Below are 72089 nucleotides of genomic sequence, written 5' to 3'. Positions count from 1 at the left end.
AAAACTCCATTGAAAGTTGGCAAAACTGCTTGAAAGAAACTAAGGATAGATTATCCAAACTGGAGGACAGGTTTGCAATGTGGGATCATGAAAGGAAAAATTTCTTAAAAATAACAAAAAAACAAGCAGTAAAGATACAAAGACTAGAAGACAACAAGAGAATCTATAACTTAAATAATGTGAATGAAAAAGCAGGGGCACAAACAAAAGAACTACAAAGGCTATTCACTGAAATAATTAAGGAAAACTTCCCAAGCATAGGAAAAGGAAATGATATTCAGATGTATGAAGCTTACAGAACTCCAGCCACCCACAAGCAAAACAGAGCTACACCCATGCATATAATAATCAAGATCCCAGAAATTCAATATAAGAACACAATATTAAAAGCTGTCAGAGACAAGAAACATTAATTATAAAGGAAAACCCATCCACATCACAGCAGACTTCTCGACACAGACAATCAAGAAGAACTTGGAGTGAAGTATTCCAAGCCCTAAAAGAAAATAATCTCCAGCCCAGATTGATGCACCCTGAAACACTGTCTCTAGAAATTAATGGAGAAACAAGATACTTCCAAGACAAAGAGGAACTGGTGAAATTCATGACTACCAATCTAACTTTACAGAGAATACTGCAGGACATTCTAGAGAGAGAGAAAAGTACCAGGATTCCAGGAACAGTGGTAGAGAGGCCTCAATGGATGGAGCAGAAATCAAAATGAAGAAGACAAACAGAAAACTAATGGCAGAAAAAAGAGCACAACAGAAATGAGGTAGAGAAGGTTGGCTATAATCTCTAATATAGATGACCTTGATAAACCAAATAAAAAAAGAGAATCACAGGCAGAGTAGATCAGGTAGGGTCCTGACCTCGCACTGTTCTGCTTACACAGAATTTGTTCTGTCCCAGTTTATCTACATGCACTAGATTAGTAGAGTCCACTGAGATGCTCAACATAGGAAATATAATTAACCTGAAAAAGGGTATATGGACCTAAAATCAAATATGAGAAAACAATGCTCTATGTGACAGAGAACCAGAAAGCAATAGGGGCAACTCGACCAGTACTTGTAGATAGGTTGGAAAGACAGGCTTTAACAGGTAAAGGAATACAATTAGAGGTCAAGTCCAGGAGGGAGAAGGTTTGGAACCACTTAGGTAAATAGCAGGTTGCCCCTCCAATTTAAAACTGAGGGTGTTGGTGAGACCCAAAAATACATAGTGCACCCTGGGGGAGTGAAAGGGGGAAGAACAGTCTTAAAAAAGCACGGCAGAAGATATTGTTAATAGTGTAACCGGAATTAAAACCCATATCACTCACACTGCTCTGCTTAGATAAAATTTGTTCTGTCCCAGTTTGTCTACATGCACTAGATCTGACAGCTATCCCCAAAATATCAGGATATAGCACAGTAATCATCTTTAATTTCCTATTAACTTAACTGTAGTTCCTTTGTTTGTACCCCTGCTTCTTCATTCACATTCTTTATTCTTCAGTTATAGATTTTCTTGTTGTCCTTTAGCCTTTGTATTTTTACTGCTTGTTTTCTTGTTATCTTTAAGTTAATCATCTTTAATTTCCTATTAACTTAATCTGGAGCCCTGTATAACTTATAGTGTTTTATCATGACTGATCTTAGTTAAAGCTGGTTTGTTTGATTGTTGCTTGGTATTGACAGATTTTATTCAAAACTATTATGATTGATAGTATCAAGTCTGAGAGTATAGGCAACTGCACTGAAGATGACAAGATTCACTACAATACCCATTCTGGTTTGATTACCACCTGTTTTTGTAGTTTTACACTGTCTGCAAAGTTGTGTTTTTATTAATACTGTTATGTACTGACATATTCAATTATGCTATGTCTTCTGATATAGCCAATTCTATTGATGATAACAAGAGACAACATAGTAACCATGGTAGAAGTTCTTGTACAGTGGTTTTATGTCTTTTTTGTTTTATGTGTTTATAGGAATATGTTTTGTTTTATCCTGCTTTGTTTTGTTTCTCCCTAATATAGAAAGGATAGAAATACATGTTAAGACTCATGCATGCATAGAACCTATAAACAGTTTACAAGAACTGATCATATGACACATGATGAAATGAACAAATACTTTGAAGAAAAAAAGACACTACAGTACTCAGTACTGATCCCAGACTGTCATGATGTGAAATCCAGCAATACTATTATTCTTTGTTCAGAGTGATTTTAGCCTGCTTTGGTTTGTTTAATTTCAATATAAATGAAGATATGGATAACTGCATGTGTGTTTAATTGTATAGGATTGATAACCATATTACTAAGTTTTTGTTGGACAGTTGAACAGAACTGTTTGCAGTCTCCCTGTTTGAATCCCCACTTTATGTGTTCCACTTTTGTATCTTGAACAGCTATTTGTAAGAGGACAATATGTAAACATCAACTAGTGATTTCTTACTGTTTATTTTTTCTTTGAAAGTATGTATTATTTCTATCTGTTTTCTGTTTTGTTTAGTTTTCCTTTAAATAAAATTTTAAAAAAACACTGAGAGTTCACTTTGTGCCAGAAAGAATGGCCATCATCAAGAAATCAAAAAATAATAAATACAGAAAAAAGGAATCCATGTGTGGGACTGTAAATGAGTACAACTGTTACGGAAATCAGTGTGGAGATTCTTCAAATATCTAAAACTAGATATTCCATTTGACCCAGTTATTCTCCTTCTAGGTATCCTTCCAAAGTGGAAGACATCATATTACAATGATATATGTGTATTCATGGTTACAGGACATAGTTCATAATAGCTAAGTCTTGGAAACACCCTATATGTCCACTAACAGATGAATTAATAAGGAAAATATGGTATTCATACCCAACAGAGTACTACTCAGTATAAAGAAAGATAAACTTGAATCACCTATAAGAAAATGGATGCATCCAGAGGCCATAATGTTAACTGAAGCAACTCAAATTCACAAGCTTAAATATCGTATAGTTTCACTTTATGTGAAAAGTCCAAAATATAAATAAAGAGCAAAATAAAAGATGGATAATAGGGGGTGAAGAGGTAAATCTTTATCAAATGGGAAAGGTTCTAGAGGTGGAAGGAGGGAATGGGAAAGGGGAGGGAAAGAGAAGTAAAATGTGCTAAGTATATATACCAACTCCCCAGAAGGAAGGTAAACATTATATACTGCAAACATGTACTAATAAAAAAGCACTGTTGGAAAAACTAAAGCGAAGCAAAAACTTTTCAAATGTAATTATTTTCAAATTGTAAAGAATAAACATATTTACTTGGGCATTAACAATTTATCCATCTTGTTTATTTATTTGATTCATATCCTTCCCACACTAATTAACCAAGATTATTTTACAACAATCTATTTTAGCTTCTTATTTAATTTGTTTGTTTGTTTCAGTATAGTGTATCAAACCCTGGTCCCTTGCAGTGAACTACACACCCTAATCATGTACTTATGTATGTATGCATGTTTATATGTGTGTGTTTACATAATGTCACAAAATTGCTAAATTACCCAGGCTGGATTTAAATTTTCAATGCTCCTAGATAATGCTCCCAGATTATTGGAATTACAAGCATGTACTACCAGCTTAGCTTTATTGAACACAAATTAATGGGCACATGTTTTCGTATCTGAAAGTTTTATATCTTCCAAGTTTATATGATGTATTTCTCAAGTTTATAGATATTTTTAAGGTAGTACAAATCCATTGTGTGGTAATTACTCCACAACATTTTATGTAGTTTTTCTCACAATGAATTAAATAGGATCTTCTGTCCCAACTCTCAAAGAACTAAGACATATAATAAAACTAGAGTTAAAAACTTTGATCTTTTCATTCATTTTATAAAAATCTAATTCATTAAAAAGTTTAGGAATGTCTGGCTTTTACAGTCACATCATTATTTAACTTTCCAATGTTTCCTTCATCAGAAACTTTTATTCCTGTTCTCATATATTTTACCATGTTTAAAGCCATTTATATAAGAGTAGCAAGTAAATAATGACAATATGGTATGAATACTTCTATTGATTTAATGACAGTGGAGTTTTATTCTTTTATTTGTCATGGCTTTAAAAAAGCCAACTAATTTAATTTTAGGATAATCTGTTGAACATGGAGTAAATAAGAATATTATGAAGTACCTGTAATGTGATATTCCAGGCAATGAGGATTTAAAGATTTATGATCAAATTAAAATTGCATATATGTATATCTATCACATACACACACACACACACACACACACTGCCTTTTTTTTCACTGTATCATAGAAATTTTTGAGTAATAAAACATGTGATGAGATTATAACCAACACAGTAAAATGGAACTTTAGAAGTTGTCTTCTTTCTCTTTTGGAGCTAAGTGGCTTTTTCATCCTTTTTCTGCTGAGTATAACCTATACCAGTTTTATTCCTCAGCCCTAATGAATTGAAAGACTATGTATATTTTGACACCAAGAAGTCAAAGCCCAGTTTGTTTCCATAAGGAAGGGAATGAAAGTTGGCTGAGGGTGATAAAGCCAACTTGGAAATGTTTATTGTCTCATTTTGTCCTCCCTCCCCTCAGTACTTGCTATAAAAGACCTTTACAAGACCAGGGATTTGACTTGGTAGCATAAGCACAAGGTCATGAGTTCAATCCCTCATACCAAAAAAAAAAAAAAAAAAAAAAAAAGAAAGAAAGAAAAGAAAAAAGACCCTTACAGATCTTTACACATGAGTTGGTGATATGAAGCCAGTGAAGCCCCTCTGTCTCCTCAGAGTTAGCTTTGAATAAAGCCTTTTTCCTTTTCACCAAAATAAGTGGTCTCCTATGATTTGGTCAGTAGTGCATGAATGAATCTGAATTTAGGAACCTAACTGTCTAGTAAAAAGATCAGTGAACTCTAGTGGTGTAGAGAAAGCTGACTGCTGAGAATATAGAACTTGAAAGGAAAGTGGTTGAATGGACAGAGAAAAGAGCATAGAGAGGGCATTCTTGAGGATAGAGAAGCAAAGGCAAAGACATAGATACGGTGTTCACAAAGCTTATTTAGCAAGTGTGGAACTGAGTGGTGATGGTAACAGTAGGATGAGCTATTTCCTGATTCATTAACAGAGCTTTACCTGTGTATTAGTCATCCTTCCTCTTGCTGAGCAAAGTACTGAACATCTACATCTAAAATAAGAAGAGGTTTGATTTGGCTCATGTTTTAAGGGGATTCAGTTCATGGTCAGCTGACTCCAAGAAGGCACAGAAAACAGAAGGATCTGATAGAGAAAAGCAGCTTAGTTCATCGGGCAGACGGGAAATAGTGAACTAAGGGTGGTGTTGGTGGGGCACACTTATGAAACAGTCAGGATGGCGTGATCAAGCTTAACCATCACAACTAGCTTGTGAGGTGTGCTCTGCCTGATGATGTGAGTAGTTATTGCAGTCCATACTTTCCTCCAGGTGAACCCAAATCTCTCTTCGTGGTTTCTCTATCAAGATTACCTGGTCATGGCATTGTTTCCTCATATCTTCTCTACTGTGGATTTTTTTAGGCTGTCTTCCTGATCTCCAGTTCTTGACTGTTGATCAGGATTTGTGACTTTGTCTAAATTTTTATCATTGCCTTCACTATTAAGTGTTACTAGCAATAGAATCTTAAAGAATATTTGAATCAACTCTTAGGACCTTATGTCATTTTTAGTGATTTTGTCCCTCTCGTTAAGAAAGAAGAGTGTTACGTTGAAAAGCTGATGCTGGATAGATAAAGTTGTAGGTTTGAATGTCAAGGAAAGGAAATAATTCTGCAATAAAATGTTCTTAAGAGACAAATTGTAGAATATAACACTACAGAATAATTGTAACCAAAGGAAAATTATTCATGAAGAGCTTTATAATTATTTTCTCCAAAATAACTTATTGTGCAATATGAGTTAAGGTAGTTTTTCACAAAAAGACAAGCCTCTGTAAGAATGTGGCAGTATTTACCTCACTAAAAGAGGGAACTGGTCATAGAATTTATTTAAAAATAGGTTAATTTAAAACAAATTCAGGTAATCCCTAATTAACAAAGTGTAGCCAAGCAATTAATAATTCAAATCTTTGTTGCACTCTTACTATGTGATCTTGTGGTAAAACATGTTGCCTTCTTGTTCTCAATTCCAGCATAGAAACCTCAAAACTGAATTCATAAGGCTTTCAAGGTCTGACACCTCAAAGAGACAAAGGCTGACCTTTTTCTGTGGTATTTTGATTCCTTCAAAATAGCATTTATTAGACCCACTTTATCTAATTTTGGTAATTCATTGATAGGTGCTAGGACTTAACCTTTCCTAGTCAGTTAGGCATCTTAGAAGCATCATTTGAGGTTTTTGCCATTTTTATAGATGACTGATGTTTATGTTTAGAGTGTGAAAATGTTTACATTTGCATCTCATGGATTTCCTTGGGGCGGCCTCTATTGTCATCAAATAGCTGAAGTTTTTTCCTGCTAGCTGTTGCTACGGTTTTAATATTCCAAAGTCTTATGAATTGTAAAAATTTGAGAGAGTAGAGTCATAAAAGATTTTTGATAAATCATTTGGTGGGTCTGTATTAAAATAAATGGATCTCCATGATGAATGGTATGCATTTCACTTGTCATATTGTTCCACTTACTGTTGTCTCACTGATTTGACAAAACTAGTAGGGAAAAGTAGGTCAGGTAGTACTGCATTTTAGATTCCAGGCTTAATTACATTGATTTCATTTTTAAACTATAATAAATTTAGAAACATAAGACAATTATTTACCTGTTATTATATCTGTAAAAGAATTGAAAAAGAAGAAAGTAATAGAGTATATAAATTTTTTCCATTTAAGAAATATAACCCCAAATGAAAATAAGTTAGCAGATTAACAATTGTTTAAAACATGTTAGAATCTAGATAATTCTGTATGCACTTTTGTTGGCTTCCTGAAACTAGAGAAATTAAAATCTGAACTTAGTACCTTCTCATCATTCTGAAGATCTGTTATTCTAAAGCTTGTGCTGTAAGAGTGAAAACTTGTTTGGATTAGGAAAAAAAACCTGAAAAAAATATGTAAACTGTATTATGGTGATCCTAAGGACAGAGTAAAAACAACTTTGTTGAGGTTTTGTTTTGTTTTGTTTAATTCACTGAACACACTGTGTCTTAACAGGCTTATAGTACAAGTTGCCTTTTATTTGAAGAGTTTTATGACTGTTGTAGGAATAAGAATGTAAGAACCTTAAAATACTGAGTTCAAGAATGGTTTATATAAACAGTACAGTCAGGGAAAGGCTGTCCAGAGCCTCTGCCAGATTTATGCTTACAGTTTGTTGGCCAGAATTTTGCCCCATGATCACAGCTAGCTATAAGGGCAACTACAATGTGTAATTAACTTCCTCAGCTTCTGTACAGGACCTTGCTAGGAATGAAGTTGGACGAAAATGATTCTAAGAGTGGTCTTACCAGTCTATGAACTTAAACTGTACAAATGTTTAGCCAGAGGTTTTAATTTATCATTTCCCAGATATAAAACAGATTGCCTACTTATTTATTACAATGGTTAATAACATCATTTTTAAAGCATTTGTATCATGAAATATTTTAAAGATTTTCTTAATGTTCATTGTCCAAAAATTTTGTGAGTCAGGTTTCAATATACTCATTTTGCAAATGAAAAAACTGACACGCAAAGAAAAATGCTCTAGTTCCAAAGTTCAAAATCTGTGGAATTTCAGAACAAAGATGTTCTGAAATCAATGCTTTTTTACATCATAGTACCCCTTAATTGTTGGTTAGTGACCGTACTATTTTTATCTCTAAAATGTCTCTTTTTATTTCCTTATTGTATCATTTGAATTTTAAATGCAATTCATTATTATTTTCACACCTGAGTCATTCATACTAAAATGTGCATCAGATAATCTTAAGAAATATAATTTAGAAAGTCAACGTGACCATGTCTTACATAAAAAGTCAACCTGACCACGGTCTTCCTATTTGCCTCATTTTCCTTATTTGCAAAAAGAGATACTATTTTACAGGTCTTCTCACAGCAGTTTGAAGCCCACACCATAGACCCTCAGGACAAAAAAATAAGATTTTTGAGACTCTATCAGAAAGTATATAATCATTTCTGTTCATTTTTTATAATTCATAAAATTTTCAGAGATTGAAGGAGCCACTGATAACAATTCTTCACATATTCTTTAACGAAATTTGCAAAGCAAATACTTTGAGGAAAAGGTCAAGTTAAAAAAAAAAAAAAAGCTGGAATGCATCAACCATAAAGCCAAGGTTCTGCAAGCTCTTCACAGACATGCCTTCACACCAGAGGGGAAAGATGCAGAGATCAGAGTTACAACTATATTTGATTTATAGGTGGATTTGGCTGGTGTAAAAACAATTGTTGTAAATTACTCTGAGAATAATCTACAGATATCAAGAATGCATATATTTCCTCTACTGGTACAGGACCTCTCATTAGCGAAGAATGAAACAGTATAGCCTCTGACAATTCCTCCTCCCACACTGGATAAACAAACCCTACACACAAGGTTAGCTAGAGACTTGAAGGAATGCCAACTTTGGGCAAAGTTTGGAATTTAACCTCACTCCAATTCAGGTAGATATGATTCCAGCACTAGGTCTGGTTTGGCTCAAGTAGGCCTTGAGTTAAGCATGCTGCACAAATAATTCATAGAGGTAGGTGAGACTATTTGAGTGCTGGTTGGTGTTTAACGAAAATGTTTTACTAAACATTTAAACAATGATGACCATGATTACATAAAAAAGGTGGAAGACTGATGTATCAGTCATTTAGAACCATGCTGAGGAGGAGAAATTATACCTTACTATGGCTTTGATTATGGCCCCAAAGCCTCACAGCCAGCAGTGTAATATTTTCAACATCTCCCTTTCTCTTCTCCTTTCTCATCCCTGTTTCCTTCTTCTTCTTTCATGCTTCTTCCTCCTCCTTTTTCTTCCCTCTCCCTCTTCCTCTCCTTCTCTTTTTTTCTCTCCCACAACCCGGACAATTCATGGTCATCATTCCAACTCCAGATCCTTAATCACATCTTCAAAGTTCCTTTGCCATGCAAGGTAACATGCTGAGAGATTTCACTAACTAGAAAAAACATGGACATCTTTGGAAGTGGGAGTAAAAAACATTATTCTTCTTACCAGAGAAACATTCTGGACATTTGAGCTCCTTCAGGGTATGATTCATACCTTTTCCATCATTATACCATCAAAACATAGCACAATCATAGCAAGGTATCAAGATGACACTCAGCAAATATTTAATGATTGTTTGCATAAGAAAATGCTAACTTGGTGTCTAATATGTGATAGATACACTTTTAGATGTTGGGAAATACAGCAGTCAACAAGGATGTTTCAGTTTTCACAGACTTGCATTCTTGTGTGGCGAAACAGAGTATGCACAAACATGTGTGTTAGATGGTAGTACAATTCTGAGAAGAAAAACAAACTGGAGTAAAGACCCCAGACAGTGCCATGGGAGACGTTGTCAAACAAGGTGCCATTTGATTAGAGACCATGAAGAACTGGAGAATCAAGATTTTAGATATATATAAATACAGAAACATGAGAAAGAAGAAAGGAGACATGCAGAGATTCCGAAGCTGGAACATGCTTGAATTTGAGGATTTTTAGGAAAAAGAAAGCTGCAAATGCACCTTCATGAGAGATAGGAGAGTGATAGAAATACGGTCAGATAACAGAAGGATGACAGTGCACAGGATTTTGTAGTGTATAATAATTTGGATTAGACCCCGAGAAGGATGGAAACCAATTACAAGTTTGAAATTGAGGTTAACAAATTTTGGCTTGTATCTTGCCAAATTGTTCTACTCTGCTGCACTGACTGTAGGAAAGTCTGACTGCATATGAGGAAACAAGAAGAGGAAACAAAACAGGACTATTGCAATAAATTTAGGGAAAAGTGAAGGTCACTTAGTGGGGTAACAGAGACTGTAACGAAAATTTGTAGCATTCTGAGTCTTTGTCAAGTGAAGTTCATATGAGTTGAATGTTCTGTGAAGGAAAGAGAGAAATTAAAAATGACTTCTGCTAGGCACAGTAGCACACACTTATAATCTCAGCACTTGGGAGGCTGAGGTAGGAGGATCACTGTGAATTCAAGGCCAGCCTGAACTACATAGTGACACACTGTCTCAAAAAAAAAAAAAATAGCTTCAAGGATTTGGGTAGAGAAATTAACAAAAAGAGGGAGACACTCCTTGCTAACCTCGAAAAAGACTACAAAGTTTTAAATCTGTCCAACTTGCGACACTTATCAGAAATCAAGTAGAGATGCTGTCAGATAAATGGACACAGGAGATGAGTTCAGAAAAGACCAGGGCACGAGATATATACTTGGAAACCTTAGTATCCAGGGGTCATTTATAATTGTGAAATGCAATAGATTCCTGTTTTAGAAGAGAATTGTCCTCAGGGTTACTTTTGAGTTTGGAGGTCAAAAAAGTGAAAATGAATCCAGCAGTGAGGTTTAGATTTTGGAGAAAGAGAGAAGCTACAAGAAAGAAATGTCCTAGAAGCCAAGTGAAGACATTTTTTTCCAAAAGGAATGATCAAATGTGTCAAACTATGGAGCAATATCAGTAAGATGGAGATCTTAAAGTAAGCATGTAGTTTTGCATTATGCAGGCAATTGTGTTTTGATGGAATTGGAAAAATAAATGCCTGAACTAAAGTTATTTATTTTGATCCAAGTGCCTTTCCAATCCATCCACAAACAAGGAATATTTACTGGATTTATAAAGAGTGAAGATAATTAAAATTTTGTACAGTGTAACTTAGGGCTGAATGGCCAGATAAACAACGGAAATTCCTTTTATTTAAGATTTCTAAGTTGATAGGTCCTATGGAGCTCTGTTAGTACAGAATGCCAAAAATGTACTAGCTTTAACTTGCTTGAATTCATTATGTTCAATTATTTCATGTTCCATGAGATGACTAACAAGTCCATAAAACCGATTCATGTAACTAAAGCACATTCCATTTTTCTGGGAAAGCATAACTCAGTGCAGGCAGAATACTCTGAAAAATAGTTTTAACTCTTTTTCCATTTCCTCATGTTGCTGACAAGAATCAAATATCCAGTGTTCCAAGTCAGAGATCAGCTATGTGGGTTCTTCAGTTGAGGTACTTCTACACATTCATTCTCTCGAGTTCAATGAATATATTAATAACTAGTCTTGTTCAGCTACACATCTCTTTTTCTCAGTAAAGTCAATTATGAAAAAATTGTTTAAGTATTGTGTTTCAAAATATCACATATACTCTATATTTGCTATCTTTTGCAAAACATAGTTTGAATAAACATAAAGCTTCTGAAATACTGAGACATTATTTTTTGTTGAGACAAAGTCTCACTATGTAATCCAAGCTCACTTTGGATTCACTGTGCAGCAGAGACTGGCTTCACACTTGTGGCAATCCTCCTGCTTTAGCCTACCAAGTGCTGGGATTACAGGCATGTACCACCACAACTGGCCTTGAGACTTCATTAACAGTGTCAAAAATTCAAATATTCTACCAGGGTTAATTACAGTTGCCTCACAAAGCAACAAATAAGTGAAACTCTTCTGTAAACTTTTTTCCGATAATTGTGTTAAATTTATTTCCTTTCTACAGAGGGGAAAACTGTAGTTGGCATAGAAAAAGAGTTAGGGATGCTGTCTGGAAAAGGCAGATGTAAAAGAAATTTGCCAGAATTAATTCACAATCTGAAACTATGACCTGAAAAACAGAAACTGTCTCTCATATGCATAGCCTGTTCTAGGCAAATAATGGGTTGGATTTACTCTTGTTCCATTTTGATTGCTGTCAGCCCATTTCCTTTTTGTTCAGAGTAGTCTTCTGGCAGTTCTGTAGACATATGGTTACATATTTCATCACTTTCTATTTGAAGTTCATTGATTTTTCTTCTAAGGATACTTTCTCTGTTGAGTCACAATGAGTACTGTTTAATTTTAACCTGATAAACAATCTATGTAAAAAATGTTCTGGTTTGATTCCAGATTAAAACCAAACAAAATTACCAACCAAGCAGGCTTTACTAAATTGAAAATAAAAATGTGCAGAAAGGGAGGACCACATTAGGAACAACTGGTGAGTGACCAGCTCCCTGATTCACTACGAGGCATGAAAATGACTTTCAATGTGTATTTCATTAAAGCACTTGATAAACTCAGAATTGGGAAAAAATGGATACCACTAATTGGAGAAGAAATAGTTTGCTACACTATTGTTTTTACCATTAAAGTTTCTTTTTCGTTCACATTTTGCTATTTAATGTCAGTAAGTAGCAAAGAGATTATGGAGGGTCATTGCTAGTGATAAAACAGACCCAATTCTAGCTTTGACACTTTCTGATACATTTGACCCAGTGTACTTACCTTTTATGTGCCTCAAGTATTGTTTGTTATAGTATAGTAGTTTCCTTAAGTATTGTTATGGGTATAGTTTCCTTAAGTATTGTTATGGGTAATATCTAGATATCCCTCACAAAGCTTCATGCCATCGTAGGTGGGGTGTTTCAGAGGCAGCTGAATCTAGGCTATGATTAAGAGTGTGACACAGAGATTAAAGGTGTGTAGTGCTTGATTAGTTCACTAATTTATTTAGTATAATTCTTGGTGTGGATAAGGGGGAGACCCACACTGGGTCTGCTGTAGCCTGGGTAGAGTATAAAGGGAGGCTTGCTGCTGCTGCTGCCTAATCTATCTGCCATAGACTGTTTCTCCTCTGCCTGGCTGCCTGCTTTGGAGCTGCCTGCGATGGGCTGAAACTTTTGTAAACTGTGAGTTGAAATAAACCTTTCCTCCATTAACTTGTGAGTGTCAGATATTTTATCTCAACAACGAGATAAGTAACTAAGAGAACTATAGAACAGTGATGGTCCTTACACCATGAAATAGTGTGAGGAATTAAGCAATTTATAAGAAACTATTAATGTATAATACAGATTGTAAAAATTTTTAATTGCAAATTGAATGATATATGTCTTGCAGATAAACAATAAATTTGACAAGTGTGCAGTGAATATATAACAGCAGGAAATTTGAGAGACAATCTTTTTTGAATATAGACATTTCTTAGTTACAGGAAGTCTTTTTGATTCATATTGGTAAGTAATGGGAAAACATGCATCATTACAAATAAGAGGTTGAAATCTTAATTATATTGTCTCACTGGAAATCATCAAGATAAATGTAGAGGATTAATAACAGCATATCAAAACTAAATATTTTCATTTATCCCATGAGTTATAGTATTGCTAGGTATTTTCGAAAACTACGAGGATGCTTGGGTTGGTTTTTGCAGAGATTTCTTCTCTAATTCTTTTGATAGCCAGTACAGCTATTGGCTCTACAGCATTAGCACATTCAATACAAACGGCCCACTTTGTAGAAATTGGACAAGAACTGCTGATGAGAGCTAAAAAGTTCAGAGAGAGATTGATACAAAGTAACAAACCCAAGTGAGCATTCTAGAGACTTTGGTCCTATGGATGAGAGGTCAGATTAAAAGCTTACAGTTACAACAAGGCTTAAAGTGTCACTATAATATGACACGTTTTTGTATTACCTCTCTGCCATATAACAAAAGCCTACATTCTTGGAAAATGATCAAAAGGCATATACAAGGAGCAATTCATCACAATATTACTATTATATAAATGCTTTTCAAAGACTAATGTTGTCTATGTCACAACTACCTTTGATACCCAAATTAAGGATTGAGATAAATTTGCTGATGCCATAGAACAATTAAATCCACTGGTATACCTCAGGGCTCACTTTTGGTTTTATATCAGAATTGGTGTGCTCATTCTATTCTTTGTAATTTTTCTCATGAAATTCTGACTTAGAGGATTCATTACCCAAAGATGACTACAGGCCATGCAACCACAACTGGCCCTGCTGGAGCTACAAAACAAGAAAGGGAGAGATGTGGGAGCTAACTCCAGTGACTCCCCTTGAATGCAAAACAATTACTTAGTTATTTTGAGACTTATTTCCTTATACTGATATGTAGACAGCTGGCTAGGGCATTTCCCTGCTCTCTTCAATTGGCTTTAAACAATACAAATAAGGCTAGCAGAGGTGCTGGTATGTAAATTCTAAAGCCAACAGATAGTCCTATTTCCTCACACAGTGTTCTCTATACCCAGATATGAGCACAGCGGGATGTTTAGAGCCAGTCAGCTCCAAAAATTTGTCAACTGGGTATAAGCCTCAAGATAAAGGGCTATAACTCCAGGGCACAAGAGTCTACATATCAAAAACCAAAGCAACAACTCCCAAAAAATTCAGTTGCTACCTTAATTAGATTATATAAATTGATCTTTCTGCGCATCTTCATTTCTGTAATTTACAGAGGTGCCCTTCTCTCACCTGGCCAGCCAGCTCAAGTGACTCATGTAGTTCTCGCCATCCTCACTGTCACTCATCCCTGAGCCACCCCCCTTCTTCATAAGATAATAAATTCTGGGAGAGGCCTAAGATCAGGGCCTTTGTCCACATGTCCTCACAGGGATTAGACTTAGGATCCCTTAGCTGTCCTTAACTTGAAATATGTCTTGGTGTTTTTACTCTTGCCAGGATTGCATTGGTGGTGGTAAAGTAAAATTAACTTGCTGGGATTCTAATGATGTCTCAATGGGATTACAAATACAACTTTTGGATTGTGAGGAAAACTAAGAAAAAGAATACAATACTTAGATGACTAAACTCATTATTTGGGTTTACATTAAAAGATTACTTGCTTATACCAAGTTTAAAGATATCACACTGAATTTCATAAATGAGTGATTTTGCTTCTTTCTATAAGAATATCTGTGTATCAGTTTATCTCTCCATTTGTATGTGTGCATCTATGCATTTATGTATTCTATCAAAATGGCAAATTCATATAAGAAAATGCCAACAAAATCTCTAAATAAAGTTTGGGGCATCTTTTTCTCTAATCATCTTTATAATTAATCTCAATTATTCTTTGAAATTTGGTAGAATGGCATATACTGTATATTATCACATAACTAAATCTAAGATTTAAATTAAAATTGGTATTGACATAATGCTAATCTACAGTATCAATACCAAGTGAGTTAAACAAATTACTTATATTTAGGGTCTTTCAAATAGGGTCAAATAAAAGTATGTGACTAACAGTACTTCTGACTACACATTCAGATATTGTGGCCTCAAAATAAGGGTAATTTTGTTTTAAGCATTTTATTCAACATAATAGAGAAATAATGAAATATTTTGTTATAGTTAGGAAATAAAATTTTAAAGCATTTAGGAACACAAGCAACAGACTTAACAGTTATCAGACTTTGGTTTATTGTAAAATTTAGCGAATTATTTCTTATAATCCCTGACCCCTTGCTCTGAAAAGAAAAGCAAAAACAGACTTATTGCTTATTCTTTCCCCCCTACTTTCTTTGTGCTACAGTAAAAGGGGGGAAATTACTGTAATAAATAAAAATAGAGCTGTAACAGAGAAAAATAAATCAATCTAGGTGAGAAATATTAGGAGCAAAAGAAAGACTATGACGCAGTTCAAAAATAAGCTTCTTCAAAAAGATTTTCTTTTTTAAAAACAAACACCAAAAATATAGCAGCAGAGAAGGATAGATGCAAGTTTGCACAACAGTCCCATGTGAAAACCTGATCATTAGCCAAAGCAGTAGTACTCAGCATCCAATTTGGGGTGCTTGTGTAGTGCTTGTGAATCCTCTATTATGGAGCTGTCACTGAACTGATCCAAGTCTGAAGGGGTCTGATGTCCCGGGACATCGTCTGCCAAAGTGTCCAGGTAGCTTCCCACAGAGATGCCATCTAGCCCATCACTGCCATCCTGCAGGCTGTTGTAGCTGCCACGTAAGGAGGTGCTCTGACTCTCCAGCAAGCTACACAGGCTGCCGCTGAGACTGCTGCCTCGACTGGTAATAGTGGCTTTCTCTTCAATCATCCACTTGATGGACTCGATACTCTCATTGATAACAAGCAGCTGCCGCATGAGCTTGACATCTGTAGCTCTGAGGTTAACCTGTAGAAAATCGGGGAGAGGAAAGAAAGATACGTAAATTATTTTACAGCCTCAAGAAGCTCCCAGTTCATTTGAGATCCTGTCTGGTGCAGTCTGTAGTTCCAAGTTCACAGAAAATAATATTAGTGCACTTTATCTGAGAATATTTTTGTGAACTGCTGACGAATGAATGGCAGGAGTTATAATCAAAGAACTCACTGCCTGTCAGACGCACATGGCTCCACAAGGGTCAAAACAGCTTCTACTCCATCCCTGATCCTAACCAAGATACCTGAAAATATCACATTGCATGGCAAAATCTCTGCTAAGAAATGCATTCTTTCTGTCCCATATAGTTTTTCTGTTCTCATATGGAAACATGTCTGTGGATCCTGAAAGATGGAAAAGGATGCAGCTGTAAAAATTAGGGGAATATCATTTCCATTATCAGAAACATATTTATTAACAATATTCTAGGCATCGTTATAAAAATTCAATATTCATTAGCAAAATCTAATACTGTTCTAGAAGCATTATTTTACTCTCAATGTACAATAAAAATGAAATCTTCAAAAAAGAATTAAACTGAAACACCTATACTTTTTATGATTATATCAACATGAATGGTAGTGAATTGTGCTTTTCTCTTAAGAATAAAATTGCCCTACTGTTCTCTGAATCTAAAAAGGTCTTAACCCACTATGATGATCCAGTTTGCAAGATGAAGTGTGTAAAGAGTCCTGAGCATCTGATTCTGATATGTTTCAGATATATCAGGGGCATACTGATAAAAACTGGGATATGAGAAAGTTCTAAAACCCTCTGTACTGTTTAGGTGTGAAGTTCTTCTGAAACTCTAAAATATTTTGGAGAAATCTATCACCAAAACTACAAAGGAAGGTCTCTTTGCATGTCCCAACGTTCAGTGTGAACATTTGCTGCCAACCAGTGTGTAGTGGCTTAAGGAAGGAGGCTGTGTTAGGATTGCTCAAAACTGCCTTTTTTGTTGGACTGGGAGATGTGGATCCTATAGATTCAATGCCTAGAAAGTAAGCAGCAATGTCTTTGGCCATGAGAGGACCTACTCACATTCATTTTCATTTAAAAATGGATTCCTGTTCCTTACTTGAGCCATTAACCCAAATGGATGGGCCATGCCAATTTTCTCTCGAAGGTTCAAGGCTGACTCAGATTTGTGTGTTTGCAGAATTATCAAAAGCTCTCATTCTTGAATGACTCAGACCATAAGAGAAAAAGGAGCCTATTGTTTTCAAAAGTATGCATTCGTATAAAAATATTTCCTGGTGGAGTTAATCCATAACTGAAGTCGAACTTTGGATTGAGTGACCATGATGAACAAACATTAGGAGAGATGACATTTCTACTAATGACTCCAATAGATACAAGATTGTAGATTTAAAAACAATGAAAATGTAAATATAATTACAAGAAGCATAAAATATAAGAATTTTAACTTTTCTCAGATCCTTATCTTGCCTTAAAAAAATACCAAGAGTAAACTGTGTGAATAGTAACAATGAAAATTATTTTTCTCTGAAGAGTTTATCAACTGAAGGATGTGTACTTACTAAGCCTTGAGATTTTTCTCTAGGATAATGTTTTTATGACCTTGCGATGACTTTTTTTGAGGGATGATGCTTCCAGGCAGTCTTTATGTTCAAATTCACACATATCCCCTATGAGCCATCCTGACACTGTTCAAGGTACAACTAATACAAATATTTACAAATCACCAAAAATGTGCCTAGGTTCACTGAGGAGGGTAGAGGTTCAGTGTGAGTCAAACTCTTACAAAATTCCTCAGCAGACATCTGTAACTCACAAAACTTGCTGTGCCTATGACAACATGGTGCAATATTCATCTGGCCATTTCCCAGCTGCTCCCCAAATGAACTACAGCTGTGTGTGTTCGTATCCCCACCCAGTCCCAGGAAAATGCTTTGGTCCAGATCCAGGTCTTGGCATGATCTTTTATTCTACTCACTCAAAATACTCCAAACTCTTCCTCTCCAAATCCTCCCCACTCTCGCAACCCTACTTCTTCCATCAAGCACTGCTTGCTGACCCCAGTCTTCTCTGCAGGGCCTCTTAACCACTACAGTCTGCTTGCTCTGTGGCTCACCATGCAGCCTAATTTTGTACTGTCTCATACTTCTATGATAATCGTGGAGCTTTTTCTTCAACTAAGCTGTAATTGCCTTAAAGAAAGAAGCCATTTTATCCATAGCTTGCAGCCTTTGATTTTGAAAGACCATCATAATGGTAGGATCCGTGAAAGTTAAACTTGTAAGATAATAAGAAATACATGGTCCCAGGCATTGTGTTACTTGGAGCTGAAAACATACATAGAATAATTTTTTCCATCAGTATTTGGTGCAGTCTTACACAGTGGCTGCACCAAATACAAATTTCCCTCATCCCATTTTATTGGGCAATAAGAGGGGAGGAGGCTATGAAGTCACAAAAGTTTCTTTTGACCATGAAAGGATTTACTTAAATAAGAAAAATTCTGCTTATGAAGGTCAAATTTGATGGACCATTGAACCAGTTGTTGGAGGAAAATGTCAAAAGCAAAGTCAACTAGAGGTGGTGATCTGGCTGCTAATGATTATGGATTTAATTGCGTCAACCCTGTTCCTCCAGGGTGAGTAAACAGCTTCATTTTGTGGGAGTGCAGGGCACACCAGAAGCCCTCACTGCCACAAATGGCATCCTCCAAGAAATAAGGTGCAGTTCCCTACTGCTGTCCCTTGAAAGTGCGAACAATCAGTCAAGGAACTAAATCTCCATGTTGCTTCTGTCTCCAATAGCTGCCCACCTTTCTCTTTGGGGTGCTTTCATATTATATTATATTACTTTATATTAGACTCTATGAAGTTTGGCCATTAATTAAGAACAAAATTGTCTTGTCCTGTGGCACGAAACCTTTATCTGGGGTCTCAAGGAGTCCTGTCCTGTGACCACTCTGAAGATACTCACAGTTGAGACCCTTAAATTAAATGGAAAGCCTATTCCTGATCAGTTATGGTGCTGAATCCCCACATTCAGTTTATATTATGTTTCTATTGTTTCTTTCATAACTGTGACAAGTCAAAAATTATCCCGCCTCTTACTTTTTAACTCATTTTCTATCCCCCAATATGCATGGAGAAATCACAGAAGGTAAAGGACTTGGTCTGTCTAGGTTACTACTGTATGCCAGGGACCAGAAGACAACTTTTCTGCACACAGTCAGAACTCAGTTGGGATCTGCCCAACATGTAAATTATCAACTTTAAATCAAATTGCACCTATAGGAAAAGCCCGGACTTTTTCTGTAGGTCAGTGATACAGGACTAGGGAAGAACGATAGTGGTAATTCAGGAAGGAACATTTTACTAGTGAATCATTCCCAGCATACAGCCCTGTTTTTACTCATTCCCAAGATTTAGACACTGCATAACAGGTCTAATTTTTCCTATCTTAAATTTACAAAGTACAGATAGTATCGTGAACAGGAAGTGGACTTCTAGAAGTGAGTGGCACACAATTATCATGTTTGCTCAGAGATGATAACTGGTATTAGTGCAGCAGAGGTGTTCTGTAAACACCTGGTTAGACAATTGGAAATGAGAACAAATAGAACTTTACACCCTCTCCAAAATGTGTGCCGACTGACTGACACAAAGAGATGTGAATGCCTTTTCCTCCTCTTTGTCTTCTAGTTCCTCCAGTTTCTGTGCTGCGGTTCTTTGTGCTAACTCTCTGGTGATTCACTGGTGAATAACTGTGGCATAACTGGTCACTATGACATAACTGGCTTTGCTTGAAATCTTATGTGAATTTGACAAGCAGTGACTAGGTCTACGATAGACTTTGAAATGAGGGATCTTGAAAGAGCAAATATTCCTAATAGTAAACTTTACTAGATCTATGTTTTCTTCCAAATGGTCATTTTAACACTGAAATAATACAAGTTAGCTAAGTGTGTTGGTGCATTCCTATAATCTCTGCACTTTTAGGGGCTGAGTCAGGAGAACAAAACATTCAGACCAAGAGTAGGGAAACTGGAGACTTAGTGAGACCCTGTCTCAAAATACTTATATAAAATTAAAAAATGGTGATAAGTCATGAGTTTAATTCCCAGTACAAAAGAAAAGCAAAGAGAAAATGGGAAAAAAATACAAAGATTATGAATGAATGTGATAGAATCCAAGAAAGAATATGATCAAACTTCCAATTAATCAGGAAGTGCTAATCAAGTTGACTTCCTTTATGGTGTTGTATGAAAAATGTGGCATGGAGTCTCAGTTTGACAATGGCACTATTAATGGCTTGGCATCTAGAACCTAGGTTTCCTTACACAAGAAGAAAAATTTGTGAGGTTTTATTCTGATCTTTAGTGAACCACTGGGCCCCTGAAGGTCTTCAGGCAATATTGCTAACAAAGACAAATTTCTCCCAGTAAGAATGAATTGAATTTGGGAGCTAACATATTTTAGCTTGCATTTCATTTGAGGTTGCATTCCAGATATTACTTAATAACAACACTGTTTCAATTCTATATGATTTCTCTCCAATTCTGCTGGATTCTCTGATATGTTTGGTTTTTGCCATGGACACTTGATGACTAAATTGTCTTTGAAATGAGAAAATCATGTGGTTCATAGAGATGACAGAACAGTTTTGCTCCTCAGCAGCTTGCGCACAAAATGTAGCTGGAACACACTTCCTGATAAAGCCAGGTTACGTTCTACATGAATTTAATTATCTTATCAGACATTGTGTCATAATAATAATAATTTGTGCTCTAGGCATTTGAATTTAAAAATTATATATACATCTCAAGATAAACATCGACAGCATTTTAATATGAAATGTGCACACCAGCTACAGAATGTATCTTACAAATGGGGATATTTTTCATTCTATCTTGTCACATTGGAGGCTTGGTCAGCACTGTGTAATCAAACTCTCATAACTGCTCCTACTCTTTTATTTATGAGTATCAACGAAACAGATAAAAGTAGGCAATCTATCAGTTACGCCTTCATATTGTAACGTTCAAAATATGTGTGGCATAAATTCCAAATGGCCTGCAAGCTGTACTTTGAATTAAAAGAATAAAGACTTCTTTGAAAGTCAAAAATGAAGTTTTTGGAGACAGGCATGCCTTTTAATGTTATACTTTAACTCTAGTTTTTGATTAGGAGGAAGCAAATAGCATTTTTCCTGATTTGTTTTTCAGGAAACAGAGTTTAGGTCGGACAAGGACTCTTCTTTTAGCCATATTATATAACATTTATATATTTTAAAGCAGGAATTGAAGACTCCACTTGTAAAGACATTTTGAATATGGTTTCCAGCATCTGATGCCAGTTTATTTGCATGTTTCCTTTGCATAACCTCATGATCAATCCGCTCCTTTCCAAATTTACCATATGCTCAATTTGATGATCACAGACAATTTTTTACCTACCTGTGCTTCAAATTTCAAAAGGTTTTATTAGTAGCTATATTTGTAAAGCACTCTTTTGTTTCCTTGGAAAATCCATAGCGATATTATTATTTCTCTGCCATTTGAGATACCATAAAACATTTCTACCTACTGCTTTGGGTTTGGAATTTTCAAAAGAAAAGTGCAAGGCCATGTAGGAGCCACTGCTGTCTCTTCTGCAAAGCATTCCCTTGCTTTCTCATTCAAAATTTACAGTGAAATTTTCTAACTGGACAATGGAGGATTCCATGTTTTTTTTAATCAGTCAACTTTGCCTCTCTCCATTTGTGTTGTTCATAGGTTGAACTGAAAGTAACTAAAACAATTCACTCTTTTCCCAAAACCATGTAGAGGTATAATTTCCCCAAAGACTGAACTACAAACATAGAAATACTTTCATCAGCACAGCTACTGATCATTGTTGTTTTGATCAGCTACAGTGTGACATCTGAAAGGGGCACATATGACTCCCACGAATCTTAAATTACTGTATCACTCATGGTATCCTGGCAGCATTTTCAGATGAGTCTTCTGATTACTATAGGAAGGTATATAGCTTTTAATTATATCACATCAAGTTCTAGGTCAAATTGATACCTAAATACCTATCAATTCCTTTTCCTTATTCTAATTCAGTGAAAGTTGTGTTTCTGTTTTCAATACACATGTGCAAAGTATAATTGTAGCTAATGTAACAGAATTATATGTAGGTAAATCACCTGAATGAAAATTCATGTACTTTTCAAGCAGTACTTTGACAGAAGCATATACTCACATGCATAGCAGAGAACCTGATACACATAGGACACAAGCCAGGGAAGTGTGTGTCCACTAATCTGTAATACATATTTGCATTTTTCCAATTTTGCATTTAAAGCAGTTTTTTGGAAGACTAGCCTAATAATGTACTCCTCAGTGATCAGTAGCAGCCATGCTTACATTGTAAGGGAAAAATGCAGGGAGAATGTTCAATACCTAGGGGGGAAAATATATATACTTTAGTCAACCTTCTATCACTGTGAAAAAATACCTGAGACAATTTATAGGGATTTTAGTTCATGATTTCAGGAGATTCAATCCATCATTCATGGCCCTGTATTCCTTTGGGTCTTTGGTAGCTCAGTACATCATGGAGGGAGCATGTGCCAGAGAAGGCCAGTCTACCTCACAGCAACCAGGAGCAAGGACGGAAAGCCTGGGGGTCCAATACTCCTTTCAAGGTCACTCCATTAATAACCCAATTTTTCTCCCACTTCCCAATAGCATCAGGGGGTAGAGAATAAGTTTTTAACTTACGAGCCTTTGGGGAACATCTAAACTCCAAACCATTCTATATACGTAAATGTTATATAAATTTTATGCAAATAATGTACAACATACTTTGTAATAATAAAATATAAAGTTTAATTGTAAATTCTGTATAGCTAGTTGATGCTCAGAGAAGGCTTTCATTCATTCTTAGTGAACTGCTGAATATACAACCCATGAGTGCAATTCAAACAGGATTTCACTAATAGAGCTGATCCCAATTCACTAAATAGAACTCAGTAATTTTTTAATCATTAAATATGACCTACTATTAAACTACCTCTCACTTAATGCAAATTATATTTATGAACTTTGTCATATGAACTATGCCAGACTTTATTGGCTCACAATTATATGAACATATTCTTTGATAAAGTGGATAATAAATTTTAAATACATGGAGAGATACTCTTTCTGTCTGTCTGTCTTTCCTGTCTTTCTTTTTACTATGAGCAATGCAACAGAGTGTTATCCTAAACTTTTCAAATTTAATCTGTAATATTAAAATTATCTTCATTACTTTCTTACATCTAGAAGCAATGAAATAAAATTCAAGTCCTGATATATACTGTTTATCATGTTGTGTGGGGTAAATACTCCTATCATGGTCAATTTCAAGCTACCAATGAGATGTCATGAAATATGGGGTTGATAATGTACTCCAGTATGTGTAATAATTTCATGTTCAGGTATACACTTTCATCCTCTAGATATTTTGTGTACTTCAAAGACTACTTGGAGTAAAAACTAGTCAAACAGGAAGTGAATAATTTTGGGTACTTATTATTTTGTTTTAAATTTAACTCATTAAATTATAGATTTATATATGTACCTATAGTTTCAATGATTCTGATTAATAACTAGTTAAAAAAAACTCCTGAAAATTTAATAAAATGTTCACCTCTTCAATAGGTATTGACTTCAGTACACCATTGAAATGTGCAGAATGAAAGTTTTACCTAATGTATTGCATTTTGTGATACACAGATTGAAGACTTTCATTTTACCCTTCAATATGTGATCTTATTTTTCTACATATAGCTGAATAAAATCTGAGGTAAATATAAAATACCTACAACAAAATTACTGTATATTTGGAAAATTTTCAAATACTAATTATAGACTACAATTTCAGTGTCATCAAAACATGAAATTTACTGGGAAAGTGAATAAACAAGGTACAGAATCTCAGTTGCACATTTATGTTTTTGTATTTTGGTAAATTTTGATGGATTTATAGCTAAAATATGCTGCATATTTCTCTATCCCTGTGGCAGAATCACACAAACCTATATAGTAAGAAGTCATTATTACAAATACTAAACTTTATAGTGTAGAATTATTCATTGATGAACCAGTATTGTTTAGGAAAATCAAACTATAATTAAAAATATGATTTCATTTGTATGATGCCTTGGGGTTTGGCACCTTCTAGGCAAAGAACAAACTTTAATCAAAGCATAAGTAATCAAAGAATATACACAAAGGCATATATAGTCAAAGCATTAGCATTAGAGTTGACAGGTAAGTTTAGAAACTGTAAGTTATATCAATTGTAACTCATTGGCTCTTAAGTCCTTTTGTTGGCGGAGTCTGATATTTGTCATAAATCCCTCTAGCTTTAGTTAAAATTACCTCTAAATTTTTGATAATGTAGAAGAACCAGATTAATACATTATTTTGACAGATGAAACTTTTAAATTTTTCATATATGAATAACAATATGTATGATATTCATAAAAACCAGTCTCAGCATCATTTTGTTATAGGCAGTTGAGCTAATTAGAAATATTACATGCAGTCAGACAGGGCTAGGCTCTCAAAGAAGGGAGCACAGAGGCCAGAAGTCTGGTGACCTTGGAGGAGACATACCTCTTGCTGTGGGACAGATCTCAGGACAGAAAGCAAAACAAATGCAGCCACCCCCTTAGGTATAATCCTTAGGGATTAAATCTGGAAGCCAAATCACCATCGCGATCCCCTATAGGAGGAATCACTGATCTCTAAGAATGCCCGCTTTCTACTTGACTTGCATCCCTATTTGTTCCTAATTTAATCAGTTTTACCTGAGCTATTAATCTTATTGGTTAAACATAGAGAGTTGCAAGTTTTTCCCAGTTCAGATCCACCTCATCTCATGATTTTACTCTATAAAGATTCTTAGGAAATACTGAATCTTTGGCAACCTGCTCAGGACCCCTTTTGTCTCTCTCTCAGAAAGAAGCTTGCTTTCTCTCAATAAGTATTTCTACACTTAACCTCTGTTGTTCCCAGAATTCATTCTTCAGTTTTAGAGAATACAAACTCACACTGGACATACAGTAGGTTGGGAGTTTCATTCCCCTATATCAATCTTGATTTGTTGGCTACTGAATATATATTTCAACATTTAGACAAAACAAATATCTCCAGGATTTAGAGTCAGGCTTTTAGGCATAACTAAAGGAATGAGTGAAGAGAAAGTTATCCCAATTACATTTAAGCAACATATTGAAATAGTTTTGGCCCAGACAGCACACTGTAGCTGGTAAAGTCTCAGGAGGAACCAAGGAGCTCCATCTTCCCCATACCTAGGAATTTACCTGTGACTATATCTTCCCCACCCCTAGGAATTTACCTCTGGCACCAAACGAGTGCCAATGGGCTACCTGTGCATCACTAATGCCCCTTAGGTTCCACCCCAAACCTAGGCTACTTATATGCACCCACTCCATGTTTCCACCAGAGAGAAAGGCAGACTCCAGTGGTTGGGCAGGGGGTTGTTTTCTCTCTCCGCGTTCTCAGAATAAAGGCCTCTTTTGTCTTATACTTCTCATCTTTTGGATGCACTATAATCTTATCATTTGGTGCCATAACTTGATCGGCAGGCGATTCACTCCTAGGGCCCCACCCAGTTCAAGTCCCATGCCGATTCACAAACCAGATTACATCCTGGATTAATTCTTCACTTTTTGACTCACAGGAACTTCTTAATTTGTTGCCAACTGCTTGCAAACAACACCAGCCCAATTTATCACAAGTGAGCAAACTCTGGAAAATTCTTCGGCGCTGGGCTAGGCCCCAGGCGGGTTTTCTCCCCCTTTCTGTGGGTTCGAGTGATGCTCTCATGTCCTTAGACAGCCCAAGGCAGAGTGTTTCTGGACCACCCTGGGTTCACACTGAAAGGCTCTCACGTCTTCAGAGCTTTAAGCTCCCACAGGCTTACTAAAACACTTGTGGATCTCTGTGATGACTAAGAAATATGGGATTTGGAACCATAACCACCATTTGTTCCAAAGGATGGGTGACGGCCCAACCTTTGGACCATGGCCTGTTTCTCGCCTGAGATTTCACCATGGGAAACATTTTTTCTACTTTCCAAAAGACACCTTTGCAATGCTTGATTTCCAATCTGAGTACTCTTAAAATTAAACAAACCATAAAAACTAAACAATTAATCTTTTACTGCCAGGAGGCTTGGCCGACCTACCCACTTAACAGCAGCCCATGGCCCAAAGAGGGGACACTTGACCCCTATATTCTCAAAAGTTTATATAATTTTTGTCACACTGGTGACAAGTTAACAGAAATTACGTATATACAGGCTTTCCTCACTCTGAGAACGTGCCCCTCTCTCATTAAATCACGTACGCCTGCTCAGATATTTTTAGCTAACTCTGTTGCACCACAAAGTCTCCCTTCCTGCCCTCATGATCCACTGGAGGAGGTACCTCTGGTCTCTTATCTGTCCCCTCCTCCACATCCCCAAAATCATTCCTTGCACTTATCTCCCGCTGTGCGATCATCTTCCCTTCCCTCTCCCAGGACCCCTAATTCTCCCAGAGGCTCTAATCTCTCTGTTAGTGCTTCTTCGCAGTCTCCGACCTCTCACTCTCCTGAGAATTCTTTGTTCCCTTTGGCATTCTCACTGCCTGCTCACCATACTAGGTCTTGGTCACTATATCCTTCCGGCAGGCCGCGTGACTGCTGCAGCTCGTGTGGGGGACGGTTGCCATGTTGCGGCTCTCTGCCACGTGAAAGGGCGCTGCCATCTTAGGACAGATCTCATGGTAAATGGCCGCCCCCTTGTGGGTCCTCTTGTGATCAGCAACAACCATCCTGTTGCAGACCACATGACAATTTACTGTGCTGTGAACAGCAACTAAATCACTGCAAGGCACATAGTGAGATACCAACAGCCTGTATTTCCTCATCCTATGTTAACCGGCAGCCGCTTTATAGCTGATCTACAGATAATTGCTCACACGCACCTACCGACGGTTGGCTGCCCAATGGCCATCTACTCAATCTTCTCCTCAATCTCTGCTACCACTTCAGGAGCAAGCTGGCCCCGAGGGACTTGTTAATACACATGTGCCTTTCTCTCTTTCTGACTTATCTCAGATTACCCATAAATTAGGTAGCTTCTCTGTTGACCCACAGAATTATATCAAGGAATTTGAATTTATAACTAATTGTTATGATTTACATTTTAACAACTCAACTCACAAGAGTGAACTCAGCTGTGGCAGGCAGCTTGAGAAGAAGCTGATTGCAGACATAAGGCAAACACCACTGATAATGACCCTGGGCCTACCACAGTGCCAGACTGGAACTATCAAAATGGAGAAGGTTCAACAAAATTACATAAGATGATTGAATGTCTAATTGTGGGCATTAATAAGATTGCTCACAAACATACTAACTATAACAAACTTTTAGAACAGGTCCAGGAGGCTAATGAAAACCCAACTGTGTTCCTAAATTGGCTTCGGGAAACCTTAATTAAGTTTACTAATGTAAACCCAGACTCTCATGAAGGGATGATTGTTGTTAACTCTTATTTTATTTCCCAGTCTGCTCCTGATATTCGTGCAAAATTACAAAAGGTTGAACATGGCCCTCAAACTCTACAGGGAGATCTTCTTAAATTAGCTTTCCGTGTCTTCAACAACAAGAGATAAAATTCAAAAAGAGGAAAAACAAAGTTCAAAAAATGAAGTTTGCTAAATATCAGTCTGATCTCTTAGCAGTGGCACTTGGGGCTCCCAAGACAGGAAATCCGAAACAAGGTGTGGCTGCTTGAGCCCTGCCCAGACCCATGCTTTAAATGCAACAAACAAGGACACTGGGCAAAAGACTGCCCCAACCCTGGCATTCCTTTAGGGCGTGTCCCTACTGCAACGTTAAGGGCCATTGAAAGAACAACTGTCCTACCTGCCAGCGAGCGGGTAAGCCGTTCTCTAACTCCTTGCCCTCACAGGAGACTCCATCAATGCCAGATTCATTGCTGACTGATCTGCTTGGACTTACTGCTGAAGATTGACGGGACTTGGGGCTCACAGCCCCCACTCCGGTAACCTTGTCAGAACCCTGAATCTCACTGGGGGTCTCAGGTAAGACACTATCTGCACTTGTGGACATGGGGGTGACTTATAGTGTACTTCCTGAATTTTCAGGACCTTGTAGTAAGTCCTTAATCTCTGTTGTGGATGTTGATGGCCAGCCTACCCAGCCTTTGCAAACTGGGCCTGTCCCATGCAGATTCCAGACTCTTTTCTTTACCCATAGCTTCCTAGTAATCCCAACATGTCCCACACCCCTTTTAGGTAGAGACCTCCTTCAAAAGCTTAACTTCTCCTTTACTTTCTCCCTTCTCACAGCCTTAATCCTCCAAGCAGCCTCACAATGGGTCGCAAAGCCATTCCCTCCTCTTCCTCCTTCTCTGGTCGACTCCATAGTTTGGGACACCTCCAATCCCACTCTTGCTAGTCATGCCATGCCTGTTTTAATCTGTCTCAAGGATCCTTCAATTTTTCCTGCATTCCCCAATACCACATAGCTCCTCAACATATACGGGGACTTAAACCCATAATTAAGCACCTTTCGGACAATGGTTTTCTTAAACCTACCCATTCATCCCACAATACTCCCATTCTTCCGGTACTCAAGACTGATGGGTCCTATTGCCTGGTACAGGACCTTAGGGTAATCAACAGTGCTGTTACCCCAACCCACCCAGTGGTGCCAAATCCCTATACCATGCTCTCTCATCTCCTTCCCTCCACCACTCACTTTATAGTTATAGATCTTAAAGATGCCTTCTTTACTATCCCCCTACACCCTGATTGTCAGGACCTCTTTGCGTTTCTACAGGCTGACCCAGACACTGAGGCCTCAACAGCTTACACCTGTTATCGCTAGTAAACCTGTCCTCAATGATATTAGACCACCCTCTTCCTTTCTTATTCACCAATTTCTCAGACAACCCTGGTCAAGACTGACAGATACATTTTTTCTTCTACTTTGTTTATACGTTTTCAGGATACATAAAAGCCTTTTACACAACCAGGGAGACTGCTGATATACTGTAAAGTCCTGTTACAGCAAATCATTCCAAGGACTACAACCAGGTTACAGCGACCCATATCTGATATTCTTGGCAACCTCAACAGTGATCAAAGTTGCTAGACTGCCATCCTGGTTTCACATCACTCAGGCTAAGTGGTGCCCTTCCAGCCTTAGATCTAACAATCCTTTTGCCTACTCATCTCCATTTCACCAAGGCCTCACAACCACAACTCTCAGGCTGTCATGTTTTGTTATCCAGTTTGGTTTCTAATTTCTTATTCTTTTTACAGCAGGACTCTTAACAGTATTTCCTAAAGACTCCTATATCATGCATACCAGAGACAAGCCTTACCCTCTTAACTTACCTTTCAGATGAGGGAGTAATCACCTCTCATAACTCACCTCTCATAACTTCAGTCCTCCTAACTCCACATTTATTTTTCAGAATTCTGCCTTACCATGGAAATGTTTCTACCTCAACATGGTCCTGAAATAATGACATATCAACATCAAAGGCACCTTTCCTTCCACCTCACCTGGGTCCTTAAATATGACAGTGCCATGCCTACTCATAACATCTTGTCTCTTTGTTTTTCCAGTCTAACATACATGCATTCACCAGTGAAGTTGTCCTGGTTAAAACACCTGGCACCAGCTTCTACAAGGGCATCATGGGTCAGCCCGTCGATTCCCCTAGACCCAAGTACAGCGCCTCCTTCCAGCAGGAAGCAGTAAACAAAGAAGTCTTCACCCCTTTTCATAATAATAATTATAATATGGGATATGAAAGAGTTTTGGCCCAGATAGGACACTGTAGCTGGTAAAGCCTCAGGCAGAACCAAGGAGCTCCATCTTCCCCACCCCTAGGAATTTACCTGTATCTTCCCCACCCCTGGGAATTTACCTCTGGCACCAAACAAGTGCCAATGGGCTACCTGCGCATCACTAATGCCTCTTAGGTTCCACCCCAAACCTAGGCTACTTATATGCCCCCATTCTGCATCTCTGCCAGAGAGAAAGCCAGACTCCAGTGGTTGGGGTTTTTTTTGTTTTCTCTTTCCACGTTCTCAGAATAAAGGCCTCTTTTGTCTTACACTTCTCATCTTTTGGACGCACTATAATCTTATCACATATATTTTGGTGATGGAGGTACAAATATGCTAGATTTCTTTTAGAATTCTTTCACTGATCCACCAGATCTTGTCCAGAAAAAGGTTATATGATGCATATTGAGGCCTTAATTAACAGCCTTAAGTGACATGGCAGCTGATCTCTCTTGTATATAAAAATGTAAAATTAATGAAGCAGACCATTAATCAGATGGCTTTAGTCATTTTAATAGCACAGGAGGTACTTATGCAATTATAAAAACCAAATGTGTGTACATTCCTGATCCTTTTGCTAATATCTTAATTAACTGTTCAGGATATTAGATGACAAATCAACAATGTCAGATTCTAAAATTTTCTGCATCTTGTCTTATCCTCTTTATGGGAAGCCATTATTAGCTCCTCTTGGTGGAACTGTTTGTTAACTATACTCATAATAAACCTGTTGATTTTATTATTTGGTCAATGCATACTTGTTTCTTTGGCTTTGTCTCCTTCACACTTAAAGCGTATCCTGACCCAAGATGAAACTGCCTGGTGTCAATTGAGGGCCTTTAGATAGACCCTTTGTAGAGTATCTCTGATTACCAATTAACAACTACAATCCCTTACCTCCCTGGTAAGCACCATGGCTCGAGCAAGTGGCGAGTGATCGAGGGAAAGAACCAGCCAGTATCCCCTGAGATTCTGCCATGTTGGAATTTTGGGTGCCAGGCAACAAAGCAAACTGCTCACCTCTCTGGTAAGTAGCTGTGAGCCTACTGGCATGTGAGCTGAGAATCGAATATCCCATACCCCACTTAGCAAATGGGAACCAGAGGTCAGATCATCTCTCGGGAGGGTGATGGTATGCAATATAGCAAATAAGGGGGATTTTCTTCTATCATCTCTTTGAAGGCAAAACAGTTATCACTGTTTTGCTTTGTTCTGATTAATTGTTTTGCTCTATTCAATATTCTGTTTTGATAGGTTTTAGCATGTTCTATTTGGTTTGATTTTGCTATACTTGATTGAAAGGACAACTATTGTGAAGATAACAAGATATACTCTGGTACCTATTATTGTTATCCTGGTAATCTGCTGTGAAGTTCTGTGCCAATTTCACTGCATTGTCTTGATTGGTTTTGTTCTGTCTTGTTTGTTGTATTTTACTGCCTTAAAAATAAACAAACAAACAAAAACCCAACTATAACCACTCCCAGCCTGAAAAAGCCAAATTGATCATTGCCCATTTCTCCTTCATGGCAGTTTGGGATACTTCTTTGGAGGGGGGATGTTATGGGCAGCTGAGCTAATTAGAAATATTATAGGCAGTCAGACAGGGCTAGGCCCTGGAGGAAGCCAGCACAGAGGGCAAATGTCTTGTGACCTTGGAGAAGACACACACCTCTTGCGGTGGTCCAGATCTCAAAATACAAGGCAAAAGAAATGTGACCACACCCTAGGTATAAACATTATGGATTAGGTATGGATCACCTTGAGAAACCAGAAGCCACCATCCCAACTCCCTACAGGAAGAGTCCATAAGAATGCTCCCTTACTATGTGACTCTGCTTCCCCAATTTGTCTCTAATTTGGTCAATTCTACCTCAACATTAATCTGATTGGATAACCATAGCTCTGTCTCACCTCATTCCTACCTGTGAGTTCCCAGTTTTCCTCACTGAAGACCCACCTTACCTGATGGTTTTACTCTATAAAAATTCTTAGAAAAGACAGAATCATTGTCAAGCCACTAGGGACCCCTTCTGCCTCTCTCTCAGACAGAAGCGTTCTTTCTCTCAATAAATATTTCTGCTCTTAAAATTTTTTTAAAGATATGGTATGAATTTAAATTTTTAAAAATATTGCGTAAAATACCAATTATGATTAATCTCCCTCAAAATACTGCTTTAGACATACTTCCCCCAGTGTTCTTGTCACGTTCTGAAGTAGTTCAGGAACTGATTTTTTGCAAAAGACTTTAGTTGCACTGTCATGGCTGCTGTGATGTTCTGAATCAATTCAAGAAGCCACACAGTGACAGATCCGGAGAATAAAGTGGATACATCATGATATTTTTTTATTAGTGCATGTTCACAGTACATGTATTTTTTAGTCATTTTGGAGAGCTTGTTTATTTTTTAAATTCCTTTCCCACTCCAGCTCTTCTAATTCCTCTTTCCTTCTTTCCATTCTTGTTGATATTCATCTTAGTTCACATTTATGGCATATAATGTCTACACTCATTGAGGCTATTAGGTCCTTCACATGGAATATCCTCACTCTACCTGCTTCCCCATCTCCTCCCTCTACCCCTCATGCTCAGTCCCCTGGACCTTTTCCCACCTGCAAGAGAGCCATCCTTTTATCTCATACTATTCTTTCTTTGCTTCTTTTAGTTTATACTTTGCCTAACTCAGATGAGAGGTGCCATATGGCATTCAAGTCTGTGAGTCTGATTTATTTCACTCAACATTATATTCTCCAGGCACATGCATTTTCCTAAAAATGTCTCCAATTTGTCCTTCTTTGTAGCCAAGTAGTATTCCATTATATACAGATACTATTGTCTTTATACAGTCATCTGTTAGTTGGTATCCAGGCTATTTCCAGGATCTTACTATTATGAATTGTGCCACTACAAATATTGCTAGGCATGTGTCACTGTAGTATAATGTCTCAAGTTCTTTGGGGAAGACACCAAGCAGGGTTTAGCTGGGTTGTATGGAATTTCTAATTTTAGTTCACTGAGAAATCACCATACTGATTTCCATATTGGAAGTACTAGTTTACATTCCTTTTCCCATCAGCAATGTAGGAGGGTTCCCTTATCACAACAGCCATGCCAGCATTTGTTATTTTTTTTAAATTTATTTTTCTTTTTTCCTTTTTTAAGAGCAGGATATATTTATTGAGAGAAAGACAGAGAGAGACAGAAGGGGTTTTTTTGTTGTTGTTGTTTTGTTTTTGTACCGGGGGATGGAACTCATTCAAGACCACATGCTTGCAAGGCAGGCACTTATGTGGTTGACTAAAACCCCAGCCCTATTTTTTTTTTTAAACAGTGTCTTGCTCTGCAGTTCAGACTGGCCGTGAACTCACTGGGTAGCCCAGGCTAATCTCAAACTTGCTGCAGTCCTCCTGCCTCAGCTTCCCAGCTTACTTGATCATTTTTTTTGACTAGGTCTTTAATTTTGGATGATAAATTTTTTGAATTCTTTATATATTTTATATAAAGAATTGTCTGAGGAGTAGTTGACAATTTTGCTTTTCTTTTGTATTCTGTAGGTTGTTTTTGCACTGTACTGATTGACTGTTGTAGTCAGAGGTTGTAAGGAGAACAATTAGAATCAGGACACAGAATTTATACTATTATTTATGATAGTCACCCAGAGTTAACACAAAAAAGTGCAGGAAATCTATCCACACATTAAAGACATATAATATTTAGCCAAGGGCCTGAAATCCACAGCAATGTCCTATATGAGTCCAGATGAAGACCTAGAGCCCATGACAATACCTCCCACGAGTCCATCTGGAGGTCTGGATCTCACGTGAAGGACTCACTCATACCAGCCTGTTTTACAGATCCACGCTGGGAAGGTCAGCGATGGAAGGTAGAAAGTCTATGCTAGCAGGCTGAAGGAGCTGTGCTGGTGCAATGAGGGTTCTACATGGGAGCCCAGAAATCATGCTCAAAATAAGAACCAGCTCTAAAAAGTACCAACCATCCTCAGCAACACGGAGGTCCTGAGATCTTCTGACAATAACAGTTGAGTACATGTCAGAAAGCCAGCATGACAAGTTTTTCCTGGAGGTTAAACAGCACATGTCTTTGCCTCCAGAGCCAGGAAGTGCTGCTCGATATAAGGAACAGAGCTCCCCCAAAGTGACTCACAGCCACTCTCACTAACAACATCTGAGTTCCTCTGATGACAAAGGTCGAACTCACACTGGGGAAGCTAGTCATGACGAGCTCCTCCAGGAGAACCAGTGGCTCAAAGAGCAACACTTCGGAGAACCCACAACGCCTCTATCTCAATGTCTCTATTTATCCTGGCAACTTTCCTCAGGTGGAACATCTGTGCTCAGCACCATGCTGATTTAATTCAGCTGGCATTAAATTGACCACCAGTTTTTAATCCATAACACACACCATAATATTTTTACGAACCTGGATTTCTGTTGGATGGCATACGGCAACAGTCACCATATTTTTGGTCAGAGTTTGAAAAAGTCTCTCCAAAGAGAACTTCTAGAACTGCTTCAGAAAGTGGCAAGAGAATGGGATAAGCGTGTTTGTAGGGAGCATTTTGAGGTAAATTAATAACAGTGTATCTTTTACCGTAACCACCTTTCCAAATTTTAATATTCACCATTCTTTTCAGTTAGCCCTTGTAGGATTATAATCCCCAACTGCTTAATAACATTATCAGATTTGTTCCACACAGTTCTTATGTTGCCTGTTTCCTAGTTGTTCTCCCACTTGTTATTTTCAGTCTGCCATTTGCTTCAATAACTGGAAATTCTTCCCTAGTTGTTGAGTGGCAAAGAAATGAATGGCAAGGACAATTGTGCTTTTTATTTATGAAAAGTCAACCAAAAAGCAAGGAAAAGTAAGTGGGGATGCAGCCACTGCAACAGAATAAGCAGGCTGGGCTCCTGGGGCAGGGATGTTCAGCCTTGCCTGTGTAAACAGACCACCTAGAAATCTTATTAAAATTCACAGTCTCCTCACCAGTTCCCATGACTGCATGTTTGTCACAAGTTATTAGCTGATATAAACTGGATAGGCAGCAACTAAAATATCTCTCAATTATATCTCGTTCTCTGTATTTATATCGTGTTTGTTTCCTTGTTTTGGTGTTTTAGATTAGTTTCTGAATGATAAAACATGATAAAGTGATGAGATGTGACTACTGAAAAAGATTACATAAAAATTGTGGGTTTTGTATGAAGCACACTCTCTGATGTTGAGGAAAGCCACACTTCATGCTGTGAACAGCCTTATTGTGAAATTCACAAAGGAGAAACTGAAATCTCTGGGCAACATCTCATAAGATAAGAGACCTGCCAGTTTTCAACAGGCCATAAGTGAGCTCAGAAACCAATATCCCTACATGAAGCTTTGAAATGACTGCAGCTCCAATTGGCACCTCATGTAACCCTAGAAGAAACCCTAAGCCAGAAATATTTAGCCAATCTGTAACCATATTCTGACTCACAGAAGTGTGAAAGCATACTTGTTTTTGTTTTAAGTTGCACAGTTTTGGGGTACTTGTTACACACCATGACTAACCAATACACCACTGACTGTTGTTTCATGGACCACACTTTATCAGTGAGAAGATCTTTCTACTGGAGAATAATTTGGAGTCAGGGGAACCTAAAGCACTGTGACTACAAATTTCTACTCATCTGAAATATAATATGGTAGTGGGAAGAAAAATAATAAATATTGTAAGTAGTCAAATATTTATTGATAAGAACAAAGAATCTTCAAGGGAAGTCAAGATCCATATTGTAAAGGCCAATTGCTTCTCTGTAAGAAAATCATTTTTCTCCCTAAGAGAAAGTGATTTCATACCCTAAAGAAGAAACGACAGATAACATATTTGGTAATCAGTATTACAAATGATATGTTTAGGGACTGTACCAAAAATGATATTACTCAAACACTGAAGGCTATAAAAAGTAGAAAACATACTGATTAGATCAGATAGGCTAAGTTTATAGAATCTTCAACACAATTTGAAGAGTCTAGAGTACATCAAGAGATTAACATACTAACATTTCTGAATTTTCAATTTTTGCAACTTAATTAAAATGTAATCTTGAATTCAAAATTCTTTATTTAAAAGGACATTTTGATTTGGACTTGCAAGGAGAGAATGAAGAGGAGATTATGATGGGAATATTGTGCTTCCTATGACTCATACAGTTTTATTTTTCATATGTTAACTCAGTTTCTTTAGAAAGGCATTCTATGTATAATGGTCCTTTGGCACAGAAGATATAACTGGAGCACTGACGCTTTGCGGAAATCACTCATTTTTTAACCTGCTGTTGAAAATTTGATAATAAAAGAAATACTTTATGATACTGAGGATTTCCTACGGAAACTTTGGGTGGGATGTTCCAGATGGGTGAGTCTCTCTATTGGGAGCAGTGATCTAACTCTCAGTGGCTGGGAACAATGATCTGAGGAGAACACAATAAGAAACACCTGCTATATTCCAAAATTCACTGCTAGTACATTGACTTTATGACTAGTGATTTACTCAGTCTTGGCTTTTAAAGATGGTTTGGGAAATACTAATAAAAAGTATTTGTGATTTATGAGGAGCTTTCTATGTGCCATGTGCTTAGTGAGATCCCTTAAAATTAATTTATTTAATAAATGTGATATCATGAATACATGATGAAACTGGTTATTATTCTCATTATGGTTCCAAGCTGACATGTAAAGAGTCTGGATGTCATCACTCCTATCTTCACAACAAGAAAAAGCTGAACAAAGTACAATTCAACTATTTCTAGAATAATCAATCAATGAGGTGACAGGGCAAGTTCCTGCCTTGTAAGACAGACAGACAGATAGGTACAGAGAAGCATAGCTTACTGGAACTAAAAGCCCAGAAGTAGAAGTCTCTAGCTAGTGTCAGTGGGAATAGAACAAGTTAAATGCAGTTGATAACTTGCTGGAGGTTCAGTGTGGATCAGCTTAAGGCTTAGGAACACTAAGGGACTCATTCTCAGGGGTGACTTGAACTTTCATGAGTTTTACCTCCAGGAGCCCTATGAGGCTCTGTGATTCTGGTAGGGAGAGGAAAGCTCTGATATACACTCAGACTTCTCTGCTCTTTTTAATAAAGCTTTCCCTTAAGGGAAAATGTTTCTACATGAGCCTAACATAGGAGGGGTTTACCAAAGCCTAAACAACTGAATAGAAGGAAACTTTCCAACCCAGGCTCACTCGAAGACTGAGTGATCTAACCACCACTGTAGAGCATTTGGGCTTCCTGGATTCCTTATGTCTTGGTTGCTTTTTACTTGTCACTGAGACAAAATACCTGAAGCCCAAAGTTGGGAAAGGAAAGGTTTATTTCTTACAGTTTTTTTGGAGGTTTCAGTCCACACTCAGTTGGCTTCAGGCAGGCGGGCATGGCTGGGCCGCCTTTCATGGCTGCTGCAAACAGGAACAAGCAAAGAGAAAGAGACACCTTCTTCCTGCCATTACATCACATCCTGGCTCCACCCCTTTGTGGGTGGAGCACCGACACCATCAATCCAAGCACTAGACACTGAACGAATAACAAATGCACAATTCAAACTCATGAGGCCTGGGGGACACAGACATTAACCATGACACATTACTACAAACTCAATAACTCAACTGGGACAATTATAGCTAAAAGCTCTGTAGGTTCCGCACCCTTAAAGAGTGCCTAAAAGACACCTAAAGATAAAAGAATATGAGAGAAGACCCACAGTTACAACAAGCAGGATACAGACTCTTACTCAGTTACAGATGTATAAAACCTCCCGGTAAGATCCTACATCAAGGCATATTATATTCAAACTGTAGAAAATCAAAGAGAGAGAGAAAATCTTGAGAAAAAAACAGAATAAATTACTTTTAGAACAAGGATAAGAATTGCACTACATTTCTTTACAGGAATCATTTAAGCAAAGATTGTGGAGTAAAATATTTAAAGTCTTGAAAAGAAAAGGAAAATAAAAGTACCAAGTAGAATTCTGAATACAGAAGACAGATCTTTCAAAATAAAGCAATATTTTGAGAAGATTCATCAGTTCTAGAGATAGACGGTAGTAGCTGTGTATCAGTGTAAATGTACTTCACAGCAATTTTATTATACATATTTTCCTGTGATTTAGAAAAAATAAGAAGCAAAGACCTTTTCACACAAATAAAAATTGAGAAGAGAATAGAAGTACCTTACAAGAAACTTTAAAGTAAGTCATTCATGGAGAAAGAAAATGAGAAAGGCCATGAATTCAGAACAACCTGAAGAATGGAAGAGTATTAAAGGGGAAGTAACTGAACATGAAAAAAATTAATATTTAAACAGGCCAACAAATTGCACTGTGCTTAAAATTACTTTAACTACCATGTATTTGATAACTACAACTTCATATAAGTGAAATGAAGGAAGAAACTAGAAAAAAATTGAGAATGTTCTAATATATAGTACTTGTACAATTAGAAAGTGGTATAATATTATTTGCAAGTGGACTTAGCTGAAATATATGCTGGAAACTCCAGGACATCTATGAAAGGAGAATTTAAAAAAAAATTATAGGGGCCAGCAATTTAGCTCAGTGGCATAAGTGCTGCCTGACAGGCACCAGATTGTGAGTTCAAGCTGTGGTCTCCCCTCCCCCAAAAAGAATTATATTTCATATGCTATAAGAAAACAAAGTGGAAACAGCTAAAAATACTCAAGTGAAACCAGAGAAGTGAGAAACCAGAAAAAGAGAGTCTGTGTGTGTGGAGAGAATGAATAAGAAAAAAAAGAATAGTTACGTACATATAGGATATATATTAATCCATCTATATCAATATTCATTAAAAAAAAGGATAGATGGGAGAAGCAGAACTCCCGAGATCCGGCCATGGTGGGACTCACATAGCTTATTCACCCGCCCTCTTGGTAAGCACCTGCGGCCTGGGGCTGGAGGAGAACCATTACCTGTGAGCCTACTGCCAGGAGGACTGAAAAATCAAGCACCCTTCCCCTGCCTGCCCCTTCCCTCCATAGCTACTGGGGATAGATGTCTCAGCATCTCTTGGGAGGATGACCATATGCAGTATAGCAAATATGGGGGATTTCTTCTATCCTCTGTTTGAAGGCAAAGGTTGTTTTCACTGTTGTGTTTTGTGATGTTTCTTTTGCCCGATTCAGTATTCTCAATTGCTTTTATAATGTTCTATTTTTGGTTTGATTTTGCTATACCTAATTGACTGGACAACTATCGTGAAGTTAAAGAGAATTACCAGAGTACCTATTACTACTATCCCAGTATCCTACTGTGAAATCCTGTACCATTTTCACTGCATTGTCTCGATTGGTTTTGTTCTGTCTTGTGCTGTTGCATTTTTACTACTTTCAAAATAAAATTTTAAAAAGGATAGATGCATCAATTAAACTGTCAGAGAGGATAAGCAAACAAGACCCAATTACGTGTTGTCTGCAAGAAACAAGAAATGTCCTTCAGGTACAAACTATTCTTTGGATCCTCTGCAAGGGCCCGTGGACAAGAGAATGAAGATTGCTAGACAGCAGCTGGATAGCACTCATAGTCAGTGAATGAGTAAGCTTGAGTTCCAATAAATGTATTTAAAATGATATGGAAGCTGCTTTTAGGCAGCCAGTCAGCTGCCCATGTGCCAGCCTCACAAGTGTTAAAAAAATACTCTTTCAGAACGCACTCTACTTGAACTCAGTTTACTTTTCCTAGCAGGCTAATTGATCTTTGTTGCTCTATTTTTTCCTCTAATCAGCCTTTTTACTCTGATGGTTTTACTTATTGAATCAAATAATTTTTCAGCATAAACTTTATTATATTTGAGTAAGTTATTTTTTTACCTTTTTAAAAAGATGTACTTGGCATAGAATCGACAAACAGATCCACAGACATAAATCTTATGAGAAGTGACAAAGTATTGATGGATTCAGAACAGCAGACAATGTACATGATTCAAAGAAACTTTAAAATTTGGCTCAGCTAAGATGAGGATCCATTAAATATCTGTCTTTGAGCCTTCAGCTCCTCATTAGCCTTTATTTATTTCTTATCTTTTATTCATTAAAAATTTGTCATCTTGATTGTTTAAGACAAAGTCTCAGAGTGAATTTAATACTTCAAGAATGACTAAATGAGTTTTGCCTTTTCAGTGGAAATCATGGTGAATTCCACGAGGAAGAAATGGATTTGCTCTTTCCAATGGATTTACGTCTCTGATTATCTCTGTTTGAAAATACAAAGGAAAAAACAAACTGAAGTGCTCTTCCTATTCTCAGTTACTCAACAACTGACACAGACCATTTCTGTAACCAGACACATGGGGCAGGCCTTTCTCTACAGCAAGAAAGCAAGGAATTCTGTAACAGGCACTAGCTACATGTCCAATTCAATTCTGATTCTATGGCCCTGGAGATAAGATCTACCCCACATGTTAAAGGATCAGTCCCACAAGACTGTCCCTGAGTTCCTGTGCCAAGCTCCAAGTTTGTATATCTGTGCTTCTGATAAACTAGCTATAAACCCAGGTTTTCATGACGCTTTCTTCGGATTTGATTAATATAGTAGAGTAGTTTAAAGAACTCAGGGAAATATTTCACTTGCATTATCACTTCACTGTAAATAACAATACAAAAGATACTCAGAGAAGCATAAGGCAAGATCTGTGGGGAGGACCACAGATCTTTTCTTCTCTTTCTATGTGTATCAACTTCCAGAAACCTCCAGCTCCAGCTCTTCTAAAGCCTTCTGAACCTGTCCTTGTGTTTTCATGGAGGTTTCACTACAGAGTCAAGTCAACATTGATTAAATCACTGGCCAATCTAACCTCCAGGCCTTCCTTTATCAGCGTCCTGTGGTTGAGGGTGGGGTTAAAACACTCAACCAGATAATTCTGCTGGATCTTTCCTCAACAATCTAGTGCTGAATCCACTTAGGTCCTGCTAGTCATCAGTCAAGTTACTAGTATACAAGAAAACCATGTGTTACTTTGAAGATGCCAAGGATTTTAGGAGTCTTATACTAGAAAACTGGGAAGAAGTCCAAATACATATTTTACAATATCACTCTGTGATTCAGCATATGCCGATATTCAGTATTGTGATGATTCAGTGTCAATAATCTTACTTTACTCTTGAAATTTTACTTTCACAAGCTGTTTAGTGATATCTCTGGCATCAGAGATTATGAAGCCTAGTTCAGATCTGTCTTTTAAAAATCAAGTATTGAGGGGTCTGGGAAGATGGCGGAACAGTAAGCAGCAAGCTAAACAGCCTCTCTGAGAGAAACATCCCAGATGCTGGAATATAGCATTCTAGAGAAGGAAAAGCAGGAAAGACGTAGGTCCCCTTGATCAAGGAAAACACTAAAGTGAGGATTGAAGCCCACAGAAAGAATTTTAAAGAAGAAAGACTTGACCAGAAGAAGGAGGTAGCTGGCGGAGCTCTCACCAGAGCCAGTCCCACTGAGCCAGAAGCACTGCTGGAACCCGGAGATGCACGGGCACAGTGAAGAGATGACGACTCACTGTGATACTCATTCTGGCTTGATTACTACCTTTTTTTTTAAAGTTTTATAATACATAAGAAATTGTGTTTTTATTAATACTGTTATATACTGATATATTCAGTTATACTATGTCTGATGATATAGCCAATCCTATTGAAGATAACAAGAGACAACACAGTAACCATGGTAGAACCCCTTGTACAGTGGTCTTATATGTGTTTTTCATTTCATGTGTTTATAGGAATATGTTTTATTTTGTCTTGCTTTGTTTTGTTTCTCCCTCTAATATAGAAAGGACAGAAATACATGTTAAGACTCATACATGCATAACCAATAAACAGTTTATGAGAACTGATCTTATGACACATGATGAAATGAACAAATATTTTAAAGAAAAACAGACACTAAAATACCTAGTGCTGATCCAGGAGTATCATCATGTAAAACCCAGCAATACTCTTATTCTTTGCTCAGAGTGATTTTAGCCCGCTTGGGTTTGTTCAATCTTGACATAAATAAAGATGCGGATAACTACATGTATAAGTGTATAGGATCGATAACCATATTACTAAGTTTTTGTTGAACAGAACTGGTTGCAGTCTCGCTATTTGAAACCCCACTTTGTATACTCCACTTTTGTATCTTGAATAACTATTTGTAACAGGACAATATGTAAATATCAACTAGTGATTTCTTACTATTTATTCTTTCTTTCAAAGTATGTATTATTTCTACCCATTTTCTGTTTTGTTTAGTCTTCCTTTAAATAAAATTACAAAAAAAAAAAGAGCAAAGGGAGGGAAAGGTGGAAACTACTGTCAATTTCTTATTGTCTTATCTTGAACTCTTACATTGTTTATACAATTTTATTAGGTTTGGCTTTGTTTTGTCTTTTGTTAGATTTTATGCTTTCAGATGGCAAGGGCAGCTATTTTGAATATAATGAGAAATATTATGGTAATCATGGTTTCCTATTATATTGTTTTGAAGTCTTATAATACTTTCATTCATTGGTCTGATTTTATTTTGTTTTGTTTGATTTTATTATGTGAGATGGTATGAATGCTGTTTTGAAGAAAATAAGACATGGTAGCTACTGCTGATTTATTATCATCTTGTTTTGAAGTCCTACCATGTTTTGTTATTCTGTTTTGATTGGTTCTATTCTGTTGTGTTTTATTTGATTTTATTATGTGTGATGTTATAGACAATTTTTTTTTTGTGGAAAATGAGGTATTATAGCAGCCATTTTTCATTTCCTGTTACTTGGTTTTGAAGTCCTGTAATGCTTTCATTCTTTTGAATGTTTTTTTACCATATTGTTATGTTTGATATTATTGTGTGTGAAGGTATGCCCAACTATTTCAAAGAAAAGAGACATTATGTTAGCTACTGTTGATGTCCAGTTGTTTTGTTGTGAAGTACTGTGTTGCCTGCACTTTCCTGTTCTGATTGGCTTTGTTTCATTCTGTTTTCTTTCGTCTCTTTAAAATAAAAAAAATAAATAAATAAAAATCAAATATTTAAACTGTCGTTTCACAAGCTAATAGTCTAAAAAATTATCATGTTCATTTAAAAAGAAATTATATACCCTGAAATAGCAGTGTGTTAATGTTAATTCTTCTTTATGATTTATTATTCTAGCAATTCATTCTAATTAATGCAGACAATTTTACCTAGATGTCTGCGAGTTTTGTCTCCTTTGAATATGAAATAGTATTTGTCCCATTTAGACATACACTAATCCATTTACAGCAAGAATAACATACAAAGAAATTTAAAACATAAGTGGTGTTTACTGTTGATTTACTCTTACAATGACATGATCTAATCATCCACTGATGTGTAGTTTAGTAGTAACAGCAAGGAAATCTAAAATTTTGGTTTTAGTATTAGAACCTAATCTAATTCTTCCACTTAGCTGTTGGATTAGGCCACTGGAGATCATTTTTAAAATTATTTTTAGTCCTAAAATGCCTTGGCTTAACATAGCATTTAAAAAATACCAGAATACAGCTTGCAAAGAAAGGTGAAGCTTCATTTATATGCCCAATAAGATCCATTGTAATGATTGCAGAGTTCTATTTTGGAAGATGATTTATTGCAAGCAAGGGTTTACACACAAATAAGGATTTTTCAAAACAGGGAGTATTTCAAGGTACAGAAAAGCAGATGCATTGGTGACAAATATAAAGAGAAGAGATAGAATTGGTAAACAGTAACTCCTCTGGTGTAGTGGTTCCACACTGCCCATCAACTTTTAGTAATAATGTGGTATTCTCGTTAGTACTGCTCTTCTGTGCACGAGAGGGGTTTTATTAACTTCTCAGACCCATTTTTCCTTGTGGGCAACAACTGGTAGCAGCTACCTGTAACTACTAAAATCAACAAAAGATTCTAGAGGAAAACAATTGTACCACGTATGGAAATTAGATAAGGACTGAAGTTTAAATGGACACAGGCCAGGTTTACTGTTTAATTCTCTTTCTATAATGGATGCTCACTCTTTTCATACTAATTTTGCTAAATTGCAAATGCTCTCTTTCTCTGAATCCAGAGAGTGGAACTGTCTCCAGTTCCACTGTATGAATGTTCACTTTGTATGCTTTAATTTAGTGATATGGACAACTGTTTCTGGGAGGATAACGTGTAGTCTGTTAACTGGTGATTTCGTACTGTATATATTTTTTTCTAGAAATACTGTATTATTTGTACCCTTTTACTGCATTGTTTTTTTTTATGTCCTTTTTTTTTTCTTCTTCTCTCTTTAAAAAAAAAAAAAAAGAAAAGTTAGTTTGTATATGCAAAGCCTGGCTATTTTCCATTTTCCAATCAGAGACAAAAACGAGGGCAAAGAGCTCTTCAAATATATGACACAGAAAGGCCCAGAGGGCTTGACTCCAAATTCTCATTCTGATCTTCCATTTCCTCCCCATAAACCCAGTGTAGCTATTCTGAAAATTCTCATGCAAATATGCTCTTATTCTTGGTTTTGAGTTGTTCTTCCTTTTTCAGATTGGTTTTCTGAAGTCTGTTTATGCCTTTTCTTTTTTTAAATGGAGAAAAAAAGAAGTTTTTCCATGATTTTCAAATATAGTAAAGCTCATTGTTCTTAATTTTAGTTATGAAACACACTTGTCTGTTTTAAGTTGATCTATTTTTAAATATTCTCAAAGCAAGATTTCCTTTCAAATTGAATTCTTATTGTGGTTTAATGAAACTGATAAAAGAAAAACCTTTTAAAATGATAGATAATTTTAAAAGCACGTGCTTCACTTTAGGAGTCATATATATGCTGTAATATAAGGAACAGGGGTACGAGTTCATCAGGTATACATCCAACAACAGCTAATTCACAGATCCTCATCCCAAGTTTCATAATATATAAAAATAATATTTTGATACTATGCTAACTCAGAGAGGTGCAGCTAGATTGTATTAGTTACAACATGTGTAGTGCTTTTCTTTTAATAGAGTATTAGAAATTATTATTACTATTACTTTCTAAAACCTTATAAAATTTAAAATGTATGCAATAGAGTAAAATGGTATTCTAGCCGGGTGTCATGATGCATGCCTATAATCCCAGCATTCAGGAGGGTTACTGTGAGTTCAGGCCCAGCCTAGACTACATAGTGAAACCCTGCCTCAAAAATAAAATCAAAAAGCAAAATAAAACAACAGCAGAAAAAATGATATTCCACACAGCTTGGTACTCGGAACACAGATGGTTTTGATCTGTAACAACTGCAGTTAAAGTATATTCTTTGAATCATTAGCTCTCAGATTTTTGTCAACTAAACATGTCCTTTAATGTTTTCTTTACATAAATCCACAAATTCAAAAAATGATATGCATTATGTACCTGAGAGTATGATCTGAAGAACTGCATGAGATAATGTATTAATTCCATAAAGAGCTTGGCCACTAGTGCTCAACAAAATTTAGCCATTGCCTCTATTTATAAAGTGGTACAATGTAGGCCAAAGGGTACAAAGTTATGATTATATAGGAAGAATAAGTCTAGAAATCTAATGTACAGAATAAGCACTAGTTAACAATACTGCATAATATATTGAAAGTTTACCTAAAGAGTAGGTTTTAGATGCTTGTACCACAAAAAAATTTAGAAAGACAACCATATAAGGTTAGTATGGCAATTTGCACAAGTAGTATTCCGTTATGCATATCAAAATATCAGTCTCTACACCTTAAATATGCACAATAAAAGCTGAAATAATATAAATTTTAAAAATGCTTGCAATATTTGAAGCTGTTGGAAGTTAATGCAGGGCAATTAATTTTATTTCCAATAAAAACTTGGTTGATCTCTTGCTCAAACATTGCTTATATAGTGGTTTTAGCACGGAACAGCTGCCCAGTACTTTATTACCTAATTAATTTTAATTCTCATTTTTAAAAATCCTATTCAAATCTAAATATCTAATGTCATTCATATTATATTGTTCTGAAGAGTTACATGTGCATATTGAGCAACTGGGACTATAAATCTATAAGTGATGATCTCCATGCAACAATGCAATATAGACTATAGATATGGATGAAATGTTCAGATTCTCATTGCTAAGAGAAGCCATAATTCCTGATGATGTGAGACAACCACATATTTTGAAACATATGCAAACCCAGGATTGATGACTTGCCCAAAAATTGTATCAGCATTTGGTGTTAAAAATCAGACTAACACTTTAATCTTCTAATACAAATACACTAATATTTCCATAATAGTAAAAAGCTTAGACTTTTTAATGGTATGATCTGTCTGATACTGACTTAATATTCCTTAAGCACTTTTGGATGACAGCTTAGGAGTGGATTAAAAACTAATGTCCTTTTCAAGAAAGGAACAATTCTACAATTTGAATTAAACAGGCACTGACCTGCATGAGTATTCATGAATGATTCTACTCTAATATAGCTGATGTCATATTCACTTTGATGTAAATTCAATAAATATTTTACAAGCAAGGATGATTCCTCACATTTTATAGATAAGATGATGAGATCATGATATTACATTTGCTTATGGGTTATACACAGATTAAAAAATAGTGGCTGACAATACAATTATGTTACTGATTTCTGGTCTTATCCTGTAATACTTCCTGTATGTGAAATTACTGCTTCCACAGTAAGTAACTTGCAAACAGCTATTGCAGCATTACAAATTAGCATATGTTAATGTTAATTCATGAATTCTGGTTTTGAAGGTCCACAAATGATGATGAAAGCAGATGTCTGGCATATGGCAACAGATGGGTCACCACATTTAAAAAGAGCTACTGGTAATTGCATAGTTCGCTTCTCTCAATTTTTATCACAGAGGTGAAAAGACCAGAAAAGAAAACAATCTAAGCAATGTAGATTTAAGTGGGTCCTAACTTTCCTACAAATTTTAACTGTCATTAAAATATAGGACTTGTAGTTTGCTACTATATACTATGTCATATGCCCATAGCCAAGTAAAAAATTTTATGAACAAAGGTGAAAGAATTATAGGAAGGATCCTATAATACCAGTACCAAAACTATGGCTGATAGTGGCAAGAATTATTGGAGCAGGTGGCACATGATGAATTCAACCGGACATGTCCAGACACCAGGCTTCTAATTCCAACTTTCCTTTATCTTACTCCTTGATGCCCGACCCTAATGTTAGACTGAAATTTTCACCTAGGATGCATCTACAATTGTATATTACAATTATACACACCTTTAATTATGAATAAGAAATAAGAATCATGCTTAATGCTAAAACTTTTGACTCAGTAACCAAAAAACACTACAGAGATACATTAAACTAGGATGCTTACCAATTGAACTATAGTGTCTAAATTATTGTTCATTTTAAGCAAATATCTTATTATTATTTGGAGGTGTTTTCACAAGTATAATGAGTAAACTCAGGCGATAAAATGAAAAAAGTATTTAAACTAACTAGTAATTGAATTTTCTGGATATATATAATTAGCAAAGATCATTACACTTTGTTTGTGGTTTTGTTTTCTTTTTTAGGCAGAATCTTGATACATAGTTCAGGCTGGTCTTGAACTCCCTATGGGGACCAGGCTAGCCTGGAACTCACAATAATCCTCTTACATCAGCCGCTCAAGTGCTGGGAAACAGGCACAGCCAATTTATGAGAGTTTTACATAAGGTTTTAGCAATTCAATTTGATTTTTGTCTAGTAAGACAAATGTGTAAGTCATACAAAATCAATATAGAATTTGCTAAATTAAAACAAAACCCAAAAGCTTTCTGTAAATTATGGCATAGAAAAAAAAAGACAAAGTTACTGCAATGAAAGCTCAAGCTTTTAATAAACTATGGCTAGAGAATAAAATGAATTTTTACAAATCAAAATCCTGATGGATGTATCTTTAAAAATTATAATTTGTATTGTATCTAGGCTCCTATTAATTAATGAAATAGACTTTTTCCTTCTTCAGTACCTATCCTGATTCAGAAAGATAATTTGTACAAACAGGTGAAATACATGAATCTTCCCTAATATCTTCTATGTGCTGTTTTTATAGCGAATTCAGAATGTGGTTCCCATCGTCACTCTTCAGCAATAGAATAGAATCTTCTACTCTGATTCAGCAAGTATCAGAGTTCATCCCACTGTAAGTAGGGTGATGTGCTGAATTCTGGAAAATAAGTATATTTTCCATAAGTGAAGTCCTCTGTTCCATGGTGCAAAAGGAAGATGCACTGCAGAGATAGTGGAGGCTTCTGTTCTCAATAAGGGATGCTGTTTTTATTCTTTTCTTATTGTCATTTTGAAATACTACACAAAATTTTTAACCAACCCAAGTTAACTTTCATAGTGACAATTAATTCTAATGATAACAATAACAAAAACAATAATACCTAGCTTTTAATAAACTTCATTGCCAGACATTAGGATAAATAGTCCCATGCATTTTCTTTAACTTATTCTTAATAAACCCCAAAGAGTAGGTATTAAGGTCTTCAACTGTATCTCAGAGAAAGTTCTACTACGAGGAAGAGAGGAGGCTGGGGCGCAGGCCTAGACCTTCCTGGTCCGAAGCCCACCTGTTTAACCTACTTATTTACCTCAGTGCAAGAGCTTAGAAAACACAGCAGGCTCTCACAACTTTTTAAAATTACCAAAATATTTAATCTGACAAAAGGCAAATAACTCATGTGTTAGAAAATCATGTTGTAAAAGGGATGACATTTTTTCTTTAGGCTAGGAATTATTATGAAAATAAATTTAAATGTGGAAAAGATTTTCATCACAACAAAATTTAAGAAATTCCTTAAATATCCCATACTGAAGAAATGCTTATAAAATAGAATATTTTTCAAACAATAGAAATTGAGTTTAAAGAGAATCATATAGAAAAAGGTACAATACAGTTTCTACTCTAATAGAGTCTACTCTAATAGAGTAGAATAGGCTCTAAACAAAGAAAGGTATGTTTTGAATTATAAATTCAACACTGGAAAATAAAGTTGCAAAAGAAAAACACTGGAATCAAATAAAAAGTTAAAAATAATGGGCTCTAGGCAAGGTAATCATGGTTTCTGTTCCTCTTTCGCTTACATTTGCATACTTTTTCAAGTATTTATCAGGACTATATACTATATTTTAACCAAAAAAAATCTTTAATTATAATATAAATCATAAGTATGCAATTTCTTGAATAAGAAATGTCACTTGGATAATTAAAGCATTAAAATTTATTTTTTAAGAAACTTCAACCTAGTAATAAGGACAACTTTCATTTATTGAGATCATATTACAAAATAGTAAAGTCTTTTTGATAGTGGAATTATATTTGAGGTGAAGGAAATAAATATTTTTTTCTGAAGTATTTATGTCTTATACAGTTTAATGTTCATATTCTTTCTATTCCCGTTCCAAAAATATTTGTGTCATTTTTTGTTTTATTGGACATTTTCATTCCTGAGTAATCAACAGTATGTTTTCATATTTATGACTAGTTCAAAAGTACATCTTTTAAGGATCCTGTAATACAAAACATATGGAAATTGATTGGTTCTCAAGAACAGAGTTATAAAGGAAAAAAGCAAGCAAAATTATAGCACTCCTTTCATGATATAACTTTCCTCATATAACAACTACCATTGTTCCTTATCAAACCATGGAATCATATTCAAACTTCCTAGCACGGTTATCAGTATTCCTTGTTAGGTAGGGTTATTATGTCTTTTAAATCTTGTTATCATTAACTCCAACAGAACTATTTTATGTACAACAGTCACTAAGCTTTCCTTGCTTATCACTACCAACTTTGCCTAAGCTGGCTGAACATACTACTTTTCTGTCTAATCACCTGTTACTCTTCTCTGTAGGCACTTCCTCAAAGGGCTAATCTGGAAAATGAATTTATGTACCATTCACTTAGTCCTTCAACACTGTGGTTTTATATCTTGTTAAGTTCTAGAGATGAAATAAATTGAATATGATTCTTGCTACGAGAGGATTTACGCTCTCTACTGTGGGATATAAAAAAGTTAAGAGCAAAACAACAAACCAAAGCTAACCAATGACTTGACCTGAAGGATAACAAGTTAGAGTTAACTGCATGAAATAGGAAGGTCGGGGTGGCTGAGGAAGAAAAACCCAGGCAAAAGGAAAAGCTCATATAAATGTTCATAGGGAGGAGTGCTCAAGGGATGTCTGAAGAACTGAGATGGGCTCGGGTTGTAAAGAAAAATGCATATGACCAGCGCCCGGCCACAGCCTTCCATACTGTGGATGGCTACGGCTATGAAATAATGTCTCTGTTGTCAAAGTTAATTTTACTACAGATCACATAACTGTTGAGATTAAACTAGAATTTTCAATATTTTAATTGTTAAATTGCTTTGGTAGTAAAACCTCACGCCTTATATTACTGATCCATTTAAAAATAACCTGAAATGTTTTTCTTCAACTTTATTTATATTCTTTCTGGGCTTATCACAGGAACTGGATACAGCTGACACTTAACAACATGTTATATTCACTTGATGCTGATTACAGAAACATTTCTAGAAGCAGAGATGATAAACACTGCTCATGATACATATTTACATAGTTAAATTGTGTGCAACTGAGAGTTTCCATCTGTCTTTATGTCCCAACAAGAAGTGAATACATGAAAATATGTACATAGACTATAGAGCTGTGTCATCAGTACTTAATCAAACAAGATATTTGGCTGGAGCAAAATTAATTTCATGTGTAAGGTCACAGAGATGGCAAGTAAGTTCTTTTTAGACTCATTTCCAAGTGTTTAAATCAGTCTGACATTTTCAGCATATATATTTAACCTGCTTTGTTTGTTCTCAAGAGAATCAACATACTTGAACAGCTTCAAATTCTGTTTACAAAAGGGCATTAGAGAATTTTCATGTAGAAGATACAGTCTTCAAATTATTTGATCTTGACACAAAATCAACTCGATGATGTTAAAAAGTATATCACATTCTTCCCTAAGAATTGGGTGAAATCCAAATAGAATATATTTTAAAAAGGATGCAAACAAAAATGGACTAACAACAATTATGAAATAGTTGAGCGTTCTCAGGAATGCCTGAACTTTCAGAATTAAAACATAAATGGAAATACATTTCCTCTATTTGTATTGGACACCTGGAGCAACCAGTTTGCCAAGTGGGAAGGCTAGCTTCCTCATTCACTTGTGAAATCTCTCAGCCTCTGTCTCTCCATTTCCAGCAAGGAAAGCATTTTATTGCTCCTTGGGAGACTTAATTAATGGTTAGTAATTTTGAATTAAAGAGTGTTACAGACTCTAACAGGAATCATTTCAACCCACTTGATAATTACTGTTAATAAAGTAAAAGATGTTTGTCATAGGATAATTTAAGAACACCTAACACAGCAGCAATCATTTGCAGGATTCAGTCTTCTTATTTATTGGCTACCAACAACCATATTCTGAAGTCATTTTATTTGTTAAGTAAATTCAGATGTTTGCATAGTTCCATTTTGTGCTGGTGCAACTCTACAAATCATTTGGATTTCTATGTTTGTAGCTAAGTAAAGTAGCACTCTGAGATTTATCTGTACCATTAGTAGAAAGAATATCATCTGAACAAGTTTTCCACTGCATTTTTAACATAGTACACATCAGTCATTAGGTTCATCTACGAATTTGTGTCACTATTATCATGCAACTTCATTCAAGTGAAATAATCAATTGCTTCACTGAGTTTTCCAACATTATGAAATTAGTCTCTTATAGTCTAACTTCTAAACATGAATTATAATATCTTTGGCAAAGAAGGCAATTAAAACTACTCCTGTAAAGTAATTAAACTAGTTGAAAGGAATAGTGAACAGGAAACACATCATATACATCAGTCTAATTCTATAACATTGTGGTCATGGAAAACGAGAGTGTCGCCTTGACTAAGTGATAACCTAAACCAGCGACTACAAACGTTTTAGAGACCAAAGGCCCGAACTGCAACCCAAAACCCATTTATTTATCAAAAAGTGCCAATCATGCAAATAAACTGGAATATCTAATTGGACATATTTGTATTGGAGTTTGCTTAGCTCCTGGGCTGATGCCAGGGTAACCTAGCTCTGTGCGCACCCACTATGGCACACATTCCGTAGGTTCGCCATCGCGGACCTAAATCACATCACTACAAAAACCATAAGAAAATAGTTCCATTTTGTATTAGGCATTGTGATGGAAGATTCAAGTTTCATTTTCATATAGTAGGAGTTTATCCTAAAGCATGCTGCATCCTGTTTTGCTGTGGTAATCAATTTATAATTTCCCAAGACATCCATGAAGGATGATAATTGGATGATGGGGAAAGAGACACGGAGGAAGAAGTTTTATGATCTTCTAAGTCCTTATTTATGTTTGGCCTCTATTAAGACAGCACACAGTCTGGATTGATGGGCATAGGTCCAATGTCTACCAAAACAGTCTTTTTAATATTCTAGCTCATTTTATCCTATGGACGAAAACGCACACACAGAGAAGACACTAGCCTTTTTATTCACTCTGACTTCTTCTCATGTATTTATCCTGGCATTTCCACATTAAGGATTAATTGCAACAAGTACTACACTGCAAAGCAAAGCAACAGCAAATTTTAAAACTGAAGCAAAAAACTCAAAGCTATGAAGCAGAAATATAAAAACTGTACTCTTTCATTTTCCAGAGTTGTCAGGACCATATTTTTACCACAGTTCTTGATAAGCATTAATTCTAGTCAAATTAAAAATAAGATAGTTTTCAAGAGTTCATTTAATATATGAATTTTATTATTAAACGCAAGCCCCCAAAGAAGTTTACTTGAATTTTAAAAACTATATTTATGTGAATCATGGTAATAGTGATAATATAACTTGATTCATTACTCTTTTGGTTCAAGCAAATATAGTATCAGGCAGAATGCTTTTATTAATAGATGCATTTAGAGAGCAAACTCCATATCCTAGCATATATATGCTACAAATATATTTAGATATATGCTGTAAATAGTATATTCATTTTCTAATTGTAATCTTATAACTTCAGGACTGAGGAAAGAAGATACACAGTAAATAAAAGTGCTTTATATACTATGCAAAACATGTTAAACATAGAATTATGATTCACGTGAGCAGTATTTTTTAGACAAAAGAATACATAAATTATTTCTTTCTCCTGTGTATTTCTCTGGTTCTCAGAATACTTGCTTTGCTTAAATATTACAAAACAATATTCTTGTTACTTCATCCAATAATTAAATTATATTTATAGAACATCATCTATGGAACAAGATTTTCCAGGTTGTTTATTTTGTCTTTTTTGAGACGGGGTCTGGCTATGCAGTTCAGGCTGGACTTGAGCTCGCTTTGTAGCTCAGGCTGATCTGGAACTCGCAACGATCCTCCCACCTCAGCCTCCTGAGTGCTGGGATTATAGGTGTGAGCCACCACGCCTGGCTCAAGTTGTTATTTTATACATCCATGTGTATCAGAAGCCCTAGGTGATAAGGGGACTTAGTAAGATGACAATTTCCAACATTAAGTCAAGAGGAAAGTGAGATTGAGAGCTTGTTCTTCTAACTGGCTTTGCTATACTTCAAGGAGACACAAGTCTAACAACTGATTAGAGGCTGTTCCCAGGTAGGCTTCTAATGTGACGGCCACTGGCAGTACTCGGCAGGGCAGTACTCTGTTGAAAAAATTCTCTTGATAGGTATGAACGCAGCAGGAAAAAGTGATGTAAGTCAACTGTGTCATTAGTTTCATAATAATGTACACAGGAGGAGTGGGAGAAAACATTTATGCCTCATAAACTGTTATTGTTTTGTGTATGTGCACACTGAAGTATTTAAAGGCAAAGTGGTATCATTCTTCATTTCTTAAGAAAGCTGAAGAGTGTTTAAGTGTGTGTGTGTGTTGAAAAAGTGTGTAGAGAGTCAGGGAGATGGAGGGAAGGATGAGAAGGGTAAATGTTAAATATTAACATTTGTGTGAATCTAGGTGAGATATATATAGTGATTTTCGTGTGTAGTGATTATTTTCAAATTTTTATGTGAAATCTAAACTTATTTCAAAATAAACCATTTTCAAAATCTCTCTTATAGTTGAAATTTCTCATATGTATGATACAAATGAGAGACTGAAATTCAAAATATTGGATTCCCACATAGTAAAGAAAGATGGTCAGACTAATGTCTGCAGTAAAGCAAGCGTTCTAAAATGTTTATTTAGGGATAAAGAAAATCAGGAGAAATGAACATGTACAGTAGCTGGTTTAGTTACAACACCAGAATATTTCATGGCTATTTTTAATCTAATTTCAAAGTAAAATAAAAATGGGTTGATTCTTTAAGCTGCTACCAATTTCAGAATTCTATAATGAAGAGTCAAGAAACCCAGTCTTGCTCTCCTCCTGTGATGCTTGCTGCATGCTTGCTAATTGCTTCAGACCTCTTGTGTGCAAAGTGCCCCAAGTCACATTATACTCATACATTTGCCATTCTCTACTGAGAGCGATGCCAAGGATGGGCGGAGAGTTGTTGCTGTAATGCCATCCCACTGGTAAGTCTGCTGCCAAATTAAATGATTTGTTTCCAGTCAAATCCTATAGAGCACACTATGATATAGATTACTTTTTATGTGAAGCCTCAGAGTCTCACTCAAAAGTATGAAAAGAGGACCACAATACCTAGTAAGCACATTTTTAAAATATCCTTATGAGTGAAGAGGAACGATGACCTTTCATTTCTACACTCTGCTAACCCTCTTGAGCACAGTGGTTCCTAAGTTTGGCACTACCTTAAGGTAGAGAAGGTCCTGAACCCCCAAAATAATTCTCCCCAAACCATTTATATGCAGGAACAAGTATTATTTTACTTCTGAAGCTAGCTGTCACGATAAGGTCATGAAGGGTGTTTCACACTTTCTGTAATCGGGAAACTAAATTCCAAGTGACAAGGCTTTAAAGTCGAGAGGCAAATGAGCCTTGAGTTCTTTGCCTCATTCCAAAAAAAAAGTTGCTAGTGGACTTTAAGCACAAAAACTAGAAGTGTATTTTAGTTCATGCATTATATAAACATTTAGTCCCCAAAATATATGGTCAGGCATTAGAGAAATACCAGTGATAACTGCTGTCTTTAAGGTGATTATATTGTAGGAGAAAAAGAGTGGGCAATATTACTAACCAGGTTGGAAAATAAAACTAAAATTTGGCATAACAAGAAAGTGAAGACTTAGGTTCCATTCTGTGGAAAGCTTTAGCCCCCAAAGGCTTCTAAATATCTTTTAAACAATAATATACTTAAAATGTAGAAGGATTTGGTCAATGCTTAGTATTTAGTCTTCCAAACACTCATTTAGTTTTATAGTGTGACCAAAACTACTTATATAAGTGCTAAAATTAAGTTATACTTGGTGGCTCCTGTGCATTGTTTTTTTGCAGTAAAATTTTATAAATTGTTAAGTGAAATTGTAGAAAACTAGAATATGGTTTCTGACTTGTACATATTTGCTATCTAATCAAAGGGTTTTATCTGTGATTTATTTGTATTTTTCTTATGTTGGCAAGGATTATTTTCTCTCTAAATACCTATATAAGCATTTAAATGAGTCCCATTGTTTCTATTCAAAATCTTTTTGGTAGAAAGCATGAGTCTGTCATAAACTGCTATGAAGAGATGATAGAATCTTTTGTAAATATTTGACAATATTTGTCCACTCTCTTACCTTCTTACAGTAAATCTTTCCATTGCTTAGTTCAGCCACTGTGACTAAAATCTTGATGGCTCTATTGGTTATTAACTCATTCTATAGAGAGAATGTTCCAGGCTTGAAGAAATCAGTTTTCACTTGGACACTAGTTATTCCAGATGTTAAGTTTGTGCAGAGATGCTGATTACTAGATTTAGTCAAAAGAGTATATGCAGTAAAACAAATTATTTTACATGCTAAAGCAGCTCCTACTATGAAATAGAATGAAAAGAAGAGAAACAAATAGGGGGGGGAAAATCTCTAATCTCATCTTTTTCAATAGAAGTCAAAGAATTGAACCACTAATAAAATGGGAAAGCCAAAGTCATAAACTCTCAATGAGTGTTTATTATTTAGGATGTAGACTCCTAGGTAGTTCACATATATTAATCACATTTTTAAAATTATGTACCTAAAAAAAAATTATGTACCTAAAGACAATCAGAGGGAAAATGGCAGGGCTGTTGACTGCATGGTTTAAGTTTTAACTTATTACAAAGCCCATACTCCCTGATTGCTTATTTTCTAAATTCTACTTTTCTTTCCCTAGTTTCTAGCATAATGCAATATACACATATTTCAGAGTAACGCTATAATACAGGGCTCAACAAGAAAAAGTATTACCTGTAACCCACTAACCACTGTTGATTTTATGAGGAATTTTCTTCCTATATTTTACTTCAGGCAAGTATATATCCATAACCAGTTCTCTCTTCCATAAATACTTTTAATGACAAAATTTTAATATGTACAAAAATTTCTACCATAGGCACAGAAATAACCTAGCTAGTACTATTGGTTAGATTAATGTGTTTTCTAATCATACAAAACGCTAAATATACACATAAACAACATTTTTTCCCCTCAAGTTAAACTGCTGTATCATTACTGGCACCAGAATTGGTAAGTTAAGGAATATCATTATTCTTATTCTTTTTAAAAATACAGCATCAAGTTTATCTCTAGAGGTGCTTTTCAATACTCACTACCCCCAGCAGAGCAGGAGACTGCATAATATTCTTTAATTTGGCAGTGTAGGACATTGCTATTTTCTTCTCTTTCTGCAAGGAAGCGTAAACGTATTTGATTTTCTCATACAAATATGAGAAGCCATTGGGCTGTCTTTTATTGTGTTCCTAATCGAACTTCCCTCTAAAGTTAGGAGTGCACAGAGCCTATGAACAAGTACTGGTATGATGACAGAATCTGTTCATTGATGTAAATTAGAACTGTCAATCAGTAGATAGCAATCAGTAGAGGAGTCTGAAAATGGAAAGATCTACCATGCAAACCTGTGAGGTCCTTATTGAGGATGTTCAAACAAAGAGCAATAATCAACCAGTTAGGATCCAAGTGGAGAACTGGTTTAGATCAGTGGTGGGAACCAATGGCACTCATGCTGCAGTGGGCACGGAAAGCCCTCTCTGCTGGCACGTGAGCCAAATGCCTCAGCAGCTAGGCATGGGATATTCAGGTTTAACTGCATTGTGGACAGCACTATGTGATGAACAAGTGGGTTTTGGGTTGCAGTTTGTGCACTTGGTCTCTAAAAGGTTCGCCATCACTGTTGATTTGTAAAGTTACCATCCACTCTCCAGTTCTCTGATTCTAGAGATGTTTTATTCTGGCTCTGGCTTATCAACTGCAAAGTTTTTACAAAATAAATGATGTTGAATGCTGCTTTTCCCTTCCTTCTTCCTCCCTCCTTCCCTTCATTCTTTTCTTCCACCAATAATCAAACCAAAGTTAAAATGCTAAGTTGTGCTTTAAAGCAAAATGTGTGTGTGTATAATTAATACACATAAAAGAATCAACGGAAGATAATTTATTGAACCTAGAAAAAAGCTGGAACATGATCTCCTGAGTCTCAATTTAAACTATAGATGTATAAGTATATGACTGTAAAGCTAAAGCTATAGAAAAACTAGGTATTTTTGCATCTATTCAGTAATTATCACTAGGGAAACATTTCCTATACAAGATCTTTTCATACCATTTGCATGTTTTAGCAAGCATGGGCATCATTTTAATTCTAATTCAAATTTTTAAGAAATTAGAAAAGGACTAAAAGAAGCTTCATATCATTAGAAACCAACAGAAACTATTTTATGGTTAAATATTCAGCAAGGGAGTGCCAGGTGAGTTTCACAATAGAGTAACCTTGAAAAATAAAACTACAGCATGAAGGGGCTACTTCCTTCTCAGTTTTATTCTCAAGCTTTGTTTGATGGGCAGAAAAGCAAGAAGTTCGTACAGAAAAGTCCAGTTACTTGTAAAAGTGTTCTGCTAAAACACCAGGGACACTTATGTCAATAGGCTTTCACTGGTGATAACCCTGAGGTATCAGAGAGAACTCACAGTTTGGGATGTTGGTTTTAAAATTTTTATGAGTTTACTGAAGTAGATATTAATATGCCAACAATTTTATTTTTTAGAGCACTATCTGGCATATTGCAATCATTCAAAAATGCCAGATAACATAATAAATTGTCATGTAAAATAGAGATGAAATCCAAACACACTAACATTATGCAAGTATATATGTGTATATACACATAAGCAAAGAAAACACATCATAAGAGAGGATTCACCCCAAGCTGTAAGCAGCAGTTTCCTTTGGGGAACAGCATGAGAAGTACAGTATTGGATAAAGAGGAACTTTTTTTTTTTCTCTTTATTACATATGTCTTGATTTTTGAAGCTTTGCAATAAGAAAGCAGGTGTTTAATTTTGTAAGGAAGAAGTAATAATATTTTAAAAGAAATACAAAAAGATATATTGAGTAGACATGTGATGAAATTACCGTGAAAATGTTCATTCACCATCAATGGGCACGTCACGTTCCCTGAGTGTAGGGTTAAGGGGTTGGGAGCAGTTTGGATCCAGCCTGCAGCCACACTCACAGTGGTTCACTCTGGAATGAACACTGGCAATCCTCAGTCTTCCGCATACAGTGACTGTGTCAAGTAATCTAACTTCTGTCACCCAAAGTTTCATTTGTAAAATAAGCATAAGACAGGACCACATTCAAAATCCAGTGCAAAATTTTATCCTTTAAAAATGAATTATTTTATTTTGAAGTCTAAGACAAAGACCTGTGAAATATGTCTGAAAATATGATCTTGTTTAACTTTGTGAACTCTATAAAAGCAATTTGCATCTGTTCATAAACAATGTATATCTGGAAAGTCGAAACAGTGCTAGACAACAAATATCACGTCAGGAAAACAGGGTAGTTAGGTGCCTGTTAGAAGAACAGTGATTTGAAAATACTGCTCAAATCCAAACCATGATGTAGGAGTCTCAGTTTCTTGTTCTTTCTAGCAAGTTATCTGAGGTTCCAATTTTATCCTAGACTAATCTCTAAGGAACAGAAATGGAAAGCTCTTGAAACTCTCGAATCATGAACACTAGTGAGCTTCAGTGCTGAGCTCTGAGCTTTCAGTTCATTAGGGCTGGGAGTCCTCCACAGCAGCTCTTGAGTGGAAGGACAAGGTTAGTAATAATGGCAAAATGCATGGACATCATTGTTAAGACAAAGGTAGTTTTGGTTATGTTCATTTGTATCTTGAGTATTCCTAAATCAGAGACTGTATGTAGTGCTTCTTCCTCTTGGGAGGACTTACAGTAAAGAAGCACAGGATTTAACATGCTTAATGTATTGAAATTCCAGAAAAAGAGCAGATAGCTATATTTAATTCTGGGTGTCAACATTAATGCCAAGGTATTCTAAAACTGAAAAATAGTGCAAAAGTTGTAGACAGCACAGGCTTGGGGAAAAGCTCAAACCTGAACCTCAATCTTAGTTATCCTCTTATTATTTTAAGCATTAAATTCAACAGACCTCAATGCTTCATGTATAAAACTGTAAAAATTATTTTTGTTAAAAGATAATTTTAAGGTTTCAATAGGATAATAAATTATAACATTTCACTAATAGAATGTCTTACATACTGTAGAGAGTCACTACAAGAAAATGAATAATGGTCTCCAATCCTCAGATTTATTGGACTACCTGACATGAGGGTCTACAATTTAATATTTGCTATATGTAATCAACAATAGGCTTGGCACACTGTATGTTTGTAATAAATGCTAAAATCAAGCTTTTCAGCTGTACTTGTGCTGGGAAAAGTCGACATATTTCTCTTTTGCTTTGCATGGAAACATGGACAAATAGATCTTAGGACTTAGCGGCAGTCAACCTGCGAGGAGCAGTGCCTACGCCTCAGCAATCCCAGAGAACACCAGCCGTGTAAACTTACTTGTCTACAATCAAAAGACGAACCATGTCATTAATATAATGCCCTTCACTGCTCTTTCCTTACTATTTGTAAAAGTCTACATTGTAGTGGCTTGGTTATAATATTTTATTCAATTTTCATACAGCCTTAACAGAGACGGTGCTACGCCTTGCTCCAGGAAAGTGTAGTCCCAGAGTGGTGACATAACTTCCCTAATGCCACCCCTAGTCAGTGAAGATCGGTGTGAGAGCCACTAAGAGCTGGACAGGCCCTTCTGCCCTGGGAGAGAAGCTGAAGATCTCCACAGTCTCATGGTTCTGGCAGTCAGTGGAGTCCTATTAATTTGTACCCTGACCTGCTTTAGACTTTGCTGAAACCCTAAGCTTATCTGGCCCTGAAACCTAAGAAGATTTCAAACCAAACCAAATCAAACCAAACCAAACCAAACTGAATGGCTACCATGTGAGTAGTGGAGGAAGAGCTTTGAAAAGAATACAAGATCAAGACTCTCAGAGCTATCTGCTAGAATCTCAGTTTAAGAAGTATTTTAATTAAATTTGAATGTATGAAAAAATCTTTTGTGATTCATCAGTACAACAGAAGGCACACTCATCACTACAATATAAGGTAAATATATGTTTTTAGGTTATCTTAGAAATCAACTTCTTCAGTTTAAAGATTCCTATCCGGTACACAGTCTTCTTGATATGGAAGGAAGACATGTGTAACCTTAACAGAGGACAAATCTTTCTTTAGAAACAGTTCTTCGCACAAACGTTCCAAAATGCTTTCCTAGATACAGGAAGAGGTGCATCAATTTTGAGATTTTTCTATTTTCAAGTTATGTGTAAGTCTTCTAAATTATGTCTTTCTATCAGAATGACATTACCACCTGTGTCTCCTCTGGTGCCAATCTGGGATCCACTGGTTATGGACACATGCTTCAACAAGATTTATTTATTAGATTAAGTAAGTTCATTAATATTCCATGGGCAAAAAGACAACAGAAACCACTGTTACAAATTAGATTCCCTCATTCCTTTGGTGTTCTTATCCCTGATATTAAGACCTTATTTTGTATAATTACTGATACTTTTAATTTCTTGCACCAGGCACATTTCTGCTAGTTATCTCCTCAGCTATGTCTGTCTCAAAGCTTGTATCTGATCTCCGCAAGATATCAGGAACCTGCTGAGACAGTAGTTTGTAATCTTTCTCTGGCCAAATAATATTCCCATATTATCTTTCTTGCTATCTTTTGGAATTCATCAAGGAAGATGCCTTCCATTTTTAAGCTTCTGCCTAAAGGTATCTGAATGATAATAATCTCCTAGCCTACACTACAGCATGCACGAAGCAACTGTGAAGTTAATTTAATGAAATTATTAACTTGTTCTAAAGAACTTTAAATGACTTTATTTTTTCTTTTCAGTACAAAAGCAAGCAAGTCAATTAAAAGACAGAAAAGGCAACAGAAAAAGAAAAAGTGTCAATAAAGGTCAAATATAATTCTACCATTTTCAAAGAATTTTAAATATTGATTTGTGTTCTATCATCATGTATGCATTTGTTCTGCATATATGTGCATTTATGTGTCTAATCCCAGTTGTTGGTTAGGAAACAAAACAGGAAGTGAGTGATCAGGTGACATACTATATTTGACTAATAGTAAAAAGGGATAAAGAACTAACTTGATGTTTCTTGTGCTTCATGATTACTGAGCTGCTATATACACCACGGCCCAAAATACGGAAATCAGGATATAGTACTTTTGAGTCAATTTTCATATTGGCATTTCACTATCCAAAGATTGGTAAATTGTCTTTATATAGCACAGAACTCAATAGAATTCAGGATATGGGATGACAGAGAGTACACTTTCCATGTCAAGCTATATTTTGAGTTTCTGAATGGCAATCATCTGGGAAGACTGACTTGGAGCAATACATTCAGGTCCCTATTTCAATTTCCTATTCTTTAGTGATGGTCATCACTATTTTATGTATTTCAAACTTCTTCCAGAGTAAGCTGATCGAAATGATTTTCACTTTCAAACTACAAGTATGATTGATTCAGGCATACTGAAATAACACCAAAACCTCTATAGCTTGTAAAGAAGATACAGTATTACTAAATGCCAAGACAGGCTTTGCTAGAGATTATTTACATTTATTGAAAAAAGACTTTCTATGAGATGTTTTTAAACTTATAGTAACATTTAATTATCAATAAGGTGCCATTCCTAAGAAAATTTGAAAAACAAGTCTGGATGAATCCATACCTAAAGCAATCCCAAGGCTTATGTCTGTGGCTCCTCCATCACTCTACACAGTAGTGAAACATCAGACATGTGACTGCTATACTGTATTTCGAAGACAAAGTACTGGAATATGCACAGAGATAGAAGAAAAGCAGAGTATCCAGAATCAGATGAAATGAGTGGAAGTGGTGATTCTGTTATCCCATTTGCTGTGTAATGGTGGCCTGCTTCCTCAGCCACTTGCTGGGTCACAGTGTTGTCATTCAAAAAAGTGGAAAAACTCCTCCTTTTTCTAGTCTAACCTTAGGATAAGGTGATATGATACACAATGAAGTGAACAACTTTTCAGCAGGCTATATGAGAAGCCCAATATTTATTTCATAAATTTCCGGAGTGTATCTCTGTATTTGGTTATCAGATTGTCAAATTTCCTTATTTCTAAATAAAAGGGGAAGGAAAAAAAGTACTTCACAAGTGGACAATTTGCTCCATCCCAAAACATCCCCAAAATGATCCTACCTATAAATGTTGTTTTCTAATATTTTCCTTTTCTTACAGATGACGCTATTTGAGTTGCTATAACATTCAATCATTAAGAAGCTGGACCACTGCAATTTCTCATTGCTCTTGAAAATCTTTTTCAGCTTGTCTGCTTTATAACTCATCTCACAGATCTTGATGAGCAGTGACTGTAACATTTACAGACAAGAACTAGGGAGAGTATCCATTAAGACAGTAGAATGAGATGACAGACCATGGTGAAATCAATAGTGAGTACCCAACATTAAGAGTTGAGGCTAACAGTCCCTGCAAGTGTATCCTCTCCTGGGTCCTCGGTTTCTATAACCATTCTAATGGGGAAAAAGGCTTCTTTTTAGGAGTCTTTAAACTGCTTTGTGCATAGCTAAGGTATTGCTTAGGAAAGAGTACTGAGGGCAGGTCAAAGCTTAATCTATTAAGAGCTCAAAATACTGCTTGGGGAAGACAGGAAAAACTGCACAAGTGCATTTTTTCAGTGTTTATAATGAAATTGCCAACTCCACATGAAAACAAATCTGTTGCTTTGCAGTTGTGCTGAAGCTAGATTTTGAGGATTCAAAAGAGTTATATAAAATAGGGTGAAATGGTCTTGGGGAGGGACTGTACTTCCTTTTGAGACTCCTAGAGCCAATATTTTGCTCAATGGAAACATTTATTAGCGTGCAAAGTTTGAGGAAAAAAAATCTGTTCAGATATAAATTATTCTTAATTCAGTATAGAACTGAAACTTCACATAGAAAATACAATCAATGTCAATTTTGCAATCTGCTATTGCTGTTGTTATCGACTTTTTTTTGTTTTTGTTTTAATTGTTAGTAGGTTGATTATAAAAGGCAAAATCTGATTTGGAGAAATAGATTTTTATCAGCTGAAAGTTTCATTGAGAAAAGTATATGTCCATAAGATATTATTTGTTGAAAATGACCGCATTTTTTCCTTACTCTATAGATTTCTTCAACACATACTTGGCTTATTATAGTACAGATGAGAAATGACAAGCTTCTTGACTTTTTCATTTTGCATTTTCAGCAATCAGCAATTTTAAATGTTAAAATATAGTAAATGCTTAATAAATACTTATTGAATGACTAACATGTCTAACTTGTATACTTGAAACATACTTGTATATATACTTGTATACTTGAACCTATAACTATAATAGTAAAATCATTTGCAGCACATACAGTACATAAATATATATTCACATGTAAATATACTCATAAATAAATGTGATATACTGACATATATTCATTTTCAATATCTGGAACATTCCTAGTGGGAAGAGAACGGATATTTGTGGCATAAAAACTAAGTCTTTACATAGACCAGCCTTAAAGATCCAGTGAGAGACTTTTATAGTGACCTCCTAATGTTCTAACATAGGACATGACCTCTGAAGCCCGACTTTTTCCACTAAAATACTTGCCAATATTATTTTATGTTTGTAATTTATTCTCTCTAGGACTCTTCCAAGTATATAAAGAGAAAAATGGGGAAATTAAACAAAATCTCTAGTAAACCAGGTCTCTTGGTAGCAAATCTTTATCAGCATACTCTATGTGCCAGAGGGCCACTCGCTATGGAAACCTTGCTTCTCCTCAAACTGGTAGAAAATGATGCTGGTTTGTGGCCATTTTCTCCAAAGGACTTCAGGAAGAGATAGTCTTCCACGGCTCATCACTGTAAAACTAACTTGAAGTCTATAAAGGTTAAGTGACTTGCCCAAGAACTCAACCCAAATAAATAAGTGTTTTGATCTAAATAATCCAGAATGACAAGCACAGTGTTATCAGACCTTCTTCTTGACCCACTGTCCTATGGTTAATTGAACATGTGTGAACAGAGGGAAAATAATTGCGGATGGAGGACGGAGGCAGAAGTTCTGGAGGTGAACACCTGCTTTCCTGGATCAAAAGGTGGAACAAGCTATTCACAAGCACATCAAGGACGAATGGACCATTGTTTTCAGAACCAGCTGTGGGGAATCTGCTCCATAGTGGCCTTGGAACAGCTGCAGCTGCGGCATCAAGAGGACGGAGGTGGGGTAGGATGGGGGTGGGGCGAGGGCGAGGAGGCCGAGCGGTTCTGGCGGACTAGCGAGCCGCGTAAGGTGGCGAGGACCCCGCTGCGCCACCTCTCGGCAAACCAGGAACCATTTCAGCAGTAAAGGCGCCGCGCAGAGCCACCTTTTGAACCTATCGAAAGTGTAAAAGGCGCGCACAGCAGGCCCCAGACCACTGCGAGAACCTCAAATCTCAACTCGCCTGGAACCTGGGCCCGCTGCTAAAAAGTGCTGGCCACGGATAATCACCGCTACCAGAAAGCACACAAGGCAGTGCAGCCTCCGCGGTCCTAGCAAACCGCCGTGACCGAGCAAAGTCTGTGGTAAACAAGCTTTGCAGCAGCTTCCTCCAGACGCGCTCCCCCACCTCGCATTTCCCACGCGCCCAGCACTCTGCAGCACTCGCCTCCCCCGCCCTAGCCCCATCCCCATTCTCCCAACACCCCCTTTCCACTGGGCCCTGAGCCCCTGGATTGCAGCAGCACACTTACCATCTCTTGCCTAAGGAGGTGAAGCTTGGTTTCCAGCCTCTCCAGGGCGCTGGAGTGGCTACGTCGTGGGGAGCCGGCGGTTGGGGAGGGCGAAGAGGAGGACGACAAGGAGGGAGGAAAACTGCAGCAGCTGCTGCTCCTACTGCAGCCACCACCGCCGGTGGCGAAGCTTTCCCCGCAGGGGTCCCTGTCTCTTTCCCCGGCCACCGGCTCCTCCCCGCGGAGAGAGCGCGCTAGACTCTCGGGTACTTTGCGCCCCAGCTTCAGCTCGATATCTCTGAGGTCCGGGAGCGGGCCGTCTTCCATGACTTTTCGACAGTAGTGATAATGGCACTGAACGGCAGTGGATGTGAGGCAGCCACGGCCTAGAAGCCTGCGGCGAGACCTGCAGACGCCTCCGGGCGCGCCGGGCTCTACCCTCCGCGGACCGAGCGCACCGTCCGCTCCATGACCGCCCTGAAATCCTCGCAGCCCGCGCCGCGCCGCAGCCCCCCGGCCTCTGCGACTCCTCCGACACTTTCCTAGGGTGAGCCAGACCGCCTCATCTCGTCCTTTCTGGCTACCCCACTGCACAGTTCAGCTGATACCGCAGAGGCGATAAAGCAAGTACTACCGACCAAACGAAAAGAGAGGGAAATGAAATCGGCTTTAGTTTTATGGGGAGAAAATTCGCATTATAAAACTATGGGTTCACATCCCTGAGTCTTTGACCGGGAGCCCATCTGGCCCTACCCAACACAAAATAATGATGTGATCACATTCCCGGGTCGTTTCATTTTCCAAGCATTCGTCTCCAACCTTTCAGAATATCCTTGATTGTCAAAAAGAATTTCTGGTCAGTGGAAGAGGAGGTCGGTCGGGCGTTTCCGCGCGGCGTGGACGCATAGAAAAGATAATTGACTTAGCAGGATTTCCAAGGACGGCTTCCTTGATTAGCAGAAATGCTCTGCTTCCCATTTAGCCCGTTTGATCCAAATCATTGTGTTCCTCGGAGCCCTAGAAACTTTAAACTCCGCTGGCAGGTGGACCCAGCCCGGGCCAACCCTTGCACCGTATATCACAGACAAGAAGAGCAACAGAAATTTCCCCAACCCTGCTGCTAAGGGTAGAGTTTCATGGACCTGCTTTAGTAGGGAGAATACGTATTAGGTTTGTAGTTTTCCAGGCCCAAATGCCTGGTGGCTACAACCCTTAAAATAATTTTTAAAGAATTATACGGGGATGAGAGTAACTTTAATTTTAGTGTTGTTTCCAGTCCTCTTTCCTTCCTAAAAACAAACACATCTAGAAGCTCTTCCTTGTAACTCTACCCTAACAAGAAGTGTAGAGATTTAACCACAAGTTCAAAGAATACTTCAAAATAATTCTCATTCCAAAATTATACCATATCACTTCAAGTTGAAGTGAATAATAAAATATTCAGAATAAGTCACAAAGCCACCGAGACAATAAATTTTTTAAAAGGTCAGTTGCTGAGTTATTTTCGATTTAATTATAAAGAAAAAACAGTGACGGAAACTGCTAAAAAATTGTCTTCTTTGATAATTTATCTATAATTTTCAGCTATTTAGAAGAAACTCCAGTTCAAACTATTAATCTGAGCTACTTCTATCAAGTGAATTACTATAAATTATACAGCTTATAGGACTGATTCAACATTGGATTTGTATCAGTGATCTTAGAGTATACTATAGTTTTGATCCAGTAAACTATATATATTTTTGGTTTCTCGTGAAGCATTTCAAAGTTTAGTGCTATCCCTGGGACAAAGTTTAGGGCTATCCCTGTTCTTGATTCCTTCCAAACATCAGTAGGGTTTTATAATTGTGGGAACATAAATACACACAAGACAGACTTTGATTTTATTAGAGTCTGATCTAGGAATCTTTCAAAGGAGAGAAAACAGGCCTTTCCAGTGAAATCTTTCATGTCAGGTAAAAAGTTGTTGAAAGTGTTGTCAGCATGCCAGAAATTTGCATATTGTGTTTCCCTCTCAAAAAGAAGCGAAGAAAATATTTGTAAGTTAGGTACCCCATTTCAAAGTCTGAAGCACCATTTATGGAATCAAAGACAAGCAAGACAATCTCAACTCACCTGTAAAACTGCATATTGTTTGAAAATTGGATAACTGCAGAGCAGTTGCAGCGTGCAGTGTAATTATGGAAGGCTTGCATTTTAAATCAGGAACATGCATATGTTTTTAGTACTAGAGATTTACAAAGCCCAGCCCAAGGCTAGCCAAGGAACAACCCACAGACATAATACAATATCTAGTTTAAAAATGGTCAACTAAAAAGTTAATTGTTAAATTATGATCAATGTAACTACAAAATAATGGAACATCTTTATTGCTATGAATCACAGAGCAAAACTAGTATTTGATGCTAAATACAAGTAAAAAATGAAAATTGTATCTTGCTTTTTAAGAAAGCCTGTAGAAAAAAATGAAAGTAAAAATGTGTCATATATGTAAAAGTAACATGCTACTATAGGGAACGCATAATCCTAGTTACGTTAAGCTTTTAAAAAGTTCTCAGTTTAATGCTTTATGACATTTTATTTTAAAATAGAGGCATTTTGAATATCAGTTTAGCTAATTTTCAATGCCTATTGAGGCACAAATCTATTAGATCTATAACAGTGTTTGTAAGGTGTGATCTGAGGGTATCAGCTTATCCAAAATACTTGAAAATAAGTCTTATACCTTTTTGATTTTTGAATCATATTTTTTGTTTGTTTAGAAAACTCATGTGTGAGAAAAATGTGTGAGATGGTTTTACTAGCTGTTCCTACTATTTTGATTGCCTGTGTTGGTTTTGAAAATTAGCAGCAATAATGTGGCTGGGGCTGGGGTGGGAGGGTGGTGATGTTAAGGTAGGAAAGAGGTCAGCAACCAGGGGAGGGAACAAGGAAGGACAGACAGACAGGCACAGACTAAGAGCCCACAGCACTCCTCACAGCACTCCCTCTCTGTTACCCTTTGTCTAGTACATCAACCACCACTCCAGCTTCAGGGTGTTTGTGCAAGCCAAATACTGAAACACCGAAATGTAAAACCAGTTATTGGATCATTTGTGTTTGTGATACGTTTCTTGCACATTTATATAGGCTTCCTTTTGAGACATGAGCTAGACTTTCTCTTTTTTCTTATTTAAAGTGCATCAGGAATCTAAGAATGGGAGTTAAAATGTGGAGGACTTTAAGAGCAGGAGTTTCTTCTGCTGGTAGCTTGTGTTCACAGAGAAGAAGGGAGTTTGTTATTTATGATAATGATGATAATGATGATGATTTGAATAATGGTGGTTAATGAAATAGGAACATTGTTGGCCTATGACATCTTTTTTTTTATTTAAAGAGAAAAAAGAAAGGAAATACAAAAACAAAGCAGTAAAAGGGTACAAGTAATACAGAACTTCAAGAAAAAAATATACAGTAAGAAATCACTAGTTAATAGGTTACATATTGTCATCTTAGAAACAGTTGTCCAAATTATAAAATTAAAGCATATAAAGTGGACATTCATACAGTGAGATTGTAGACAGTTCCGTTCAGTGATCCAATAAATGCTCAGTAATATGGTTTTCCATCCTACACACTCACACATGCAGTTATATCCCTTAGACCACCTTCCTTTTCTTTTTTTTACAATAACAATTACACTTTTTGGGTCTTATTACTCCCACAGTTCTTATTACTTTTTTTTGAAGAGAATAAAACCAAACGTGACTAAACAAAACAGAGTCAGTTAGAACAAAAGGATGGTCATAGTACATGATGCAAAAATAGAATACCAGATGATCAAAAATGGTAACCATTGTTCCTCTTGCAGTTTTTACAAAGAGTTGCCTATATCATCAGGTATAATAGAATTGATCAAAACAGTACAGAACAAGACCAATAAAACCTACACTGGAGACTTTATAGGACTTCAAAAGAAGATAATAGTCAAACCACCTTTTGAAAGAATGCATCCATCACAGCAGATGGAGGTGATGCATGCTTTACACATACCGCGGGCAGAATACTTCCTGGTCTGAGAGGCTTTGTGGAATGCAAACTTAGACTCAAATAGGCTTTGTCCACTGTTTTAAGGCCACTCCCCGACCTGCCATCGGCATTGTGGTTAGGAGAAGAAAGCCCTTCCACCTTCCTTCTGGCATTGATTGAAAGTTTGCAGTGTTTCTAACTCTTGCTGGCACAGAGTTCCAGGACTTGGGTGGAGTCTCTAACCTGACACTTCACTCCCCACAGGGCAGAAGAATATCAAGGAGCCAGTCACCTCAAATTACATTAAAAAGTTTAGGAAGTGGTAACTATTTAAGGCATATCAGCTTCTTTAAGTCTTTGCTTTAAGTGCATTGAGCTACTTACTGTTTCTAAAAATATTTTTGTTTAGCTTATATGTGTAACAAAGAAGGTACCATGTGAAAACAAAACACTGTTGACCATATCCATATATGGTAGAATTATACTGCTATAGCTACAGAGTTTTAACTACCTTATTTATAGAGTCATTTGACTCATAATTTTGTGGCTGGGTTGATCTGTTTTACTTAGTGAAATCATCTAGTTTATTACTACCTTAAGCAAGTTGTATGTGTGAACTATTTCCATCTAGCTAACTATCTCCTATGTGTCTGAAATACCTCCCCATGAGGAGCACAATTCCTTTAAATAGTACTCTTATAGAAATCTAATTAATATTTATAATCAGTTAATCACCTCAGTGAGAGATTTAGTAGACATTACTAAAAGTAGGTCACTAGCACCTAAGTTTCCTTTATCTCTCCTTCAGAATCCCTGTCAAATTTTCGCCTTCGTTATTTGTAATAGCCTTTCTTATTGTTCTGGGCACTGAATTTCTATTGAAATGCTCTATTCTGGGTCAAGTAAAAAGATCTCTTCAGCTAATCTTAGTCTGTTTCTGTATAGTGATTCCAGTTTGGTTTATGGGATGAACTTTATAGGTTATGTCAATGTCATGTTGATAAATGTTTACAACTAGCTCTCTGAAAATCTCAAACTAACTGATTTGAAGATTTTGACAATTTTCATAATGTAACTACATTACTGACACCAAGCAACCAATATGTATTGGGAAAAGATGGTCAGTAGTACAGCATTACCTAGCGTGTCTACCATGCAGATAAAATAGATGTAAGTAGAATGCAACTTTTTATGTAAACGAATTAATAATAATGAATTATTTATGCAAATATGCTTAAGAGCATAGCAGTATAGTTTAATCAAATAATTAGGAAATGTTGAATTTCGATGATGTATGAACTGTGTTTAAATTTGCCTAATTTAAAGATAAGACAATGCCATTTTTTAAATAATGGCTTTGTTTAGAAGTAGGCTTGCAAAATTCCTGAAACTTAAGCATTTGTACCCTGTGAACTGGTATGGGCTGGCTCCCACTCACTTCTGTTTCAAGAAATCATTGGAGGATGATTATTAATCCTTCAGCAGTTAAGTAAGAAAATAAAAGCTAAAAGGCAGAAAAAAAAAATAGCGCAATTTTAAGTCCTGGAGTTGGGCAAAGCCATACTTAGGGAAATGAGTCCTAAGGTCAGAGAACTCTAAAAACTGTGTGCATTATTTTCTTTCTGTTGCCATAACAAAGTGCTACAACAATAATTTATTGTCCTCAGTTCAGTAGGCTAGAAATTCAAAGTAAATACAGTGCAGAGGCCAGCTCTGTGCAAACTCTCTACCCGATACCCTTCCTTGTTGCTTCTGCATGTCCTAGCCAAGGTATTCCTTGGCTTGTGGCAGCACATCTCCAATAACTGCCACTGTCTTCACACGGCTGCTTCCCCTGTGTGTCTGGGTCTGTGTCTGTCTCTTATAGATATTTAAGAACCAACCTTTCTTAAGTATTATATCAATTAGTAAACTATAGCTGCAATGCCCTCATTCCCAAACACCTTGTTCTGAGGTACCATAGGGTAGGACTTCAAGTCTTTTTGAGGGACACAATTCAGCTCCACATATTACAGAATATTATTGTGTCTTGGAGCTATGCAGTAATTTAAACACAGGGCTGTGAATATTATAGATAGACTGGAATCTGCAGGAAGGGGAAGTTTCATTTTGTTCTTTTTGGCAAAGGAATGGAAGTAGTCTAGAAAGTTTCAAACCATAGGGAAATGGCAAAATTTTCCTAAACACATACACACATACGCGCGCGCGCACACACACACACACACACACAACAGGATGTGTTGCTCACGCCTGTAATTCTAGCTATTCAGGAGGCTGAGGTATGAGATTCACAAATTCAAAGTGAGCCTGGGACCTCAATGAGACTGTGTCTCAAAATAAATTAAAAGTGGGCAGGGTAGTGGCTGGGAGTATAGCTCAGTGCTCCCTGGGTTCAGTATCTAGCTACCTCTATAGAAAAAAGTATTAAAAATAACAGGCTACTTACCTCATTATTTGCAGTTACCAATTAGGCAATAGCAGTTGTTAGCTTTTTTAAAAGTTCTTAAAGTACACTTTTATAGTCTAGGAAACTGATCATAGACATACTTTTATTTTGCAGTATGGTAGTAAAGTCATGGACATAATTAGTATAATCCAACTTTGATATCTTTCACCTCCTACACTGACAATATTTAAAATTAAAATTGTGGTAGGC

General features: G+C 36.5%; 1 protein-coding gene across 1 annotated transcript; it reads right to left on the bottom strand.

The window, feature by feature from the left end:
- Positions 1–15372: 15372 nt before the first annotated feature.
- On the bottom strand, positions 15373–66458 carry Lurap1l (leucine rich adaptor protein 1 like). Its single transcript, XM_003472268.5, has 2 exons — positions 65447–66458; positions 15373–16105 (listed from the first exon to the last, which is right to left on the bottom strand). The coding sequence occupies exons 1-2, from the start codon at positions 65750–65752 to the stop codon at positions 15731–15733; spliced, it is 681 nt and encodes a 226-aa protein (XP_003472316.1). The 5' UTR covers positions 65753–66458; the 3' UTR covers positions 15373–15730.
- Positions 66459–72089: the final 5631 nt, after the last annotated feature.

This window comes from Cavia porcellus, unplaced genomic scaffold (genome assembly GCF_034190915.1).
Source record: "Cavia porcellus strain 051 isolate PalLab524CR breed Dunkin Hartley unplaced genomic scaffold, mCavPor4.1 scaffold_1, whole genome shotgun sequence".
NCBI classification, from domain to species: Eukaryota; Metazoa; Chordata; class Mammalia; order Rodentia; family Caviidae; genus Cavia; species Cavia porcellus.
Note: the sequence above shows the minus strand (reverse complement) of the source record. Positions and strands in the feature narration are given on the sequence as shown.

Bases quoted from the DNA above. Each gene is read 5' to 3' on its own strand.
- Lurap1l (XM_003472268.5), bottom strand. From the start codon at position 65,752: ATGGAAGACGGCCCGCTCCCGGACCTCAGAGATATCGAGCTGAAGCTG. The intron at 16,106-65,446 runs GTAAGTGTGCTG...GATTTTCTACAG, and splicing joins ACCTCCTTAGGCAAGAGATG to GTTAACCTCAGAGCTACAGA.